This window comes from Pleuronectes platessa, chromosome 16, assembly GCF_947347685.1.
Source record: "Pleuronectes platessa chromosome 16, fPlePla1.1, whole genome shotgun sequence".
Taxonomy (NCBI): Eukaryota; Metazoa; Chordata; class Actinopteri; order Pleuronectiformes; family Pleuronectidae; genus Pleuronectes; species Pleuronectes platessa.
The window spans coordinates 13,312,939-13,385,027 of NC_070641.1; the positions used below are offsets into that span (position 1 = coordinate 13,312,939).

Genomic DNA, 72,089 nt, shown 5'->3' on the forward strand with positions numbered 1-72,089 from the left:
CTTCTGCACATGGGCACGCACATTTTTACCGCTCGTGTGTGTTTGTGTGCAAGTGTGTGCACGCATAGGGGAAGGGCTGCTGTTTCCCGTCTGCCGGCTGATAGACAGTCTCTTGGTTAATGAGCAGCTGTCGGCCATCACTATTCATGAGCCCTGTCACTCACCTTTTCTCTCGAAGCACCGGCACCTGAAGCCCTGAAAGCCCTGGTCCCTCATTAGTTCTGCAGCAGCGTAGAGGCACACACGCACAGATTTACACCAGCACGCGAGTCGCTCTAACACGACTGTAATACCGGTACACGTATGTCAAGATGTAACAAAACACAGAGCGCGCAGAGCACCACTGCTGGCATCTTCAGTAGCATTCACAGTGAAGCCTTGTGGTTTAAGCAGAGTAGGGTTCGGATTCTCAGGCAGTGAAGCAGTCAGTCAGACAGTGCGTCGCTGCGTTTTCATCTGATCCTGAAACAGGCATGCAGATGCGACTTGACTAGAAATAGCTGTTTGATGAATCCTGGAGGAAGAGGAGAGAGAACTGGGGGAGTTTAACTAAAGACCTCTGTTTGTGCAGCGCCGTGTGGGACAGTCAAAGGAAATGAAACAATAGCACGGAGACTTCTCTTAATAAGTGTGGTTTAATGTATACATATCGGTCAGTTTTTTCTACAATAAGCCAGACAAACAGGTCAGGGCTTATCGGTTAGAAAGACTGGCACTTCTATCTTTTAATGCGAGAAGACACTATTCCAAAAGTTGCTATATTTATCTGAGATATTGAATTTGAGAAAAGGTCTGGGAAGAGAGTTACCATCCTTCTTGAACTCAGGGTGTTGATTTTCCATTCCAACAGGAGCCACTTACATTACAGAAATATTTATTTTTCATTATACAAGAGCAGATTATTATTATTAGTAATACAACATTATTATCCCGTTAAACTCTTTTTACTGTGCAACATTTTTTTCTTTCTGTGCAAGTCAATGACTTATGTGCAGTCCAATTCACTGTATAGCTTTCACACTGTATATATTCTGCTGACACTGTATAAATCAGTCATCAAGTATTGAATATTTACCTATTATTGCTTTACTGATGCCTATTTTTGATGCTCTCTGCTGCTGTAAACTTGACAAATTTCTCCGCTGGCTAATGAAGGATTTTCTTATTTCATCTCATTTTTGTGCAAGAAAATATGCACGTTTTTTGTGACCAAGCTGCATGTGCTTGTGTGAGAGCATATACGAATTGAGGGCATCAGTCTTTTCAGCTCCAGTGTGTGTTCGTATAAGGACGAGGAAAAACTAGGTTGAAAGAGCAAACCTGTTAGCGGGAGAGACAGACACCGAAAATCGAGTGCCTGCAGAAATAATCCCCGACCGCTAATTCAGAATATTGCCTCATGTCTCAGGTTGATTCTGAATTATTAAAGAGCAGTTGAGTCAGGCCTGATTGTTCTCATTTCCGTGGAACACACGAAAGCATAATTCAAACTTTGCCGGTTGCCAGTCGATAAGTGGAGAGAAAGGACTGCACTTTACCCCCCTTCAGCAATTGCAGTTATCAGACTTCATCCATTCTGTGAGTCGGGATTTAATGGCATTCACAATTATGTACAAGTGTCTGAAAATGCATTGCTGTTTATAACCGCTACATGGGCTTCAGTCCCCTCGCACCTTCAAAAAGTTATTTTGCCTATGACTCACTTTAAACTGAATGAGGCTCCGTGCCAACTTCTTCCCCGGTCGGCCACACAGCCCGCTCTGCTTCCTCACTTCACCTCGGCCGTGCAAGATTTATGAAAAGTGTCCAGGTGCCCATGAAATGCTGCCACATCTGATTCTCTGTGATAGAATAACAACCGTGTCAGTGCCGCTACAGGGACTGATACAGGACAGGGTGCATTGATCATTCGGGGGGGGGAGAGTGAAATATGCAAGTTAAGGGTGCTGACAGAGGGAGAGGTGGAGAGCAGATGAGGATTTCTTTGCATTCAGGACACAGACGAGAGCAGCCAGACTCATCGAGGTGAGTGGAAACGATTAGTTTCCCTTGCTTTTCCACTGAGGTCTGAGCCCGTGTACTCCCACAGCTGAATCACTCGGTCTGTCTCTCGCTTGCTCTTTGCCTCGCTGCCTTGTCTGATTTATGGGGAAAAAATCATCTCTATTGAGCGATGGGGTCATGCAGTTACCACTATCTCCCTCTCACTCGCTCACTCACTCCCTCACTCCCTCTCCTTAACACATCAGTAACACACCTGATCTGGGCTAGGTTTGATCATTAACACTGTCTGCCTATGATTTATGCGCATGTATGAATAGGCCTGAGTAATTCATACATACAGGAGTGCCTCGTGAATGACTATCGCTCTCGTCCTCCCTCTTCTTGCCCACTCATTTTCCTCATCCCTCTCCTTCTCCTCATCTCCCTCCGCCCACAAGACACCGCTGATTACTTTGGCTGTGGGGAGCTCGCAGACAACCCAGGCCTCCCTGTGCGGAGAACTAAGTTAAGTGAAGATGGAATAGGCTGGAGCGGTGGTGGACGCTGAGAGCTGCAGCCCACGACAAATTACGAGACGTGCATCCGTGCGTCCGTGCGTGTGTGTGTGTTGGAGGCGGCAGAGGTGTACTCAATCTGTGTGTTTGAATCTGGGCTCTCTGTCTGCTAGATAATCATCTGACACTCTCTCAGACATACAGGGCCGTGGGCATCCAAACCATCAACACGCTCGCCTGTCCACTCGCCCTGGGATTTCTATTGCCGACCCTCGACTTTGAGTCATTTTTCCAAACTGCTTTACTAATGTTAGCTTTGTCGATAAGCGCTTTTGATAGAGGAGGCATCTGCGGAAATGATTCCCTCCACCCTTCCCGAGATAAAGGGCCGTGGATGGGACCTGGCAGTAGAGGCGCTTGCATGCATACTAATTTGAGTATTGCCGCTCAGCCGCAAATGCCCATGAATCCTCATACCCACAAAAAAAACACACACACACACACACACACACACACAGGCCAATGCACCACGGAGCATGTTCAGCGCAAGCTAGAGATGATCCAAATTATTCCCCATCGCTTGTACAGTACGAGATGCTGAACCGAGAGCAACATGCACACTCGTGCACACATCAGTGGTGTGGAAAATCATTTCTGCTGTTATCTACTGTGACACAACATCCGGATTTGGGTGGATGTGCTGAGACCAAGGGACTGTCCCCGTTCAGCCGGAAATGTTGATATTCCAGCAGAATCTCTCTCATTAATCTGAACGTCTGTTTAATTTGTTTCATTTCTCTCTGTGACTTTGTGACTCTGCTCTGTTAGAATCAGCGTCACCGGAGAGAAGCTGAGGGAGGGAGGAGAGAGTTTGAGAGGCAGACTAGACAGTCCAACAAACAACAGAGAAACATCTCTTACATTTTCAACTCCGTGATATGAGAGAGAGAGAGAGAGAGAGAGAGAGAGAGAGAGGAAGTCAGAGAGAGAAAGGAAAAGATGGAGAATATCTTGTTTCCGACATGCAGCTGAGGCTCCTGCTGCCTCTTGGTTATTTACTCCTGGGCCTAAACGTGGCTCATCAGTGGTAAACTATAGATCTGCAGCGTTGCTCAAATCCTTGGAATAGCCAAGGGCTTAGCTCAGGAGTACACACCCCACATTTTCAGATCTGTACGGTGAAGCTTACAAGGTGACGGGTGATATTTGCAGCAGGTTCATAATGTCACCTTCAAAGACAGGGGAATACAGAGAATGTTATCAGAGTTTCCACAGCATAAAATTCAAAAGTCACAAGCGTCTGTTGAAATATTATAATTCATTTTTAAATGCTGCTGTAAATCTGAAGTCAGTGTTAAGCAATCCTTGTCTGTGCTCTTATTTCAACAAGGCCTCAACCTCTTTCATATAATTCATTGGTTTTTACAATCATCATAAAATCATAATCATAAAATAATGACAGAGCCTCTTGTCTAATCTTCTTGCAACGAGCACTTCATGTAGGCCAAGTTATTATTGGCATGGGCAATATGATTCAAAGAGACAGGTGACATCCTTCATGTTCGCTGCAGTCAAATAGAAAGGATGGTACGACAATATATCAAGTAATTTCGGTTAATTTATTTTTAGATTCCCGAATCCTTTCTTTCCTCCACACTTTTCAGCGTTATTGCACAGTTGCATTAGTAGCGTGATTTACAGCTTTCCTCTCATGAGACTGCCATTCTCTGGCATTTCCCAGAGCTGAGCTCCAGGATCAGCTGGATGAAGAGCTCTGCTCATCGCTTTGCTCGGGCTGGTTAATCTCTGCACTGTGGAGAGACTGTGTATCAGCACTTTCCAAATGATTGTCGTGTTTGACAACTCAATTCTGAGGCTTGTGCGCTGCGAAAGAGAAGTGCGGTGTAGTCTTTATCATCTGTGAGAAATTTATTCTCTTTGCGCTGCACTTGTTCCGGAGGAAGTGTGGCCGAGTCAATTCCCGTCTCACTCAAAATGAGATTTTATTCGCTGACCAGTACAGTGCTTGGCCAGTACAGAGCTCCTATAGCTCCAGTTAGTCATGGTCTGTGTGTGTTAGTACAGCATTAAGGTTTTCAGCTCTGAACAGAGATAATAGTTGTACATATCACTACAGAGACGCTGTCTAACAAGGGTGCAGCTCTCAGCAGAAGAAAAACAAGACTTTGGAGACACAATGTCACAGCGATGCTGAGCACTGGAGGATGGAAGCAAGCAAGGAAAAGGCCTTGTGGAAATACCACGTTGACAATCACACTACTCCTCTGCTTTATCATTATTCTGAGGTAGTGGCAGCAGATGACCTTTCCTGGTCAAGAGCTTAGTGTGGTTAAAATGCAATTGAGTGGAAGGGAACAGAGGAGGGAAAAAATACCGTGGTAACCTTTATTCGTCCATTGACGCTAACCTTGAACAATGGGCCCCAAAGGGGATGAGTGCCTTGTTCTTCAACGTGTTCCAGAGAATAGGCTTTAGTGTGTGTGTGTCTGTGAGTGTGTGTCTGTGTGTGTGTGTGTGTGTGTGTTTGTGCGTGTATGACTGCACGAATGGAGCAAAAAGCAATTGTGCAACAGAAATAACTACAGACAGAGAGGAAGGTAACGATGAAATTGTGTAAACGCAAAGTCAGACACTGGTTAAAAATAGCTGTTTCCTTTGTGTCTGTCTGATATTTAACATACGGTTAAACAGCACAGCTTTTTTGCGACCGCCACCAAACAGAACACATCTCCCCAGCGGCTTCTTCCTCTTTCCTCTTCTTCTCGTTGTCGCCCAATCCATCCTGCCATCCAGGGGCGGACTGGGGGAAAAAAGTGGCCCGGGAGTTTCTGTCAGACCGGCCCACTCAATACACGGCGCGCGGCCAACTAAGTAGCCGCGTTGCCCACTCAATGGATCGCGCGTATCGAACAGTCAGTGGCCTTCTGGGAAAAATACCCATACACTTAACATTATTTTGGATGATTACAAAGAAATTACATCATATATGTATGTTTGTTTTTTAATAACATTTGGATCCACCAATTTGCCTGGATGGACACATGGAATAAAATGATTATTGGCTATTGTAACACTCCAAGGTAGGTATAGTTTGCTAGATGAATATGCTTAACTCTTTGCTAGTATCAGATGGTTATACAAGTATAACTACCAAGCCTTAAGGAATGAATGTCAGCAGAGAAAGACCACACAATAAAGAAACTGGAATCAGTGGGTAGAATTTGTATGAACAATATATTAGAAATGAATAGAACAGAACATACGATGGGGTGTGAACATCAGTGGTATCAGTAGTGTTGCATGCTGGGTGTGTGATTGTTTGTGTGTGTAGGGGTGCTGAAGGTGCATAACAAAACAGTAAGTTACATAACAGAACCTAAACTAGCAGCCCAGGTTCTTTAAGGTCATAAATAAATAAATATATATATATGGTTATAAATAAATATATATATATATATATATATAGATATAAAAAACAATATCAGTATACTCCATACTATAACAGTTTTATTATAAGCCCACTACATGAGTAGTTTTTGCAGCAGCTCACTCTTTTCTGCAACACCGTCAATGATTTTCTCACTGTCCAGCATCTGCAAAACATCTGTTTGAGTAGCCATCAACATAAAAGCCTCCAGGTGCTGTTGAGAGAGTGAGCTCCTGAGCCTGTTTTTTATGTATTTCAGGGTTGAAAAGCTTCGCTCACATGCTACCTGTGTGACAGAGAGGGTAAGCAGGAACCTGTATGCAAGGCCTATGATGTGGTATGCATCTGTCAGGAGGTTGTACTGCTTCAGAACTCGGTAGCAACAGATTGGACAGTCCTTGCAAGATGAGCACTTTTTGTACACTATCTCTGCCTCATCTTCAGCATCCTCTGGCCCGGGTTCTGTTGTCTTTGTTGTGTATTCATCAAATACTGATGACTTCAGCCTATCCCATTGTCGTGCCAGACTTTTGAGTTCGCTCTGTAACTCTGCCTCTGTTGCTCTGTCATCAAATGGCAGCAAACATTTGCTTAGCTCTTGAAGTGCTGCCTCTGGGAAACTTTCGCCGTAGGATATAACCTGGCTGAAGTTTTTTGGGTCCAGAAGTGCCAGATCAGCATACAAAGTGCCATTCTTGAGGAAACGTTGGTGCATGCTTCCTGCGACTGTGTCCATTATTCGATTGTGAACCTCAATCTTGTATGATGCTTCGGCATCTGTCACAGCCTCATCTCGGGACCTCTCTCCAGGCATCGATTTTTTCCTTCTTCCCCGTTTCTGTGGCAGAGTGGTCTCCACCTCCAGCTCAGTCTCCTCACTCTCCTCCCCAATTTTATAGTTGGCCCACTGGATGAATTTGTCGGCTGCTGTCTTGATGCTCTGAAAATCTCTGGTCATTTCTTTCAGCTCTGCTTCTGCAGTCGCAACCATCCGATGAGCTGTCAGGATGTCCATTCCACTGGTTTGAAGATATTTTGAAACTGGTGAAGTGACCTGGAAAATTCGCAGGAAGATCTGAGCTGTTAGTATAGTTTCATACTTTAGAAGCTGGCCGATGTATCCCTGGGCATTTACTCTCGCCGTGGCATTGATGGTCTCTCCATCTTGAATGGCTGAGAGGGTGTGAAGGACATCAAAATACAGGGCCCCGTCTGGCTTTCCAAAAGAGCCAAACACCTTCGTCAGAGCAGCATCTTTGGACCACCAGCGCGTTTCTCCTATAGAGGTGAGACGTCTGCGTCTTGGGTCTTTGCTCTCCTTTTCCCAGATGTTCATCCTCTGGTAGGACTCTCTGAAGAAGACAGCGATGTGGTTCATAAGAGAAAAAAGAGAGCCACTTGCCAGCACACACTGTGTTGTGTCTGTCAGCACAAGATTTAATATGTGTGAATAGCACCACACATGGATTTGTGTTGGGCACTTTTCAGAGAGCAATGCAGAGAAGCCTTTATATTGGCCTTGCATATTGGAGGCCCCATCGGTGGAATTCCCAATACACTGCTTCACATCCAGATCCATGGCCACCAGCACGCCATTCACAAGTTGGGCAAAGTACTGCCCAGTGGAAGCCTCACATCTGGTCACAGCAACTAGTCGCTCATGAACAGTGTCTGTCACATACCGTATGACAACAGAGCACTGATCATGGGCTGTGATGTCCTGTGTGGTGTCGATCTGGACCGAGTACATTCCAGATTTCCGGACTTCAGCAGCGATGGCACTTTTCATGAGGCGTTGAATGGTGGTGATGATGTAGTCGATGGTCGTTTTGGATAGGAGAGTGACAAGGGCACCTCTACCTTTTGTTGAACCAGACTGGTGAATCTGCTTGCTCTTTTCGATGCAGAGAGTGAGGTGTTCCTTGAGACAAACATCATATTTTCCCAGTAAAACTGTTATTTCCAAAAAGTTACCATGGTCAATAGTGTCGTCATCCAGTGTGTATGCTGCCTCTTTCTGCCTGCCTCTGTAGCTCAAACCTCTTTTGCCGATGAGCTTTATTACATCTATAATGCGCTCCAACACTTGTCGCCTTCTGCGGACTTGCTCTCTGTGAAGTGACATCTGAGGTCCCATGAGAAGGTCCTGGATCGTGCTTCTTGAAGATCTGAGAAAATATGCCTCAGCGCAACCTCTGTGTAGTTGGCTCTTCTCATGCTCTTCAACTCTCTGGTGTATGTGTGTGAGGTTGGACATGCCAGTGATGAACGTGCTGCTTTCTGTGTGATTAGCAAAGGCGAGACAAAGGGAACAGAAGAGGGCTTCTTTTTCTTGACTGTATGAAAGCCATTTTCTGTTTGTGCCGTCTTTACAAAAAAAAGCTCTCTGCACTACAGCCTTGTCTGCCTTCTGCTGTGGGTGAAAACGGAAGAAGTGGTCAAATGTGTCTGACTTCGGCCTGGTGAAATAATCAAAATCTTTGCCTTCACTTTCTGTGTCTTCTTGCCCTTGATCATCCCTGTCATCTTGGCCTCGACTTTCTCTATCATCATGGCTGCTATCCCTGTCCTCTTGGCCTTGACTTTCTCTGTCATCCTGGCTGCTATCCCTATCCTCTTGGCCTTGACTTTCTCTGTCATCCTGGCTGATATCCCTATCACTGTCATCTTCAGCCTACGTGAGTGGTAAATAAGGTTTATCATGTTAGTATGTTAAACCATTGACACAACACTATCAGCAAACTACACTTAATAAACATTACATTTAAGTGTACTAAGAATACTTTTTTATAATTAAGTTTCCACTATTGGTTAGTACACTCAATGTGTATTAGATAAATATACTTGAAATGAGTCAAACTATTAAAATATTTAAACACAATTAATCGCAATTTTTGAATGTCCCTATTATTGTAATGCTCTTATCAACATGGAAAAGTGGATTGGCTTGCTTTATGCAAATGTTTTATTTTATTGAAAAACAACATTGCCAAACAGGGCGCTACAAAATATAATTATAAAGTGCACATTTCACAAAGACTCAGCCTATAGTGCAGTCAAACCATGGCTTAATAATTCATTTTTTCAAGTTTGCTGTGAACATCGCCAGGCCTCTTATTTAAGAAACAATGAACCTTAACAGTTAGGTTACCAATAGAAAGTAGACAAGCCTGTTGACCAAAAGGAACGTTAATCTCGCGAGAAAAACATTGACGTCGTTAAAATGGGTTTGCAGCGTCGTTAATAACTCGTTAATCTGACTTTATCTTAATACATCTGCTCAATTGAAATACACTATTTTTGTACTTGGTATATTAAAGTGTTACTTACGGTGTACGTTGTACCCTGGCTCTTATCTTGGCTCTCATGCCCCTGGCTGCTGCTTCCAGCAGCTGAATCATCAATCTAGATAACATATTAACATTTTGTTTAATATGTTGTGAAATGCATGCTATACTTGGCCAAGTCAACGCCTCTACATAACATATTAACAATCTAGATAACATATAAACATTATTTATAATTTTAGATTTTAGCATAACAAACTAGCTGGTTAACTTATTTGTCACAGGTTAATAGAAATTATAAGATTGTCCTATTTACAACTACCACCATGGATAGCTTGCTCAACAATTGTAAGCCAGTGACTACGGCTAACATGTTAAAATAGATAATCTAGATGTTGACAACAACACCAGCTTGCTTATTTTACCAGATCATAATGGTCTATGGGGTTAGGGTTATCTTACCTTTTCACTGTCACCAGTCGGTGGTTTTCCAAAGAAATTTGATATTTTTAAATGTTTTGAGGCACCTTTCTCCAGACATTTTTTCTTTTTATCTCTTAGCTTTTCAGCTCCACCTTTTCGTTTTGGTGCCGACGGCATGCTCTCGCACTCTCCAAAACAACGAAGGCAACGAAGAGCTGGGCCTCATGGGTTGTGCGCATGCGTATAACTGGGTGCCGCGTTGCGTGTATGTATGCAAATCCAAATTCTCTACACTTCGGCTGTGTAAGAACCAATTTAGAGGTGTTTATTAATAAGGTGGAGATCTTTTCTTACTTTGGACTTCCGAAGTCTGTAAAACACATATTAAAAGACACTTAAAAAAAAATCGAAAAATAGTCACCATGAGTGTGAAGACCGATTGCGAGTAGCAGTATAAAAGCAGTCAGTGCGAATAGATAGGTATAGCTCTTGGAGAAAATTACGCTTGTGCCGCTGTTTCAACCATTGTAGGGCTGATGCGATGATGGGCGTGGGCCGGTACATCATAGTGATGGGCCGTTGGATTTATATTTTCGGCCATCGGCCCACCGGGGATGTCCCCGGTATTCCCGATGGCCAGTCCGCCCCTGCTGCCATCCTTCCTTTTCCTCTGTCTCCTCCCCACCTTCCCTCCCGAGGACTGGAACAGAGCTAATTGAAATAAATGAACTGCGGAGCAAATCAGTGTTGATAACATCGGCTGCGTGGGGATCCTGATTGCAGGCTTGTTGAGCGAATGTTGCAGAGGTAATGAAGAGCCTTGTTTGCCTATAACACTCTGGGCACTGCAGACACCCACAGGCCATCGTGGATATTGTTCTAACCCAACGTGAAGGGTCTGCAGAGGGAGAAGAAAGCGGGATGGTCCTTTTTTTTTCCTTTTTTCTTTTTTATTCGCACATCAATTTTTAACACATACATTTGTTTTCCATTCAGGCAGCAGGTTATTGCTCATAAAGTCCTCAGAATAACTGTACAGTATATAAAATTAGAACAATAAACACTATACAAAGGAGGGGCTGCGCAGGATGGGCCAGAAGGAGAGGAGTTAATTACTGGAAAGTTTTAAATGGTATGAAGCTAATTCAGCAGCGGGAGTGGGTTGAGAAATTACATTAGCTGGATACATGGTCTACTGTTTGAGTCGGAGGAGGTAAGCAGAGCATTAAGAAATTTTAATTGTGTAGGGGGTATCCACTTTAAAGTAGAATTCACATAGATGTATAATTTCTGTAATATTTCACAGCTCTAATTTGAAAAAGACGTCTAATTCGCTATTGTCGGATAAGGGTTAGCAAATTCCGTTTACGAGTGGATTCTCCCTTTATTTCCTCTTAACTGTCCATGTAATATCCTCTTTTCACTGGCCCTGACAAATTGGTACAATCAGCCAGAAGATGTGCAAAGAAACAACAACCCCACAGTAGACCAGTGTCCAGCTTCTCGTGGTGTTTCGTGCTGCTGAAAGAGTAATAACCTGTTTCCCCTTCTAGTCCTATAATCCTGCCGCAGAGACAGACAAACACAGTGACACAAAAAAACATCTTCTTTAGCACCACTGAGGACCAAATCATGTCAAATGAACGTATGCCGCTCGAATGTCAACATGTTAACAACCAGAGACACACACAAAAACGGTGAGCAGGGCAGATAAAGTGATGAGGCGTGAGATGTCTCCTTGTATTTAAGGACTGCAGTGAAGATGTGAGAGCGGTATCATCAGATTGCTTCTTGCCCTGAAATATCACCAACCTGGAGGTATGTCATAGCAAGTACATACCAGTGGATGGGGCATTGATGTGACATATACAGTACTGTAGTCTGTGGGAACATGGAGGGCTCAAAAAGCTTAATATCAAACTCATGGAGGGAAGCAGTCCAATAAAGGAAACAACCTCATCCTTTCAAGTAAGTGTCGGGTTCAGTAACTAGCTACACATGTTGAATACTAATCAAGGTAATTCACTGAGAAAACTGCAGTTGAAGGGTAAAAGGGACAATTTATCATTCTTGCACACAGGAAATTAATTACGGTGCTTGTGTCGAATTAATATGCCAGGCCAGTGCACAACTGCTCTGCGATTGTAATTTTGGTGAATCTGCACGTGCAAATGAATCTGACAACGTCTCGGATTTATTCAGTCTGCGTCTTTGTAAAACATTAGGTAGCAACTATAGTTCATCCATGATCTGAAAAGTCCCACTTAGCGGACTCGTACCACAGCTTGACAGCCTGTTCCTGTCCGTGAGCAGATCTGTCCTGTTTCTATAAGTGATCATTGTGAAGTGGCGCAATCCTGGTTCCTTGAGGATCAATTGGAGCACACTCAAACAGTGAAAAAAAATAAAATAAAACACATAGAATTAAATATGTTTAACTGGATTATTTCCCTTTGGTAAATGTGCTTTGTGCCCACTGTTGCTTGTCCTCTTCCTCGCCATTCTTCTGATTGTTGTACAGCCACAGAACCTATTTCAGCGGCTGTTGAAGAATCTTAAATAGTGTACCACAATCCCACCACGTATATGAACATAATGTAATAAATATTGTTGGGCGGCGGTAAAAGTCCAGTTTCTTTCACTGAAAACTTGCTGTTCAGGTCTTTTTTGTTTGTTTGTCAGTGGCGAGGTGTTAACCATTGAAGCATACTCGTCCAACTTGGAATCCGAACTTCTGGTTGCTGCGGCCAAAATCGACCGGAGCCACATCCATGATAGGGAGCAGCTCTGCCGAGGGGGAGTCGATCTCTAGAACCGTCCTCTCCTGACCTTTGCGGGACTGAAAAAGAAAAATGAAAGTCGGCTGAAACCTTCTGGATTTGCCTGATTTAATTCAAGTAACTAGCACCGTGCACTCTAGCATCACTAACGAACATTACTGTGACATGCAAAAAAAAAGACAAGAATACAATTTCATTCAAAAATAACAACGACACAAGAATCTCTCGGAAATAAATAGGTTCAGTCACGAAAAATAGAGCTGCAGATTAACAAAATGAGGGAGGTTGACTAAATATGACGAAACCTAATGTTGACTCTATATATCAAGACTGAGAATAAAACTACAACTGTTGTGGCTGATTTCTCATGAAGATGTGTTCTTCAGAGGCAGGATTGCAGTTGGAAGAGGGGTTTGTTTATTTCAGCATCTGCACCAGTATTTATGTCCCTCCATCTGAGGCTTGTTGCCAGTGCTGACGTCGTGGGCGCGTGCATGTGTTCCCGGAAGTCTTTTCCCAGAGTGTATGTGAAGTGCGTCTCATCCTCGCATTGTGTGTGTGCGTGTTTGCTTCCTGAAGCTCCAATCTCTCCAGCATGTTCTTATGTGTTCTTAGGCATGTTGTTTTGGATGTGTAGCGATACAAGTGGGAGTTGGTTGTCACCATACTGCAGCCAAGTTCGGTCAAAACAAGTTAAGCAACATTGCTCATTCAGAGGTCGAGTTGACCCCAATACAACTAAAATTGACACCACTCTACTCTCACTTTTGCCTAAATCCCCATTAAAGGTATTTAACATCTGCCACTTATTGAATCAAGCACCAGTTAACCAGAGCAACACAGCTGATAAACTGATCCCATATGTCCAGATAGTCCCTGTCCCTGCCGTGTCCCGCTACTGACCTGGCATCCGTCATGCACAGCGGTGATGAAGGGACTTTTGGCTTGTGTCAGCTCCTCATCGTTGCTGCCCCTGAAGCGGAGGGCCTGCTGGTGGGAGCGGGACGTGCTGTCGAACCAGCCCGCCGAGTTCTGGCACGTGTAGGTGAAGCTCTGCTTGGCCGTGGCACTCAGTAGTTTCAGGAAGGTCAGCTGAACTACATGCACAGGGTTCCCATCCCTGTCGTTGTAGGAGAACTGGATGACACAGATACACAGATGTTAGAGTGCTGCACAGGCCGAGGGGATTCATATGTACTACAGCCACACATTCATAACAGCAATAGCCAAATCTCAATCGAATGATTACTATGGAGCCACAGAGCGCATCAGATCCTATCAGAAACATAAGGGTGTCTAATTGTATTTAAGTTGGCCCTGAAGTGCAGACAACAGCAACTAAGAAAACACTATGGTGAATACATAAGAAAACACAATGGCAAATAATTAAGAAAACACATCTGCAAAAAAGAAAACACAACAGCACATAAATAGGAAAACACAACAGCAAAGAAATAAAAAAAACACAATGAAGTCACATTGGCAAATTACAAAACACTACAGATCACAAAACATGTGAGGGCATCCATCCAATCAGCAACAACCCTTGTCCATACATGATACCTACATTCTCCATTATAAATTAATGCTTTTGTGTTTTGTGATCTAGATTTTGTGTTTTGTGAGTTATTTTTCATTATTTATTTTGATTTTTATCGTGTTTTTGGTTTGTGCATCGCTGTGGTGTTCATGGCCATTGTGTTGCTTTATTCATGAGTTATATTTTTAGTTTATTTTGATACATTTTTGTGTGGTTGCTGGTGTGATTTGTGCTTCAGGGCCACTATAGTATTTCCATTACAATTATAATTATAAATCTCCCCAGCTTGTTTTAATGAGGGAATTCTTGTATGCCGGAAAGAATACAAGTTCGGCAACTTCTCTATAGAATCAGAAAGTGAGAATAATAAGGTCGGGAAAACAAGAAAGCATATCCCAGCACTCTGTGTGAGAAATCCAGTGTGTTCCAATTGTGCTGGCAGCTCTGTGATTATGTGAGTGGGTTATGAGACCTCTGATCAGGTGCACATGAAAAGCCAGAGCTGGAAGCGTGCTGCCCTGAATACAGATCAATGAGACAGAGATGCCTATGACTCTGTGCAAATCTGACTCCTGAAACCTACTCATGACAATATCAGATCAACATTGTAATTGCATATAAACTAATGAATTAATGCCAAATTATGTAGTGAGGTCATTTACTATTTCAAAGAAGCACAGACGTCTACACATTCTTGGCATATGCATAAATATCACTCGAGCACAGTAGACAAGTAGTTTAGCTTAAAAAAAGAGCCTGGCATTTGGAGCGAGGATAATTTAATAGCTGGAGGTAAGGTTGGATGTTTTTGTGTGCGTTTGTTTTATACCTGCTTTCCTTTCCTGTACTGGCTGTACCAGCTTCCTGGCGTCTCTTTGTTCCACGCCGCTAATTTCACCTAGACACACAGAGGGGGAGCGGGAGGATGTTAACAAAAAAGAATTTAGGCTCAAGGGATATAGGCAGTTGTTTGCACGCTGATGTAATATGATGAGGTCGGCTTTGTGGAGGCTGACAGTAACACGTTGGAGGCTTACCATCTCTGTCCTCTTGTCAGGGTACAGACATGTCTCTCCGTCAGCTGTGAAGTTGCAGTAGACCTTGATGGAGTCGCGGTGACAGCCCTGGTTAGGATCTATCCAGTATTCACCTACGAAGTGCACACAAAAAAACATCAGTCAAGGTCTGGATATTATTTTAAAAACACAACAACAAGATGATGATGTAAAAATAACAAGCAGATCTTTGACTTAAACAGGGTGTTTCCTAATCTAGATTTCCTTGGATACAACTTTTTAAGATGATGACAATTTGTTGGTGAGCTAGGCCTCAAGCAATGCCTTCACTCACCATCTTTGTAGTGAGGCTGAACCATTATGAGCTCTTTGCAGGTCCGTGCAGGGCTCTCAAAGGTTCCCAGAGGCCTTCTCATCAACTCCACATCATTTTTCATAGAAGACAGGGTAGCAAAGACTTCTTCCATTCCCTCTGGGTCCTCTAGAGGCTGATCCCCCTGAAGGAACTCCTCCATGTCCAGATCCACATCCTCCTGCCTGGACGGGGCTGCACCTCCTGCACGATCGGAGTGCCTCCGTTTTTTCCGCCTGCCCTCCCTGATAGGCAGGGGCTGAATCATTGTCGCGGGGGGTCCCTGGAAGTAGCATAGAGAGGTGAGTAAGAGGTGAATGAGAAAGACAGAAAGGGAATAAAGTTGGCACTGATGAGGACATGATGTGGATCACTGGATGTACTCACCGGGGAACCTGGTGGGCCAGCAGGGCCTGTATCTCCTCTGGGACCAACGACACCCTGAAGAATAAAAGAGGACAAAACTTTGTGTCAATCACGTCTCACCTGGAGCCTCTCTCACACCACTTTGCTAAACCCTGGCTTTATCCAGGCAGATATGTCTGCTGCTTTATAGGATTAACCAGCTTTGTGCATCAGCACTCTGTGGTCAAAGCCTTGGCTCACAAGACACACTATAGTGGTTTTCATAACATCACACACCCCAGAACCAAATCCTATTAAAAGGGCCCATTGGAAAAAGGCAGAAGTGGCTGTACAGCAGGCTTTTAGTTCCAAAGACATGCGGTAAACACAGTAGAGAATTATGATTATGAAGCATGGCACATTTAAGCCAACACACACACTTTTCCCCTATTCCCCAACATATGCTCCCAGCAACTGCAAACCAAATCTGAGGCCAGAGTACAGGAATTATAATGTAGAAATAAGACATATTAATGCACTTACCGTGTCTCCCTTTGATCCTTTCTCACCTAAAGCACCCTAATAGTGAAAGAGAGAAGTAAGCAAACATTGAAATATAAATACAATCTATTTGAACTTTAAAAATGATCTGATTACTCAAATAAGCACAGCCAAGTAAAGATGTGGTCAGAAGTTGAACTCTGCTAACATTGAACTAAAGACATGACTGTTTGCTGTCCGGATGGAATAGATGCTTTGCTCCTTGTTGATGGAATCATCAGCGGAGATCGAAATGTCTTTTTAAGGAGTTTGCTCATTTGCTTTAACGGAGAGACAATATCTAAAACCATTTACTGCCATTGTTACGCTCTTCACTTCACAAATGTGGCGACAGGTACAGAATGTTACATGGCTCAACTATTCCAATTTCACATTTATTGTTGATTCTCGGTTTGTAGTTTAGACACGAGTTCAGCACAGCACAACAATAATCGTATGTATGTAAGCATCATACAAAGCATCTATGGTAGCTGGAAACAGAATCAATCATACAGATAGATACATCTATCACTTACTGATAGTCCGGGTGGACCTGGTGGGCCGGTGGGACCAGGTTGGCCGGACCCTCCCTACATATGAAGACAAATCAATATCTTTACTGAACTTAGTTTCCTTTGTACATAAATGTATCATATACATCATGTTGCTGCCCTAAAGTATGTACCCCGTCTCCTTTAGGTCCATGTGTACCCTCTGTCCCTGGCAGGCCTCTGTCTCCCTTCTCACCAAACTCTCCAGGGGGGCCAATAAGACCAATCAGCCCACCATGACCCTGCAGACAGAGATGTGGTTCATCAGCATGGTTTCCCAGGGTTTAGCATGGTACAATGTGTTTTTTATATTATGGATGGACTAAACACTCACTTTATCTCCCTTCGTTCCAGGGTCTCCTCTTAATCCTAGAAGTCCAGGTGGCCCCTGTTGACAATGCCAGATGTATTAGTTGGCCACATCAATGCTGTAGGCTCTTATCAATGATATTTGGTTTGTTTGTGTTAATTTATAAAAATCCTCAAATTTAAAATCTTAATTTATTATCATTATTGTCATGTCCCAACCCTTCTCTTATTTGATGGGTTCCATTATCAGGCAAATATAAGGATCTTACTAATGGTCCTGGTGGTCCAGTTTGTCCTGGTGGCCCATTTAAACCTTGTTCACCCTGAAAAAAAACACAGGAAATGATGATAACAGTATGTACACAAATCAATTAAACCTAAACACAAAGACATCATGTTGACTGTCGTCAGTGTGAACTAACCCCAGGACCTGGGATGCCTCGAAGACCTTCTGGACCAGACCTTCCTGGATGGCCTTGGGGTCCCACAGGGCCTGTCTTACCTACTGGACCTGTGGTTCCTGTTGTCCCCTGCAGAGAAATGGGAGAGCGACAGACAAGGAGGCATTAGAGCAAATTAAATTAGAACAGATTTGTTGAAAGACAACATTTAAACCCACAGAGTACCAGTCCTCATCCTTACCATGGCTCCCTTCATGCCTTGCTTCCCTTCTTTTCCTGCAGCCCCTATATGACCCTGAAGTAAAGAAAGACAATGTTGCTAAGATGATTACAAATTATTAACTCAAAGAAAACTACAAGGAAACACACATATAGCTACATACATATACATCCATACAAAGATATACAATACACTAAGCTCACCCTCCGACCAGGAGGTCCTGAGGGACCTGGCTCTCCAGAGGCTCCAGGGGGTCCCTATAGATTAACAAACATAATTACGTTTTCATCTAATCACAAAACACTGCTAAGAAAGCCCAACCACAGTAACGAAGACGTTTCACAAAGACTTAAGCTAAGCACACAAGAGATGCTAGTGTGGACAATTTATGCAGTGAATAAAAAAGAGACACTGCTTACTGCTTTGCCAGGATCTCCATTGTCTCCCTTAGGCCCTGGTCCACCATCTACCCCCTGATGGAAGAAATGTCGGGAGGGAGAACTTATCAAAAATGAATCAAAAATATTTTTGGGATCAAATTAACCATAATGATAATTCTCACATTGACGCCGGGTTCTCCGGTTGATCCTGAATCTCCAGGAAATCCGATAGGGCCCTGCGGGGAAAAACAGTTATGAACCATCGTATGTGTGACATTAACAAAATGACTGATCTAACAATCAGAGCAAGAAAATGTCAATGAACCAGAGAGACAGACTCACAAGGACGCCTTTGGATCCGTCCTCGCCTGGTACTCCTCTGGGTCCCGGAGGCCCAGATGCACCGGGAGGGCCAAAGTCACCCTTCTCCCCCACATCGCCTCTAGCACCCTGGGACAACAGAAAAATGAGTTTACGATCAGTGAAAGGGCAGAGAGAGAAAGCAAAGAAAGGATGACGTTGAGCGACCCAGGAAGTAGGGAGGGAGTTTGTAACTCACAGCAGTGCCAGGCTGTCCTGCTGATCCCGGGTTTCCAGCCTCACCGTCCTCACCCTAGTAGAGAGAGGACAATTAGCAACAAAAAAAAAGACACCAAACACACCCACAGGCTCGCAAACTCACATACACAAACCACTACCATTTCACTTAATGTGCACGGGCACACGCACTGTAGGGGATAATATTGATGCTGACCTTCTCTCCAACAAGTCCAGGCTGACCAACTCCACCAGGCGTTCCGTGTGGACCCTGGGGCAGGAGGAGAGAGAACAGCTTGAGTCAAAATCCTATACAACAGGGACGAGTTTGAAATATTCATATTGATTCTTGAAAATCAGGTTGTTGGTGCAGTATTTATTTATTTATCCATTGGGGCTGGTTTGTCAGCAGTTCTGCCGAGCCAATGCTGAAACTGGAACAAAATTATCACAACGCAGGGAAAAATACTGAGTGTCAGATTTGCTGTGTGGATAGTATCTGAGTCACACAAGAGGGTGGATGCTGTTTCCCTTCTCTCTCCCTCAGTTGGTTTGGGTTTTCTGTGCATGTTAGCGTGCACACGTGCATGTCAGTATGTTGTGCTTTGTGTTTTGAGACAAACCCGTAAAAGCAACTCTCGGAGCAGGAGAGCTGAGCACAGCCGTGCACTGGCGCTGAGCTCCTGCTGTCAGCTTCTTTCCTTACACGCCAACCCAACTCCATTTTTACTCTTTTCCACTATTCCTTTATCAGTCCATTAATGGATCCCACCATCTCTGCACCGCTGTATTACCACGCTTCCTATGATGAAGCACTACCGTGGCTCACACGGCTTTCTGCAACACTGCTGAATAATTGACTGGTATGAGAGGCTGTGGAGAGATGGCCATTACTTGAGGTAAATATAACTGCATCTCAGAGATGATAGTCTTATACATCTTAATGATTCATAGAGTAGTAAATATAACTCCCTCCCAGGGATTATATCCTAATACTATTTAATAATTCAAGTTTTCAAAGGTCTGTGGCAGGACGTGTTCAAACAAAGAGACAGTATATGTAGATATGAAGGGGCTGGAAACAAGTTACTGTTCAGTTTGAACTTCAGATAATACTCTGTCTCCTTGATTCCAGAGATGATTCAGTGTCATGTTTTCTTTATGCCTCGCAGAATATCACAAATACAATATTCAGGCAGTGTGTGTCATTTCGAAATTCTCTTTTTTAACATCAGATTCATAAAAACTTTTTGAGACACAAACAGTAAACTAAAATAAATAATGACTTGGCCTTAATGGTACCTTAATGGTACATCTAGAACGAAGAATAAGAAGCCTGACTTGTGCGCCTAATGGAAATTCTACCTGCATGTCCAGAGGTTATTCTCCTCCCTTAATGAGACTGTTCCCATTCAGTTTGTTATTGCAGTCATGTTCATATCTAAATCCAAATATGTGGTTATAAACAAATAACATAAAAAAGTAAATTAAAGTTTACCTCTCCACCATTGGATCCCTGAGGGCCTCGTGGGCCATGCTGTCCTGGGGGTCCCTGTGGAAAGAGAAATTAAATGTTTTTTTAATGGATGTCTGTGAAACAACAAAGAAGTTTTTCAGACACGAACTCCAGAGAATATTCTCACAACTCGGTCTAGAGGTTTTCTTTCATACATGAACAGCACAGTAGGGGATTCTCATCTCAGGCGCATTCACAACAACGCGGAAATCTCCGGGGCGTTCAGGTGAGGGGTGGTGCAGCAGGTGGAGGAAATACGTAGCGTCTAAATTCGGCTCACGTGTTGTTTACAGCACATCGACTCCGACATTGGCTCTTATCACTAAAAACTCTTGAGCACTTCATCAGTGTCTTCTACGTGTGTGGCAACATCTCCTGCTGTTTTATCACATCGGCTGATTTTGGACATTCTCCTGAGATTTTACTTGGAGAATGTCTGGAGATTCTAGGGAGTTCAGTGCATGTCTGAAAGCAGATTAACAATATTCTTTATTATTAAAATACACAAAGAGATACAAACTGACTTTAAATCAGAGGTTGGCCTGTGCTTCTGAAATTAAATGGGAGTTAGGAGTCAGCCTATGGTGGATTGCTTATGCAGTGGCCCCAGTCTCTATGATCATTATCATTGTGACATGATGAAGACGTCCAGACAGGTCATTACCCTCGATATGACACAGGCGCTGATTCTTTCACATTTTCACCACCTACTCCCTCTCCCTTATTCTCGCTTATTAATAAGAAACCCCCAGCCTGTGATGTGCAAGACCATATTCTCTCAACCAGAAGTGTCGGCATGTGATTTGACTCTTCTGTGCCGCTCAAGAGAGCGCCGAGCAATTAATCCTAACTGTGCTCGGCTTCAATTTCAGTTGAGTAGATGTTGAGCTGTGCTCTGAATCCATCTGAAGTCTTGCGTGGAGCCTTGTGCGGTAAAAACACTGAGACAGAAAAGACAGACGATCTGCCCAGAGAGGGACTGTGTGGGTGAAAATACTCGAGCATTAGAGGGGAGAATTCTGTGATCCGCAGCGCTCACACATGTACGAAACTTATCCACTGAGTCCTCGGCATCTTTCCTCTCTCTCTGTCTCTCTCTCTCTCTCTCTCTCTCTCTCTCTCTCTCTCTCTCCCTCTCTCCTTCCCTCCTTTGTTTTGGTTCCATTTTGATGCGTTCCCTCCCTAATCTGGCTGTGGAGAAGAAGGGGCTATAGAGAATCTTGTTGAGCGTGTGTTCATGGTTGACAGCGTGGTGAGATGACTGTCACAAAGGAGGATGCTCATTAGACAGCCAAGGCAGAGGCTAATCTGATTAGCAGCTGTCACAGCGTCTTCCTGCTCACAATCAGCGCCCCGCCTCTTCCTTCCACTCGGCTGCTCCACTGCCTCCTTTCTGTCGCTGTCTCTCTCTTTCTCTCTCTTCTTCCATTCTGTTTTAAATCTTCTTCCTCCTTTATAGACGGGACCTTCTCTTTCTTGCTTTCTTGCCGTGGTCTGTTTTGTCATTGACACATGAGTTGAGATTGTTGACGGTTGAAAGGCTCAACAGGCTTTCTCTCTTTTCACTATCATTATTGTGGATGTCATTTTGCAAAAACAATTCAAAGACACGACACATGGTAACGGAGAGAGCAACAGGAGACCGTGTGTATGTTTTTTTTTTACTTAAGGCTGTATTTTGATATCACTAGCACAGTGACACACTATTTATAATGAGCAATAGTGATGTGTTTGATAAGTTTGCATCAAGTGAACTGCTAATGACAGCTAGTTAGAAGGGCTGTAGAATGGGGATGTTCACTGCCCTGAAGCAGGCTTTGCTCAGCTGTTAACAGTGTCATTATGTCATATGTCTGAATATACTATTATCAATACCATTTATTGCGCAGGTCACATCAATGATCAAGTTAGTCTCTGACAAACCTCAGCCCAATCTGAACGTCTTTGGACTTTGTGAGGAATTCGTCGTACCCTGTGAAAAACCCCCACAGACACGGGGAGAACATGTAAAGTGCACGCAGCCCATAACTGCTGCGAGGCAACAGTGCGAGCCACCACGCTAACCCCGTATATGAAATATAATATTATCAACTGCATACAATTGAGCTGTGCCATTTCCAGGGCCTTAATATTCTGCACGCCTGCTCAGTACCATGACTTACGAGGATATTTATCTGGGTCAGAGCCATCATTAACCTTATTTGTTGAATCTCAGCATTTTCCTGATATGACAAGAAAAATTGTCTGCTTTTAAAGAAAAATGTGTATTCTTAGCCAATCTTAAAGTCCCGTCGGCTCCTAAACAGCTGAGAGTGTTGTCAAGGTTGCTGCAATGGAAATATACTGCTCTTAACTCTGGAATTTCTTTATCTAAATGAATTGATTCTCGTGTGTATTAGATACATTGTGTTCAAGATCAAAACGATGGAAGGCTTTACTCTGAAGATCGGTGCGACTTATCAAGGACCAGAGCAAACTGAGCGCCACTCACGAGAGTTGTAAACGTTAACGATTATCGGCAGAGGAAAAGGGTTTGTTCATGAGACGGAAACAAAGCAGCAGAATCAGCACAGATGGCGCTAATAAACTTAAATAGGTGGCTAATTCAAGTTTAATGAGCTGTGGTGGTTTGTCTGTGTACCAGCTATAGTTCATAGGCTGCTGCTACCTTGGACCTGTACAATACTGTCATTACAGTGGCGTCGGTCTGGGAACTGTGGGGAAAACCGGGTCAGGAAGAATCTCAGGAACATAATATTTTCTCTTCTTTGCTTTTAATTACAGCCGTTTGCTTCTATAATGGTCTGTTCGAGTAATTCAATTCCCTCGTCTTGAGAAATAACAATTAAGCATGAAATTATTCTATTACAGTATGTGTCTCTAATAGGAAGGCACTATGAGATGTATTCTCTAATACAGTGGAATCCAGTAATTATGTCATTATGTATAACATCATATGTAATTGCAGAATAATAGGATTATGTGTAATGTACTCCCATTTATATTAACATATGTGCTGATTGTTTTACTGGGGTATTGCCATTATATTGGTGCCAGGGCCATTTTGTACAGTAAGTAATCCGTTTGACCTTGCCTGCGTTATACTGCATCTATTGCCTACTAATTTGTGCATCGCCTCCTTTGTCAAAATCAACTTCCAACTAATGACATTTAACATACACTAACACGTGGGATACCACACCCAAACCAGACTGGCATCCAGTAGAGCACATACCTCTGCAGAGGCCACTCATATATACCAGTCCCCTACACAACAATAGAAAAATAATCAAATAATAATGAAATAATTCAAATCAGGATCCAATCATTATTTTCGGGGAAATTTGTGAAAACGCCATTTCAAAGAAAGTGAAAAGAAATCCCTGCATCTGCCCCCTGATCCAGATCTGCACCAAAAGGAGCTCTTCTATGGGTCATGCCCCATCGGTTCACAAAATTTGCTAACTCAGGAACAAACAAACGAATGTAGATGAAAACATAACCTCCTTGGCTGAGGTAATATAAGACGAGCGCTGAAAAAACATATGCCACTAGTACAAAAGATCTTGTCTAATTATCTCTGCACATTTGGTGACCTCACACCAGAAGCTTGTGTATTCACAAACATAGAACAATGCCTCGGGAGTTTCCTACCCATAAACATAACAGTATTTGCAACATATTCCAAATCTTTCTACAGAATAATCAGTTGTTTTTCTACTGACTAATTCATACATGTTTGATCCTGATCAAGATCTATGAATTTTGGGAAGATAAGTAGAAAAAGTAGAGGAAGGAGAGAACCATATTCAGAGAAAAGCTGAGACAAGTGATAATAAAGGAAAGTGCAAGATGTTAGAAAAGTGTTGTTGGGAACAGACTTGACTCTGACACTTCACATCAGCAGTGGATTTGAGTTGAGTGTTGAATGTGCTGAGATAGCTTTGCGGTTCTCACCATCGAGCCAACATGTCCGTTCTCTCCCTTCTCCCCTGGTAGTCCTGGCATTCCCTACAATTGCAGATATGTTGAGCAAGCAGTCTCAGGCATGGCATGGAAATAAATTGAAACTTAAGAATAAAGATACAGCCAGTCTTGGAGTAGATAGTAATGTCTACCTGTAGTCCAGAAGGACCAGATGCCCCCTTAAAGCCTCTTTGTCCTTCATCTCCTTTCGCTCCGTTCATTCCCTGCTGCCCACGAGGACCTGGCTCACCATCTGCGCCCTGAGACATTCAGAGACGGGTCAACACTCCACATACCAAGCTGACCTTTCATATGAAGAAATATCTTGACGTGATGCATTCTGAGTAATCACAACATACGGTTGGTCCTGACTGGCCGACAGGTCCTTGAATTCCAAGAGGACCTGGGGGTCCCTGGAAAAGCACAGGAACAGTTAAATACACACAGACATGATTAAAACCATCTGCTAATTCCACCAGAGGCTGCACTGTCCAAACAAAATTAATTACAAGTTATCCCAAACCGATTATCAGCCTCCTGGCGATAAAAATTAACGATGTGATGTTAGAACAAAACGTTCATACTCACAGATTCTCCTTTGTCTCCTTTGCTGCCCTTCTGGCCTGGTCCTCCTGTTTCTCCCTATGGAGAAAAAAGCATGCACACATAAAGAAAGAGTCCATAACAAGCATTTCACAGCAGCACTCCAGTCTATGCGGGTTGTCCAATGTAAACACCTTGTCTCCGTCCTCTCCTGGAGGTCCAGCAGGTCCTGCAGCTCCTGGCAGCCCTAGAGGTCCAACTTCCCCATCATGCCCAGCCGGGCCCACAGGCCCCTTATCTCCCTAGGGAACAGATGGGAAAACAGAACACATTTAGCAAATGCTAAAATATTTATTATTCACATGTAACAGCATGACACATTGATTAATTGACACACCAGAGAGGAAAATCACATCCAAGAAAGCAGGCTTGATCACATTCATATTTTCTCCCTCCTTCTCTCTCTCTGTTTCTTTTACCTCTCTACTGCTCCTTGTCTCATAATGAAATGTTCCCGAAGCGAGAGCACATGTTGTTTATACCCAATGGTGGCAGGTGCAGGTAGAGGATGTGTTAGTGGACATTGTCGCCTGAGAAGCAAATTTACAATGTTTCAAATCTTACCGGCTCGCCTTTCTCTCCCATCGGCCCAGCAGGACCCACGCCACCGGACCGCCCCGGCTGCCCGATAGCGCCAGCCGACCCAGCGGGGCCCCTCTCTCCAGTAGCACCCTGAAAATAAGAGGAGGCAGACGGGTTAGGTGGCAATGTGACATGATTCACTTTTTGATTTAACGCCGTGGTCACGATCGCTGTTCACCATGGAAACAGCCTCCTGCTTCTTATGCCCTAGAATTCTACATCACATAAGCTGTGCAGAGACCGAGGGATGTGATGGGAAGCAATTTCATAAAATCAGGCTTACAGTTGATCCAGCAATACCAGGTAGACCCTCTCCTCCCTTCAGACCTGCAGGTCCCTGTGGAGACAGAGGCATAAACAGCCTTAACAATCAAGTGACAACCACATTCATTGTCACATTCAAGATAAATGATAAGTGACTTAAGGTAGATCACAAATGCTGTAGGAAGCACACATTTTGGAACATGACAGCATCATCGCTGAGCTCATCATTTAAATATAATAGATACAATCAAGTCAAAACACTATAATATAGGGAATGAATGTAAGGATATGAGATGTATGGACTCTTGTGTTACCATGGCACCAGGTGTCCCTCTGCTCCCTCTGAAGCCTTGGAGCCCAGCAGGGCCACTTTTCCCGGAGGCTCCTGACGGTCCTGGGTCTCCCTGGAAACCACACATACACACTCATTTGATTAGATATAAGGCAAGTAGCCAGCAGACAGCAGGCCCCTTATGCAGTCATTAATCACATGAAACCAGCAAGTCACACCAAAAAGGAACATTTATCTTTTATGAGCCATAATACACTCAACACTGCAAGGTTTCCTCTGTTATTTATTAGCAAATTAGAGGATAGGATGAGACCCAGGAGATAAGATATTCAGACAGTGCTGAGAGTCCTTGGGCTTTATCTAGTATAACAGTAATAAGGTGATGCTGATAAGTGATTATGATCCTGACATGACGTAAACCGCTCACCTTGGTACCCTCCTTTCCGGCAGCTCCCGGCAAACCATGCTCACCGGGCGGTCCTGGTGAACCTGGATGGCCCCTGTCTCCAGTTGGCCCCGTCTCACCAGATTTGCCCTGACGACAAAAGAGCGCAACAGCCCTCACATCGCGGTTCATCAAAGACATGCTCTCTGAAATAAACAACTTCACAATCGGCCTGTTTATCGTTGGCTGATCCTCCTACCTGTGGTCCAACGACACCGGGGGGGCCAGGGGGGCCGTTCTTGCCTTGGAAACCCTAAAGAAAAAGACAAGAAAAAGTGACTCAGTCAAGTGTTGAAATAGAGGCAGGATGCAGTATCTGACGACAGGTAGGGTTGTTTACTTGATTTAGTATCGACCGCTCTGACTTGAACCGAGGCGATTCAATGCTGAAGTCATAACTTTTGACTTGTTTACTGTGTCAACACATTCAGTAGATCATGTTTACTGTAGGTTAAAGCGGTGGTGTCCACCTGAATGAGGAAAATGCCATTGACTAAAGATGTGTCTTTATTGGGAGTAAAGGGGACTCACTGGTTCGCCTCTCTGGCCTGGATGACCTGGTAATCCATCCTTTCCTGGTGGACCCTGTAAAGAAGGCATTTAATTACATCACTGTAATAGCGTGAGCATTAATATAGGTGAGCATAAAATGTGGATTGAGGTGAAATTTGCAACATTAAATCACAGGCTAAACACAACACGGTGCATGTTAGCCCACTCACATTAGGGCCTTTAGTTCCTGGTTCGCCATTTCTTCCCTGTGGTCCTTGGGGCCCCTGGAAAATAATAACACAGAAAGCTCTGACCCAAACCCCAGATTGTATTTTCTGGTGCTTGCCCTAAACTGATTTATGAGACTGTGATACCAAGATTGCTTTTCAGGCTTGACATCTATATGGTCTTATGTAGACACTGTGTGGACGCCATAATCGGAGACTCATAATGTTACCTGTTCTCCGGGGGATCCTGAAGGACCATCTTGCCCGGAAGAACCCTACCAGGTGGACAAGACAAATAAAAACAGTTACTGTACGAACAACAGGAGCCACTCAAAAATGTTTAGCTAGCCCGACGATGAATCTTCAGCCTCCCCAAGATGGTCTTTCAGGGTGAGCGTGTAAACTGAAGCATCCCCTGCCAAACAGAAGCTTCTCACGGCACCAGATGGCCTGTCATCTAGAAGGGAACAACAACCGGCTCTGGTACGCGGGCGGCGCATTCATTAATGCTTTATGAGAAAGCCAGGTGTGTGTCTGTGTTTGTGCAACCGTATGTGAATATGTCTTTGTTTATGTCAGGATATCTCTGTGTGTGTGTGTGTGTGTGTGTGTGTGTGTGTGTGTGTGTGTGTGTGTGTGTGTGTGTGCGTGCGTGTGTGCATATGTCAGCCTCAGCTCACCTTTTCTCCAGGCTTTCCAGTGGGTCCCTTTGCTCCTCTTCCCCCTCGGGCTCCCTGTCGGAAAACAAACAACACTCTGATTAGCACATGCGTAGCTCGTCTGTCGGTGGAGGATAAATGATGTGAAAACAGTGATGCAACAGCGTGCCTCAGTCCCATGAGTCGTGCTGCAGCGATGGCGACTGATCAGAGCAAATACAGTTTTACAGTGACTGCACTTTTTGTGTACTTACATTTGGACCCCTTTGGCCCCCAGACCCTGGTTGACCAGCTGGACCCTGCGTTATAGAGGTTAACGGTTATTTAGTGAACATACACTGCAGAAGTGAGAATATGATGTGGATTCAAATGTCAGTATAGTCCTCACCCTTCGTCCTTTCTCTCCCAGGACCCCCGCCATACCAGGGAAGCCAAGTGATCCCTGAAGACACACGTAGAGGTTAATCGGCCTCAGCCTTCCATTCATCACACATCACCCCCAACGTCTCATTAACGTATAATTAACCACTGTATCAAATTAAAGCAAATCTAATCCGCGAGCCCAACACAGCCTTAAATACACCATTCATCAACATGTAATGAAATGGTGTCACTAATGAACTATTAATAAAAAGCCTTTTTTTTTAATAAGCCATTTATCATCCCTTATTTTTAATCAGACAGGAAACCGTCCAGTCAAAGACACTCATCTTGCCGTTGAAAGCTCTGATAAAAGGAACCGGAGGACACATTAACTGATCATAACAGCCCATCATGCTTAATCACCTTAGGACCTTGTCTTCCCGGGTATCCTGGCAATCCAGGCAGGCCAAGTTTACCCTGCAAAGAACAGCAGGAAAAGAGGGGGGGGGAAGAAATAATCAAGAGAAATATTAAATGTTTATGACACACTGCTGAGTATGCATGAACCAATACAGCAGGATATCACCAAATGTATGCTTATAGTAATGACAGAAAGATTAAATGCTTCAACATGCGCTCTGGTTCAGAGGCAGTTTTGCCGCTGAACCAGAGTCGGCTGTAACCAGATATAATGAATGTTGAGTGTTTTTCAGTTAATAATAATTGAATTAAACTGTTCTACCTAGTATTATAATGGCTATAGCAGGATGATACAGGTATATATAAGATAGTCTATTACATGCAGCCTATTTGATTCGTGTCCTCATTTGGTCTTGCAGTGTAAATTTTATAAAAAATCACCTTTTCGCCAGCGATCCCAAGAGCCCCTGCTTCTCCCAAGAGTCCGGTTTGGCCCTTCGGCCCCTCCGGTCCGTCCTCTCCGCGAGCACCCAGAGCGCCATTATCGCCCTAAAGTGAAGAATGAGCGTAGCAGAGAAATTAATGTTTTATTTCCACTCTGATGGAGAATAACTAAGATGATTTGAGTCTGCTCTCACCCTGTCTCCCTTGAGCCCCATGTCACCCTTGAACCCAGGGAAGCCATCTTCGCCCTGTGACACATCGAAGAGGGATGGTGTCGTATTAACGTTCTTTAGGGATACGTAGCACCACTACTTTGTATTTCATCAGGTCTTAATTAACAAACGACAGTTTGATGAGCAGTAGAACCAAGATTTTTACTCACCTTCTCTCCTTTGCCACCTTTAAGACCCCTAACTCCATCTGCTCCCTGTGAAAACGTGGGCAAAAATTTATAATTTAGCAACAATCCATTATCCCTGACAAGCCTACCCACCAAGAAAAGACTCAGGTTATCACGTAGAAAAATCACTGGTTGCCTGTATTTCTAGAAATAACCCAGCCTAAAACACTAAAATGATTCATAAGTGTGTATTGATTTTCTCTTGACCTGACATTGCTCTGTTATTGAGCAGTTATTGACCTTACATCCTCGTCACACTAATGACTGCTGTCAAAGACAGGCTTTCTCTGAAGGATGTCGAGCCCCCCCCCGAAAAAACACTAAGCAGAATGCCATTTCAAAACTCCACTTTTATTCCTCAATGTCAAAAAGCCCACTTAAGTCTGAATGCTTCACTCGTGTGAGCGCTGCTCGGCTCGGTCTGACCATCAAATGTTCCTCAGCAGGCCCCTTGAGAAGCGGTGCTTTCCCTCCACCTGTCGCCTGACAGTCATACACTCGAGCATCGTGTCCGTCACAGGTAAACGCACAGACACGTGGAAAGACAGAACTATCTCAATGGGCTTTACACCTGGGATCACGATGCGTTTATGTCTCACCTTGACTCCGCGGGTCCCCGGGTAGCCAACAGGTCCGTGAGCACCTGTTAAACCCTGTATGAAAGAATGGCAGAACAGCAGGATTTTACAGCTTTAGCAACCAGCAGTGAACAAAAATGCATTTCTCTGTGCGCATATGAATGAGCAATGCACTCAGTGACTTGGCCCTATCATTTTCTGTCAGAAAAAGAAAAAAACTGTGATTATAATAAAGAGGGTGAGCCCTGTTGTAGCCTAATGTGAGTGAGTGCACAGTTACAGTCTCTTATAAGAATAACAGCATGATACTGTTGTTTTCATATATATTGTTATGACACTAATGTAGACCAGCCTCAGATAGTTAGTTACTCACTTGGATTCCTTTCTCTCCCGCGGGGCCCTCTCTTCCTGGGTGACCCTGAAGCAGGAAAACATGAATCAAATTTGACTTAGATGCTGCAAATAAATCATTGCAGTATCACTCCTTGACTGAGATTTGTGAATGCACCGGAACGATGAAAAGAAACAGGAAACCCCAGTGGCATTGAGAGCGGATAAATATAAAATAAGAAATAAATATATCATCGCGCATCAGTGCTCCCCTAGTGGCAAACAGCAGAAAGCGTCATGTGGCACATTTTATCCTCTTGCTTCAGGGTTGTATATGTGTGCTTATAAACATGTGTGTACATAAACAGCTATCGTGTGGTGGATACAGTATTTTGCTTGTACAGTTATACATGTACATAAGTTTGAACCATTTTCTCAAAAAACCTTCAATGAATGAGGAAGTACCTGTATCAAAATGCATTGCATCAATTAAGTTCAGACAATAACGTTCTCTATTTATAAGTACATAGATACTACATGCACTTTAATGTATTTCCCTGCTATTATATGCATTCTTGTAGTGTTTGTGTGTCTGTGTTTACTTACAGGAGGGCCATCAATGCCTGACAGTCCCTGCATGCCTTGTTTCCCCTGGGGACCCTGCACAGGACAGAAGGATGCATGAATACCGTGATGAAGCCTCAGAGTCGACTGAACAACTCAGTTCCTCTCTATGAGACCAAATTCCCCACTTTGCTGCACCACCACCAAGCATTGTATTTCTGAGTAAGTCCACTTTTTATTTCTCTGATCAGTGCAGCCCCGTGAAGCGCACCGGTCATCGCCCTCCCCGGTGTCTCTTATGCCTGAGTGTGTTTCTTGCGTATTGATTTCCTGTCTAGCCTTGTCTCGTCTGAACAGGAGCCAGAAGTGGCTGGTTTGTACTGTCCTGCTCACACAGCCTCCCCCGGCTATGTGATGACAGAGGTCACAGGGTCACAGCTCTAATTCTGAAATTAAGTGAGGGACACAGCTACCTACCTTCTCTCCTGGCAATCCGATGGGACCCTGAGGACCAGTCAAGCCCTGGACCAAAACAAAGCATCAATCAGGTTAAGTGTCACGAGACTAGGAGAAGGTCTGAGAGCTGAGATTAGAAGAGATGTGTTGATGTAAGAGACATGAGCGATATGTGTGGACTCCCTTGTGTCAGCTGGTGTTTGGCATTAGGTGGTTGACATGCTGGGAAAGTGAAAATATGATTCAGTCTTATTTAGATGACTGTAATGTCTCTGACAACATTTTTTAATTATATTTAGTTGCTACGGGATAAAAAACCTTGTTTCTTCATATACAAATAACAAAAAATGTCCTCATTATAAAAGTCTTGTATGAGAGAGACCGTATGTGTTTATGCAAACTGAATGTGTGAAAGTGGTTGTGCATTATATACAACAATATATATATATAAATATATATATAAATATATATATATATATATATATATATATATATATATATATATATATAATAATAAGCATAAATACAGTCATAGGGTTTTCGACTCAGCACTACCTGTACTCCTGGATTTCCCTGCTGACCTGGGGACCCTAGATCTCCAGGTGGACCCTGAGAAGAAGAAACACTTAGTCACAGTCATTGTTTTGGCCTCAGGTTGATCATCACATGACTGTTTGACAGGGTAATTACAAAGCCTGACTAAGCTGATGTTTCTGTGGCTGAGGTTCCTTTTAGAAAAGGTAAGATAATGTGTGGATGGAGGTAACAGGACTCACCAGGTTGCCCTTTGAGCCTTGTACACCATCAGTTCCACGAATACCCTAAAAAAAAAGGGAACACATACAAGATGTCAGAAAATACCGGAGGTTTGATGAAGAAAGTGTCCTTGTTTATCTTCAGTGCTGTATTGATGCTTGCATGCACCAGAGCACCCTTCATAGAGTTGACTGAAGAGCTCTGATCTTGTTATCAAGGCGATGTTGACTTACTGGTTGGCCAGGTGGGCCAGGTGGCCCCCTCGGCCCAACAAGACCCCGAGGACCCTGGAGACAAAACACAGCAAATAGTCAGCAGCCAACCTGCATTCATGATGAGACGGGGTGAGTGTGGAATACTAAATCATAAATCATATAAAAGAGACACAGAGAGAGAGCGAGAGAGAAAAACGATGAGAGACCGAATGTGTGTGTGTGTGTGTGTGTGTGTGTGTGTGTGTGTGTGTTTGTGTGTGTACTCATCTGGTTTTGTATGTGCTAGCTACAGGGAGTGTGCTAGTTTGTGCTTGTGCAAGCGTGTATGTGTGCTCTGTTTTTGTCAGCCTCCCTCTTTGTAGGCTGGCCAAGCCACCTGTTCCAAAGCCACATCTGTGATCTCCTGGGAAGTGATTGATATGGAAATATAATCATTCAGGCCAGGATTTTATCTCTTCCCTCTCCGAATCCATCTCTTCCCTCTTCCCTCTCTTATCTCGTTCGCCACCGACCAAATTTCTGTCTTGAGTCGGTCTTGCGCTGTCTCGCTTTTCCCATCGCTCCCTTTCTCGCATCGATGCAGCCAACTCGTCTCCTTTCCCGTGTCTTTGTTGTTTAACGCAGCTTCCCTAACATGTCTGATGGAGCCCTGCTGAGCCACAACCTCACCCACCAATAGAAAGAGACTGATAACTGCATAATTAACCAGTGTCCTCCATAAAGACACATAGAAAAACCAGCTTTTTCTGAACTGTGCTGTTGAGATCTAGGTTTTCTCTAAATTATCCAAACTGCAAGTCTGCAAGTAAAATCTCTGTGACAGATTGCACATATACCTGGTTGCTGTGCCATTTGTATAGAGTGAGCACTGGAAGTATTGCATTAATGAGGTTGCGTCAAAGTTTTCACCGTGGCTAAATGTGGATTTTTTATTTTGAGAAGTTCGTCTGTAAGATGTCGGATAAAATGCCTGCTGGAGCTTAAATCCAGTGATCTCCTACAATCCCCTGCTGCAGAAATCACTCGTTCCAGTGATTCTGCAATGTGGAAAAAAGGCAAAGTTCTGACAAAGCGAACACTTGATAAATGCATCTTTTAACATTAAATATTCTTAGTGTTGAGAAACGGTAGAGGTGATATGTTTCAATGTAGAGGTGCGTTAATATGTTTGTGTATATTCTTCTGTATGTGGTTACTTACAGATTCGCCCGGTTGCCCTCCTGGCCCCACAGGTCCATCGGATCCCTAAAGTAACAAAGAAGGAAACGGATTCAACACATACATCTCATGCATGTCTCTGAGTAAACCCCAGGGAGGATACATTTATATCCCCACAGACATAATCCGCGAAAATAGCTCATTAAAGAAATTCACTGCCTGACAGATAAGGCTCAACTATCTTCGAGCAAAGACTAATAGACTCGCTCTCTTAAACTTCACCCGCCCGCATGTGTAGATAGATAACATCTTGACAGAGCTGCTATCTTTCATATTTTCAATTTGATGTCATGGATGCACCGCCTGGCTTTCATGTCTTTGCAAATGCAAACCTTGATACTGAATGAACCCGGGCCAGCATAGCAGAATTAAAAAATTCAGGAATTTATGACTCGATTTCAGTAAAAAACCTGCTTTGATCTGTGCCGCTAAATTGTTTGCAGAATTGATTTGTTGATGTGAACAGGATTTCCCTCTTAACCTTGTGATGAGGACAAAGCAGTGTTTTGTCGTTTGTGGGGACTTTGTTTGTTGCGAGTAAATATGAGAATCGCTGTGCACTCACCTTTTCTCCAGACTCCCCGGCAGGCCCATGAGGACCCGGCTTTCCTCTGTCGCCCTACAAGATAAAACCATTAGCCACAGGCCTCAAGATATTTAGGTCTTTTCAGTTTATTGCAGCGCAACATCAAGCAGATGCTTTGCCGTGTGCACTGTCATCACAGAAATCACAACGATCATCACGATCATAATATGCAAATAAACATCTGCTATATGATGTGTAAGGTATTCATGCATGCTGCATTAGTTAGTGTCTGAATGACTATATAAATACAGTGACATGTCAAATTACCAAATCTAACTTACTCTGTGTCCCTTGTTTCCTTCGATACCTGGCAGGCCGTCAAAGCCCCTGTCACCCTGAGAAGTAATAGAGAAGCATTAAACCCTGAAACCCACACACGCATACGGTAATGTGTAAACATTAGCAGAATTGTACTGAAAGTCTCCCCTGGCAGAGCCTCCCATCTGCTGTGAGTGTGTGTCTGGGAGAGGGAGCTCTCAGATTAGCTGTAGGTCTGCTAAAATGCTGCTTTGACTGATAAAGACTGCGCTGTTCTGTCAGCGCGGCATCAGGGGAGTCTGATTTATTTACTAAGCTCTTCCTGCAGCTGTTAGGCATTGAGTTGCTTCATTGTCAATACATATAATAAGCTGTGGGCTGCCGGATACCTCAAGGCTTACACATGCAAGTGCAGATAGTTTATCGGACAAGACCTTGCTGCTGACATACGTGTGATATTCAAAACCAGCATCGGTTAAATAGTTTGACAACTGACACAAACATCAAACAACTCTAGGGTCCAAATGTGAAATAAGGATGTCAATACTTTACTGGAACAAAATTCTGTGAGTTCTTATTGCAGCTCGTTTGGATGAGGCAAGATTTGGAAACCTGAATCTGGCTGAATGAACGTGGTCGGCCTGTCAGAGTGGCCAGCACAGTTATTGAGGTGAGGTTCAGTCTCTAACCTCTATGTCTCCGTCACAACTTGGGGAACCTCCAAGTGAGTCCTTTATCCTTCATTTCCTACACAGGACTAAAAAATTCAAAATCTCCCATGTCTGTACAGCAGCTAATATGATTAATTTGCACAAATTGTGCTACTAGCGTTCTTTTTCTTGCACTTGACCTTGGCTGTTCTCCCTCAGTGTACGTGTGTTTCTTGTCCCTGTCATCGGTCATGCATTTGTTTTTAATATTGTATTCATGACGGCTTGTATGAGTTTCTTAACGCCCTGCTGCAAACCAATTTCCCTCAGATGGGATGGTAAACTCGATTATATTCATTTCTACAAGGCAGTGCAGTGAGAAGTCACAAAGCTCACCTTAGAGCCTGTTTCACCTGGAGCCCCGCGACCTCCATCCACTCCTGCTCGGCCCTAAGAGATGCAAAATCCAGGTAAAAATAGGTTCTGCTTCTCAGTACATCGGGGCACAGCCTTGTTTAACACAACATGCAGATACAGAGGTTTTCCAGCTTGGACACCTGCAGTGCTCAAGATATCTCTCACCCTTTTTCCAAGCTTTCCTTTAATTCCAGGAGGGCCCGGAAAGCCACGTGCTCCCTGTGTAAGGAAGCGAGAGAGCCAGACAAATCGAGAAAAAAAAGGTGTAAAAAGGAAAGCCAGAGGACAGAAGGAAATCAATAGTGTAACAAACAGAGTGGTATGACTGAAGCTTGAAGTGAGGTGGAAATAACTTGTGGTCTTACAGAAGGGCCACTGTCTCCGAAGTCTCCTTTGGGCCCAGACGATCCTGGAAGACCCTACAAAAACAAAAAAGCCATTAAAGCATTACATTACATGTCATTTAGCTGCAATTTTGTCCAAAGCGACTTACATTTTTAGAACGCTCAGCATTTATGAGGGGCCACTTTAGGGGTTCAGTATCTTGCTAGGGACATTTAGGCATGCAGATGGGAAAGAGTGGAATTTCGAACCGGCAACCTTCTTGTTGCAGAACACCCGCTCTATCCCCTAGGCCACGCTCTCTCCCTTGCATAACCTGATGAACTCTTCCATCACATTTAGCACCCAAAAAAAAATACAGATGACCTAGGAAATCCTTAAAAAATCGGTTCATTTATTCAACCCTACAGTGATTTTTCTTTTTCTTTTCCATGAATGAGGGCGAATCTATGAGAAACTGAGCATGCATAATGATGAGGCTGGACTGGGGAGAAAGTAGAGCATGTGCCTGGTCAGCCAGAATGGGAAGCTGAGGTCAAAGGTCGCAGGGGCCCTTGAGGTATGATGCAAATTTGGTCAAGGACGGAGGAAAGCCTTACCTGTGGGCCTGATCGCCCTGCGAGACCCATTGCACCTGAAGGTCCCTTCAGTGACAGCTGAAGAAAAAAACAGATTGTTTTAACACTGCACAAGGTTTTTTGGGGGGCTTTTAATATGCAACGAAATGGCAAAGTCACTCATGATATAACACAACAAGATGACAACAAGGTACAGACTTGTGTAACGTGTACCTGGGCCTGTTGCATGATAGCCTGTGCCTGAGCCTCCTGGGGAGACAACACTGGTCCCTTCTGAGAATCACCTCCATACTGGAACTGGAGGCAATGAAAAGGAAGAGTCAGTTCCCATTGCAGGATCTCCCAGTTGTAATGAAGTTCAATCACACAGCCCCCCCTTGTGGCCATGCTACTATACCACACTGGAAAAAGGTGTGTCGTGTGTGTTTGTACAGTGCATGAGCATGAGCATGCATGAGTGGGCGTTAAGGTCTCACTGGTAGCATCAGCAGGGTCCCTGGAGGACCTGGGATCCCATCAACCCCAGCAAGACCAGGACGTCCAGGGGGACCCTGAAAAGAGAGGACAGGGATAAGCATTGGCAAAGAGATCTACTCACCTTTCCTGCAGCAGTGGAAATACAAGAAGAATTGAATGTTAATGCAAACAATTCCTACAGATCTGTGCAAAGCCAGTGTTGGAGCCGACTGTGCAATGACACCCTCTGATACATTATAGGACTGCAATACGCTGTAAATAGTAGTAATAGATATATTACTAATAGAGTGAAGTGGAAAGAGTGATTTACAAAGGAGAACAGACTGGTTGGAGAGGGGTTCATCTTACAGCAAGTTAATGACCTAAAATTGAAAAGAAATAGAAGATCAACACAGTCTCCAGATTCTCTAAATGAGCTGGACATTTCCACTGAGGGAGATAAACTTCGTTTAAATTATAATTTATGTTACAGTTTACATTAAATTCTCCTTTATTAATTTCTGCTATATTCATCATCGCTGCATCTTATTTAAAAAAAATGATCTCTGGGAATAACATGTGTTTGTTATGTGGACTGAATGCGTGGAAAGCATGAATATGATGAACTAGTATGGGGATCTGCAATCATAATCTCTGTAGCGTCCTCATTGGAGTGTGTTCCATTTTGATGACTCACACAAGCATCCCACACACACACACACACACAAAATAAGAAAATTAGGTCAAACATGTCAGAGTCACTATGTGTCCCCGATGTCCAGCAGGTTCAGGTCAGTGAACCAGGGCAAAATGTTTGCACTGATGCAGCTCTGTCCCTCACACAGATCTGTCTCTCACACAGATCTGTCCCTCACACAGATCTGTCCCTCACACAGCTGTGTCCCTCACACGACTCTGTCCCTTACACGGCTCTGTCCCTCTTCGGCTCTGTCCCTCATACAGCTCTGAATTTTCACGTTCAATTAGACCATATCTTAAGCCAAACGCACCAATTCGCCAGGATCTCCTCTTGGTCCTGGAGGTCCTGTTGGTCCAGCTGGGCCGGCCAGCCCCTGTGAAGGACACATTCAAACAAACATTAGCTTAATTTTCAATTAAATGACTATATTCTTGTTATTCTAACCCTGCAAATGCTTGACGATAATCCTCTTTAATTTGCTTAGCTGTATTGGATCCACTACACTTAGTTGCCACTTCGCGTGGGGTTAATAGTATTGAAGTAAACCCCAAAACAAAAATATCATGAAATGATTTCAAGTGTAATTTTGCAGTGCAAGACATTGTAGTACATTATTTTTGGGTTCCTTAAATGAAAACACCACATGTCACATTCTGCCACATCCTTAGCAACTACAGAGAAAATAGTCCCAGTTTCTCGTCCCTACTGTTCTCAGGTAGTGAATAGACTTACCTCTAGCCCTGGTAGACCTGGTGGTCCCTCCACTAGCATACCCTGGAAACAAGCACAAGAGAATGAAACATACATTAGGAGGGTGTTGACCTGTTCTCGTGCTCATAACTAATGCCTCGAGACTATTCATTAAGTGCCTCCAGCAGCTCACCGGTTCAATGATAGCTGGCTCTCCCTTCTGGCCTTTCTCCGCTCTGCGGCCAGCCTGAGGTGGAGAAACAGATAAATAGATGTGGAGCGTTCAAAAAATCAATTGACACGGGCAATTGAAGATGTGACCACGTACTTCATACATGAGATTGCTACAAGATTTACCTCTCCATCCCACGTCTCTGCCCTTTCCCGCTCTGCAAAGTCAAAGCCATCCTCGTATATTTCATACTCCTCATACTCCGACTCTGTGGCGTTCTTGTCATTTTCATATTCGAGAATCTGTGAGGGAACGAAAACTCCTTCAGTCGCAGGTGTAACCAACACGAAAAAAGAAGTGTTGCTGAGGTGAAGACACGTCTTGTATTTGCATTTAACTTACCTCGTAATCTGTAATGTTTGGGCCCCCTGTTACCGTGGAAACCGAGAGATCATCATACAGATGATCATTCTCATCCTCTTCCACCACTGGCCTCTTCACTGGTTTGCTCGCCTGTGAAACAGCACACAGGCTTGAATTAGTTCGGTAACGGCATAAAGGAAAAGGCACATTTTGGAACATTCGATACAAATGTTAGAAAAACTGGTTGATTTTATAGCAATGGGCTGATTATCCAGAACACAGGTTGGCTGGTGTGCGGTTAATCGCATTGCTGGAGTGTGATTAGTTGATGGAAGTCGCTGGATTAACGTGGATACATGGCATAGACGGCAAGAGCCACAGATACAACAAATAATAAACACAAGGGAGAAGTACAGGAACATTCTTGGCTTGTGATTCTGCAAAGTCCAAAATTTATCTTTTTTTTTATAAATATGTCTATATATTCATCACAACAATTCCAAAGGTCTCTGTGCTCAATTATCAGCCTGATGGAACTGTAAACCAAAAACCCTGCCTCCACGTCCACATACATACAGTCTGTACCATGCATACCATGTTTTTCGGAAAACTAGAAGGCATGTATTACTTCACTTTCTACAGAAACACACACTCAGCCAGAAGGCATCAGGTAAAAATCATCATAATTTCTCATTTAGGATGCATTCTCCCTGTTTTCTGGTGGAGAGGTAAAGGAGGTGATGATTAGCATGGTGCTGGTTAGTGTTGGTGCTGGAAAGTGACTGAAGTGGGAGGAAGTGCTCACTACTGTTAGGAGGTATTAGGGGAGTGTTGATTAGAACTGCAGAGCGGGAGGGGTGAGGTAGGGGGGGGCGTCTACAGGCAAACAGGTCTACCTCCTCAGTAACCACTGATTCAGGCAATGCACTGGGCACCACGTTGGGGGCCTCGTTTGAGAAGTCCGGTTCGTGTGTTGGCATCTCCACGAGGTTCTTGTCGAAGACGTCGGCGGGAATGGAAGTTCCTTGGGTGCTTTTGCTTTCTGGCACCTCAGTGGTCTGAAACGGTTCCTGAGATAGATACTCAGGCAGAGTTGTGGACACTTGGAGGATGCCGTCCTCGAGACCCTCCTCCTGGTGTTTCTTCTTTCTGGAGCCCTTCTTGCCCTTGCCTTTGCGTTTGCCTTTCGAGCCCTTGTCTCTCTTCTTTTTGTTCTTTTTGCCTTTCCTGTTCTTTTTGGAGACCTCCTTTGGTTCATCCGGCTCGGCACTTGGCATCAAGGCATCAGACCCAAGTCGGGACTTCTTTTATGAAAAAGGGAGGGGGGGCGCAACATGAGGGCAAAGGTGGAGGGTGGAGGAAACAAATAAACACTGTTGTGAATGAAAATACAAATAAGGAAACAGCCTGACACAGGAATGTAAAGGGCTGCAAACAAATCCTCTGACACCTACTGGGAATCCCACCAGTAAAAGGCTAAAGCAAACATAAAATGAGAAGGAACAAACAAATGTTGGGGGTTAAGCAGAAGTTTGTTTGTGTGGTCAGGGGTCACCAAGACTGATACTACTGAGGTGCTAATTCTTGCAAATACTAGTTCCGGCAAGTGAGCAAATATGGTTGAGTCAGCCTCCAGAGTGATGCCTATTGCATGTCAGTGGTATGAATGGGCCCATGACACTAAAGGCCCAATCTGTGAGGGGCACCAATGATGTGATTTAGATCCACTTGTAAACAAGGTCGGCGTGTGAGGGAGAAGGATGGGAAGTAGGTCAGTGGGCTGACAGATGTTGACATGTTCTGGATTCGGAGCTCATAGCTCAGCTGTAGTTCTGTAGAAGCCAGCTGGATGACGGTCGAAATGGCCTCACACTACCATTAATGGACCCCGCCTGGAGCATTATCAATGTTACACAAACACACGCTCACACGCTCACACAAGTATCCACACATACCATACGAGTGTGTGCATGTGGAATACATGGGAAAATTCATGCAATCAGTATTCTCTGTGTATTTTTCACACAGCCCATGGCCACACACACACACTGACAAACACACACACACACACACATACAAGTCTCACTTCCTTTACATCTCTATCTTTCACAAACCATCAAATAATTGCACAGTAATTCATATCAGTGATTGATTTCAATTTACCTGCACACACCTTGAGGAGGGGAAGAATCACTATATCATGTTTGAGTTATAGTCTCTTGGCTGTGTGTGTGTGTGTGTGTGTGTGTGTGTGTGTGTGTGTGTGTGTGTGTGTGTGTGTGTGTGTGTGTGTGTGTGTGTGTGTGTGTGTGTGTGTGTGTGCGTGTGTGTGTGTGTTTGTGTTCCACTGCTGGCTTCATTTGAAAGAATACATTCGTACTCTTACTTGTACCCTTCTTGGGTGGGCCTGATGGCTGCTCGTAAATGCTGTGATCGACAGTCTCTGGGATACACAGCTCTATTGATATGTCTGCTTGTGCTTCTCACACTGGATGCCTGTTAGGGATCGGCTTCTGTTATCCCAGTTTTGACCAGAGTGAAAGATATGGATGTTCCTCTCATGGCTCAAAACTAATTGTAAGAGAGAATTAATTAATGACAATATCCAGGCATTTCTGCACAAGTAATTCTTGGCAGTTAATAGAGATGATGTACAGCTATGCTTCACCTGTGAAAAGAACAGCACACAATGTTTTCTGGGTGGGTTTATCCAGCAGGCATTGCCTCCTGATGGTGGCACTACTAACCTCCTGCAGGTCGAGGGCTTGGATGTTGTGCGGCAAAGCAGAGTCACAGTCTGGTATGTAGTTTACACAGTAGTCTGCAGCAGCCTGGGCGTCCTCGTCAATCAGCAGTTGTTGAATAACTCCCTGAAATAAAGCAGAGAGCAGACGGAGAGGCAGACAAGTGTCATGTCATTAAGTCAGACGCGCAGCAGAAGCATTGGAGCAGTGACAGAAACATTCAGTTGCTGCTACTGCACAATGAAGCCAGAGGACGCAAGAAGATTAACGTGCATCAATACATAACAAGACCACAGACACTATGACAACCACAGAGCTGGCTGCACACCTCGACAAAAGGCAAGATGATCCCCTACAGTGGCATCCTCAAACTGCCACTGCTGCTACCACCGCTATTGTTTCTGTGTTCCATAACTCAAAGAGGGGCCTGACTGCGTACACAAAACAGTCAAATAGCTCTTTCCCACCTCCTTGTCAGGACCTTTCACTTCCCATCCTGCCCTGCAGGCGTAGCCAGTGTGTATATACAAACACACACAGAGCCGGCGCTGCTGGACCCTGCAGCTCTTGGCCCCCAGCCTCTGTTGGTTTTAGTGGCCTCAACGTCCCTCTTGTCTTCTGTTCCCATTATATCATTACATAATGCTCGGTAAAGCTGAAAGGAATATAGCTGATGAATTGACAATTGATGTATTAGAAAGCTAATATGCTACAAAGCTTTACAAATGTTTTTCTTGTTGTTATATCTCTACGCAAATAAAAATTATAGTTAGTTTACAACAATAATCGTGGCCAAAAACAACTTTTATGAGCATTTTCCTATTTTTATTGATATTTTATCGGTTGGATGTTGATTACAAAATGTGAAATATGTCAAAGACCTTAATTGATGGGGAGAACAACTGTGAGCTGCAGCGCTAATTCTCTCCGAGACACGAGTCAGGAGGTAATTCAATATCAACAAAATGCCGTCAGCCCCATGGCACCGTGTTTGACAAGGTTTAGATTCCATTAGCGATACAAATCTATGTAACTGACGGGCCACTGCAAACATATTGCCGGGTGATATGTTGTCCAGGGACAGCTGGGCAGTGGTTTGTGATAAATTAAGTCAGATGAATTGCTTAATGTTGTGGTAATTATAATCCCATTGTAATCTCTTTAATTAGAATTTAGCAGCCAGAGGTGAAATAAATCATAACATATCGCTTCTCCATTACCAGCCGCCAGATTTATATCTTCTGCTACAGCTCAATCATGTCAACCCAAAGTCTGGATCACAGTACGCAGAACTGTAAACCTATAGAAACAGAATACTCCTTTATGCTACATCAAACACGAAAGCAGTCATTATCCACTTATCTTTTCTTTTTTTTCTTCCTGTTGTGGCACAAAGCCAGAGTCAAGCAAAGGAAAAGATTGCACTCTAAGGTGAGGGAGAACAGGGAGTTAATCCAATCTAATCCAATCTCAATTCAAGATCAAAAGCAACACTTGCATGGAGAAGTTTTCCTGTTTTTCTTGCCTGGCAGGGGCTCTCTGTGGAGTAAAGTGTTGCCCAAAAACCAATGTGTGCTTTGCCACACTCCATCTAGGACGGGGCACAGACATCTGAAGAGGACAAGAGGATCCTGCGTGAGGTCACACGCGGCTCACACCCAGCGACCTCTCGACCTTTCGTACTGAAGCGTAGATTGCATTCGCTCGAGTAAGAAAAACATCTGCTCTGTTTTTCTTAATTAATGAGATCCCTCTAAGTCTTTGTCCTCTCTATCAGAACAAGCCCTAAATCCTGAGGTGCCTGTACGAAGCCGACAAACTAATAATAGTGTCATCTATCTAATAATTCAAGAAGTCTGTCTGATTGATCATGTGTTCTACGTCCTCAGACAACAGGAACCAGTGTTTTCCCAGTAAATAGCACGATTGGATAAAAATCAACACCAGTTCCACTCAAATGCTAGGCTCTGTATCGGCGGTTGTTATATCAAACTCCATCGACTTATCTGGACTTTGGATGCCCCACACAAACATGGATGTGTACTTTCCTCTGAACCACAATGTGTTTCACAAATGTTTCTGACCGCGAGTAGCCAGAACTTTAGCAATACCACAAGCAAAAGAAGTTGACCCGATCCAAACAGGCAAGTTTCGGTCAGGCAACAACAACAAGTATCTCTAAATGTCTCAGACCCAGGACAAACTTAAACTGAATCAAGCTAGGCAGGCAGGACACGTTGGATTTGATGCTCTCCCAGTTAGCCAAATGAGGGTTTCTCCTGCGATTCTGAGGTCGTCTGTCATGTCTTGTGTGAGTCACACATTCATGTGGGGGAAGGAGCAGCTGGAAATTTCCAGCAAACAAACTTTCCTGTACTGTACTTGAATGGCCCATTAAAGCTCCCCATTTACCTAAAGTGCAACAGATTCTCACAACCGAAAACATACGAACGCCACCAGATATAAATCATTACCTGGACTAAACATGACTTAAACAGACCAGAACGGATTTGATGTGTTTCTGTGCTTTGTGTGATAAAGCCATGGGGTTGCAAAGCGTTACAATAAAGAAGCTCTTTAATGATACGCTTGACAAGTCATGGTTTCAACATGCGCCCAAAAGTGAGCCAAAAAGCATTTCTCATTTCCAGCACTAATCGAGACAGAATTTCCTAACAAATAAACACGGGGCTGGATCTTATCGAAGCCGACTGTGTGTTGGAGGCACATGCGCGGGGCACTCGGCAGCCAAGAAGGAGCACAACCAGACTTGTGGACAGTTTGATGTTTGCTTTACTGTGAATGCAAGCAGATTGTTGTGTTTGAATACTAAACTCCTGTAGCCATCCGTAGGCAATCTGGAAGCAATAAAGACATTAGTGGCTTGACCACAGTCCCTGTGCTCCCACGCCGAGCTCCCACGCTGGGAGAACTGGGCCGGAACACTGGCCTCCTCCCCAAGAACCAGGGCCTGGGAACAGGGGCCCAGAGGTCAGCCTAATGTCTCTCTCGTCCCCTGGTACCAACCTAACCCGATGCATACCAGACTGATGCTGATACATACTCGCTGCTATGAATAGATACATGAACACATTGAAATTCATCGCATGTATCAAAGAGAAATCTAAAACAGAAGAATTAATTTGAGTCATTTGACATGATATGTTAGGTCTCTATTCTAGTTTAATTTGAAGGCAAACTTTTCCACATTAAGTGCACGGACTAAAGGATGGAACTGATCAACAGAGAGTCTCAAGGGTCTTACTCAGCACACTCAACACTGTATCATCATTATCGTCATCATAACTCTCCACATACGATGATGTATAAGGGCATGGGAGTGTGTTTGGAGTTTGGCCAAAGAATAAATGTTCTCCATCGCTTCTGAAGAGGGGAATTTATAGATCCCACAAGGAGACACATTTCTTAACTAAAGTGGGATATAAAGGAATCCCGAAACTGAATAGTCTGTCAGTGTCCGACAGACAACATGGGAGTGGCAACTGGGGTTAAGTTAGGGCACAGGGAGGGTAAAATGAATGTGTGGGCTGGGTAGGGGGTTACTTATTCACAAAATAGGTAGGTGTTCACCTGTCAGAGCCAAGGACATCTGGTTTCCACAGGGGAAAGTGGAAAGGGCTGGGGTTTCTGTCTGTGCCGATAGGGCGTGATAACAACCCTCCCACTGCACTTTGTTCAACTTTAACTACAGTATGTTCCCTTCTTTCAGGCTGTGGAATATTCTTGGGACATTGAGGGGAAAGGGTGCAGAGGAGGTTTCATTTCTCTGAACATGCCTTTACACCTTTTATACCTGGATCTATATTCCATTCTCTGTCTTGTCTCAGTGCTGATCAGGCACAGAGCCCCGAGCACATAGCAGTGGAAGGGGCTCGAGCGGATTCAGAGTGGAGCCTCATTGGGAATGACAATGGAGCAGGGGTTGCATATTGTCATGGGAAGCCCGGCGAATGACTTTTGACAACAAAGGTTATGCACTGGAAAAAAAAAAGAAACGAGGCATTGGCATCCCTCCCAGAGTTTGGATGAAATCTTGGTCTCCTGTGTTTTCGCTGCATATTGATATGTGTGTCTACACAGACACCCAGGCTTTAAAGGAATTCAATGATAAAAGTGTTTCGGGTAGAATGCAATTTGGAATGAGCAAAACTAGAATTGTATCTGTCCCCTGCAACTGCTATTGATTTGAAAAAGCTCAATGTTTGCCGCAACAAGAAGCAAGTATTTCTCCTGCAGGAGCTTTGACCATCACGAGATGAGACAGGACCAAACGTGTGTGTTAACCCCCAAATGCACAGATGGACGTTCTGACTTGTATCAACACATCCGCAGCCAACCGATCAAAAAATGTCAAAGAGAAAGTGTCATTTCTCAGCTTTGCCTTGTCAATGAAAGGTGACAAGGTCGAGCATGTCTGGTCATGAACAACAAGCCCCTCCCCCCCACTGCTTGTCCAAAACTTATTTTCCTCTGCACCACTTAATTCCTGCGGCATATTGATTGACAGAAGACCCCCGGTCACCTCATGGCCTGGGGTGTTTCACTAAGTAGCTTTAAAGATAGGGGAGGGAAATTCCACAGCCTCAAATACATTGCACAAATCACATCCCCCCACTTGATTGACAATTTAACGCATACAGGGAACTTGTATTTCCTGTGTATTTTTAAACACATTTCTCCAAAATGAGGCCTTATAATCTATGTTTGGAGCATTTTAGATTTGATAGGAATTAGAATCAAAGTGGATATGAACACGCCTTAACAAGCGGTGCTGCATGGAGAGGTTTTCCAATCTGTCTGATCAAAATACTCATCACTTTACTCAACTGGCCGTGGAAATGTTCAAGTCAGCAGCAGCACAGATAAGATCCACTTAATTTGGTTAAAGGACAAGTCTGTATAGAGACTGGAAAATAATAAGAGGAGGAGGAAAAGTCACAAAAATTTAATCATGGTAAGTAAGACGTCCCCCTATAAAGATCCCGGTCAGGGCTTTGGTCCACTGTTTGCATCTGATGTGGTTAGTTTTGGTTTCATGTTGTAATTTACGGAGACTTTTGTAAGAGATACCTACATCCTGTCGTCATGACCAACATGAGCTGCATCTACCTACACTTGAGATTTGAGATGCGAGCAGTTTGGTTAATGTAATCACTTCAAAATCACATTTTTGAATACAGTGCCTCGAGAAAAAGTTGTAGTTTTCGGTTTGAATGGAAAATTGAATCAACTGATTACTACCAGCAGGACGAACATCCCCATCACAGTACATCAACGGAAGCGAAGACTACTGGCAATCCAGCAAGCCCCTTCCTTTGCTTTTTGTTCCAATGATTAATGCTGCCTTGAACTTCTGCATCAGTCGAAAAGTCCGAACCATCCAGAAAAGGGTTTTTCACAAAGAAAACCACGATTCATTTGATCCTCACCGAGACCATCTCTTCTGGTGGGTCTACGTTTTGGCCCTTTGGTATGAACCATCATCCGAAGCACCATGGTTTGATTCGGACTATACTGGAAACTCAGAAGGTCTGAACCAAACAAGGCAGGTGTGAAAGAACCCTCAAATGAGTCTGCATTACCCGAGGGAAAGTCTGCCATGGTTTCACATACATACGAGATCCACACTTTTACATAATACTCTCCTTTAGATCCATTTGCTTTACTCAACACAGACATGCACAAAAACAAAACGTTGATTAGATCCAGCCACATATGACCACAGAACATGATTAATTAATTGTTATACTAATCAACAGTCCAACTGGACCTGCTGAAATTCAAATGAAACACAGTGAAGAATATCCGATAGCAGACACCTGACTCTGCGTTTTCAGGGGCTCCTGCACTTTGATGATGTCGTACCTCGAATACGCCTTCGTCCAGCAGCCGTGTTCCGAACACAGTGACGCCCTCTGTGCTGACGACAGCATTGTCCCCTCGCAGCAGATCCAGGGTCTCCACCTTCTGGCAGTCCAAGTAGAGGGTCACAGACTTGCCCTGCACGCTGTAGGCTATCCTGTGCCATCTGAGTGAGAAAGACAGAGCAGGGACGTGCAGTTAGGAAAACATAGTTGTGTCTGAATATAAGTCTGCATCAGGGAGTCGTTTCCATCTCTGGTATCCTCCTGTCCACATGCTGAAATGTCCTTGGGCAAAATACAGACCCCCAAATTACCCCCGAAGGTTTGTATCATCAGTGTGTGTGTGTGTGTGTGTGTGTGTGTGTGTGTGTGTGTGTGTGTTAATGGGATGTAGTTTTAAATCCCAATGAGACTTGACACGTTAGACATGTTATATCAGTTACCATTCACCAGCAGAGTCAGTAATGCAAAGAAAGAGCTGTTTCATGCTCGTTGCAAGTGCAGCAAATCAGGATTGGTTTTCAGTCCCAGACTGTGAAGGACTGATTTCCCTAACTCCCCTGATCAGGTCAAATCACTGCAGCAACCACTTCACAACCATCTTACTCCCTTTAAGGTCACTAAAGTCCAAGCACACACTGTGAGCCGTATGAATCAGACTGCAGACGGTAGGCCTGCTTAAATATTGTAAGACACAGGAAAGTTATAAATGCATAGAGCAGCAGAATCTGAACTAGTGACTGCGCACTCCAGATCCAGTGTGTTGTCGAAATCAGCCGAAGGGTCAGATGTTGGATTAATACTGGGTTGAATGTAGATAGAGGCCCTCAAACTATACCCACTTTCCATCGGCGAGGTTGATCTTCTTGAAGATGGGGTACATCTCTGGCGGTGGCTGCCCACGTTGGTCCTCGTAAAGGAAGACGGGTGAACGGCCCACCTCGAGCCCCAGCTGCTGCACCCCTTGGTCATCGTACACCGAGAGCAGGAAGAACTGGGAGCCCTTTGTAGCTCGCACCGTGGCCATCAAGGAGAAGGCCTCAGGGAATTGGGAATCTGGAAGAAAAGTGGAGGCGTTGTAAAGTCAGACAAGAGAGAGCGCAGCAGGGGGGCAGCCATTTTTGTGTTGTATGCGGTCTAGCAGGGAAAGAAAATGTCTACTACCAGGGAAGAGCTGTTTGGTGGGAGCGCTGAGCTGGATCTTTTTGTCTATCTTGTAGGCCAGGTCCGTCTCCTCCATGCCCCTCCTGCTGGTGCACAGACCGGCCTCCAGCGACACCCCCTCCATGTTCTCTGACAGCTCCAGCACTCGCAGAACATCAATGGGATCAGCTGGGAATGGAAACAAAAAGCAAAGAGGAAAGAATTAACCATCTGCACGTGGATAGAGAGCAGATCAGAGAACTGCAGCGTTTCTACTTTTGTGCTCACAGGAAAACCTTTATCGAATAAGATCATATCCTGTTTTCTGTTTGTTCATTTTTCTCGCGTTGTATGAAAAACTGTTGACAGCATGGAGATTGTGGCAGATGGCCACGGCACACTTTTAGTCATCTCAGACTCGCAGTAAAATTCTGCCAGTGTGACAGCACTTGTTTGTCTGGCTCAGTTAAGTGCTGGTTGTTACCGGGCTGAAGAGCAGGGTTTATCGCGGCTCAAAGCGTGCTCTTAAAGCGAGGGAGGCTTCCTGCTTCCTCGGGGTCGGAAGAGACGAGCTCCTCTGAGATGTGGCGGCAGGTGGCCAGACTTCTGTGGGTGTTATTAGAGGACAGTGGTGTAGGGGCCCAGCACATAATCCTGCAGCGGCACACCTGACAGCTGACACCTGCACACTGCTCACCCTGCGCCAGGGATCGGCAGCATGTCTGCATTGCATTTATCACAGTTTCATTACTTTACGGGCAAACATATGCACATTCGCGCTGCAAAGATCCAACTACTTTGTAGGGAACTTTCAAAACTGAGGGTTTTGTCGTTGGATTTGTTCCCCATGCAGCTGACTTTGTTTCAGCTTTTTTCTCAATGTGCATGGAAATATCTGCAAACAAGACAAAAGGATATTTGTATTTTTTAGGGGAAACCAAAATTGAGTTTTTGTTGTAGAGATACATTGTCATTGTCAATTTATGCCCATTTGCAATGAGCACAGCAATTGTTATTGTTAGATGTGACGTTTCTTCCAGTGCCGAGTCTCTTTTCATTACCCCGGGTTTTATTCGCAGTCTGCCGGTCATGTTATTAGATGTTCTGGTGATAAAGCACTGCCAGGAGCATTGGGCAAGATCGGAGCTTTGTGTGCAGCCAGTCTCCCAGCAGCTGCTACAGAGAGCCTGTTTGGAGCAACTCAGCACTTAGCATTCCAGGCATCTGAAATGAGGATCCTAAACCCAAATTACTGTAGCTCTCGCCGCTCATATAGAGCTCGCCTTTTATTCTCCTCGTTAATTAAACATGTGGAGGCAGTTTACCGTCTCCCGCATGTTGACGGCAAACACCATGTAGCATTTTATGGCATTATTCACTTGCATGGCAGAGGCCGTTTGTTCCGAGCAGCTTTGGAGAGCTTGGCCTCTCAGTAACCGAGCATGGCAATGGGGCTGTAAATAGGTTAATCTGTGAATTACAGTCAGGCTCCAACATCGGAAAACATTAGGTGCAGATCTAAAGGTATTTAAGACCTCAGGGCTTGAATTTAGAATTTATAAAGAGCCATAAACAAACAGCGTCAGTTGAATAATTGCAGAGGCTGCCGGGCTTCCAACAACTAAAACCTCCGACTGTGCACAAATGGCACCAATAAAAGTTCACCCACACACACGTTAATTTAAGATAACTATAATAATAACTTTCAAATCTGCCATCATGACAGTGAACTGAAAACTAAATAGGAAAGGATAAGAAATCTCGATTGAGTTTAACAGTCCACTGATCCACACTTAGGATAAGAATAAAGACTCTAACATTGTTTTCGATTATAGTAGGGCTGTACCAGATAAAAAAAAATGGCTCTTGTTGTGCACTTTGTTCTACTATTTATTTCATTGGGCTGCAAATTTATCTTTTTCATCATCTGGTTGGCACCTTTCCACATGGCACAGCTGCGGGCGGGAGATGTGCAAGCAGGTAACAGGAACAAACGGGGAGGAGAGGGAACGTGACACAGGAGAAGGGCTCTGACCGGCCTAGACAAAGAGGAGGGGCTGCTTCTGTCTCACGGTCGTGGTTTAAGTCTGACAAAGACAGAGCTGTACTTCGTTATGCTCACTGTTATAATATTGCACAGGCCTGTTGTACCTTGTGTCTGCACGAAAGATCAAGAATGATTCATGCTCAATGTAACATGGCTAATGACCCCGTTTCACAAGTGTATTATTTTCAAGAGTCTCTTTTCGTTCCTTGGGGCTAATGAATGAAAATAATTTGACAGTGCTGGTACACTTGGTCAATAATGGGAAGTGGGTTGCAACAAACACACCTTCATGACATTTACTTAACTTGAGAGCTGCATCATTGAATGCCCCCATCAGGCTCCCCCTTCAAAAGCAGAACAGACAAAGACACGTCGGGCCTGTCTTTTGAGAGTTTACTTTGCATTTCACATCATGTCTGGGTCCTAATCCTTAAATTTTGTATTTAATTGAATTGGTGGGAGCGTCTCGGCCTTTATCTGATCCTATGTGAGCTCATAGTGTCTTTGTTGTGGCCTCATTTCGATTCCCAACTGATATCACTCAAACTCAATTTCCTTTGGGTTAGAAAAAGTTCTATCCCAAAGCTCTCTCTCTCTCTCCCTCGCTCCATCGATCTACTGTATCTACCTTGTTCTTGCTCTATCCCTCATACTCATGCACAATGAGGAAGGCAGGTCACAGCGCAATTATGTTTGGAACCGTCTGAATATCTTTTTCTAAATTAAAGCAACATTGGTCTAATTACACATGATTCTTGGGTTTCTGTCAACCCATCCAGAGCAGCACCTGACAAAATTGCCCTTAAAAAAAAAGAACACAATTAACTGTTCAATTTCATTGCTTAATAGTAACTAATCCAGAGATCTACATAAAATCTAGGGTTAGTGCTTCTGCCTGAGCCACCACTTGTTTTAAAGATAATTGTGAACATAGTGCAGATTTGTCCTCGCAGGAGACTTTCGACCTCTGACACTTTCAAGACAACAGAAATCAGAGTCAAAATGTGCAACAATGGCCCCTGGGAGAAAATGCAGCAGAAGATTCTCCCAAAAAAAGAAACAGCTTTCACAATAATCTGTCAGTTAAACGTGCAGGGAAAGAACAGGAATGCCACACCCAAGTGTGTAAAATAAACTGTTGAGGGATATGTTTGGCAAGTCGATTCACAGAAATGTGGAAAAACCCTGTACTGGACCTAAAAAAGGTTTGCAACCCTCATAGCTTCTGCAGCATAACAAACTACTTGAAAACAAGAATGACCCAAATAAAATGCAAACAACTTTCCGTGGAATATCCCCTTTAGGACAAAACACCCCCGTTTCCAGCGTCAAGAGGACTACCCCGGGCTAGTGGCAGGTTGCCATGTGCAGTCCGGATCAATGCAGCATTCAATAAAATAAAGTCATCTATTCCCTGCTTTGGATTAATTTATCTCACCTTGAGTTGTGCCAGTTCTTGCAGTTTCTTTACCTAACCTGCAGCACTGACTGTTTGAGCAGGCTTTGCTTGCATTTCATTAGGCTCCATGGTGTCCTCACCTCACCTCTAAATTATGATACAGCTGAGGAAACTTTGGAAAGACAAGATGGGTTTGGGAATCAATAGAACAAATGGTCGAAATAGCATCGTACAATCTCCAAGAACTGATTTTCCCGATCTTTCGCCAAAATGTCAAAGTGGAGCAATTTTACAGACATCCAGCAATTTTTGGAGGACAGTTGTAGCTAATTCAAACTGAACAGCATTTGATCACTGTGCAGATACATAATAACACACAAAACACATGCACATTCTCGATGGATGACATTTCTTAAATGTTCTTTCTCTTGTTCCTGTGCTCTTCCCTGTGAGACATCCACATCTGCCCGGCAACAATGTTGTAGTGTCCACAGTTTCCCTGACAATGGAGAGCAGAGCTCACCGCCGCACAGATCTCGCTCTGTGCCCTGGAAATGCCACCACACAGTCTGCATCTGTGGATGTTCCCCGGCTGGGTGACACTTGACACAGTCTCTCCATGCCCTGCGGGTATACAGCTCAGCACCACATCAGTCATACATGCGCATAATGTGTTCTTTCCACACCAAATGTCCGTGAAGACATTGTGTATGACTCACACCACCTACACTCCCAGCTCAGCCTGAAAGTACCCCTCGCACGCACACACACACACACACACACACACACACTGACACTCACATACACAATACTACACTGTCTAAAACTATTGCGCCTGGGAACAGGGGAATTTTAACAAAAAGTGAGGCCAAAATGAATCTGGGCAATGAGAATTTCCCATGATATCTTAGACAACGCCTGAGATGAGTGGAAGAAAATAACTGGTGTTTAAAATTTCTGTTTGGACGTATGCATTAATCTTCTAATCTAGAAATGTACGGATGTATATTTTTGCTGTTAAAATTTCTTTCTTCGGGAAATATTTAAATAGTGACGAGCCGGAGAACAGATGGTGATTAATTATTAAAGATGGAAATGAAATTCGGCGACAGATCCAGCGGAAGTGATCGAATGAACACTTTTTCTCCCAGGCTCCTCGAAGAATAGCCTTAATCTAATTAGCAGTGGGGGTGACCTTTAGTCTGGGTCACCGCTGTGTGTGGGATGGAAACACTATGAGGCGAGGAGAGATAATACACCCTCTGAAGAGATGAGGGTTTGCCAACTCGGTTTATATGTAGCCCCATTATATAACCTGCAGGGGGGGGACGCCACTTTGAACTTGAGCCCTTGTCACAATTTCTCTCTCTATTATCACTTGTTAACAAAGGTTATTAAAGCAAACAAGTAAACATATAAACAAAAACAAAACAAAAAATTAATCCATTGCATCATTGAGACTGAGGTATTTGTGGGGCTGGGAGAATGGGAACTAGGAGGCAGCGATGTTTATCTCCCTGACTGTGCCTTGTGGTGAAGTCTGCTTCCACTCAGAGCTGAGGAGCAAGTCAAGTCAGCGGCTGTGCAGATGATTGCTGGGAATGTTTCATAACCTATTCTGAGTGGTTTTCTGAGAGGTTATGGGTTATAAAGTCATCAATATCGTTGGGACACAGTGATGATGAAAGCAATCCAATGCTCCCACAGATAAGTATAACCGTTAAGCATGTAGCCTGCAATACCAAATGATTCATATTCATATGGTCGTGCTCTCAGGCCTGTTTGGCACGAGAAGATCCAAGATAACCAACGACGATATAGACAAAATGATTTGGAAATAAAAGGGCAGTACAGTTTTAATTCTGAACTGCACAGAGAGGGCGGAGGAGAGGGTTGGGCCTGATCTGACCCCAAACAGGAAATATTCAAGATGCCAACAACACAGCGGAAAACCATCCTGTAGGAGCATTCATAGCACTGTCATTGGATCTGAACAAGTGACGTGGTGGAACAGAGCACAACACGTGTTGGCCATGTTTTCCCTCTTCTTATTACTACAACATGCATGCTCTATAAATAAGATTGAGAATATCCTACAGACACACCGAGCAGTTGACACAATGTGCAAACACTTGGCGACAATGGAGAGAGGAAAAAATAAATCCTCGATTCGGGTGGAATGCGGCTACACGATTCCTTCCAATTCACACCAGCACCACATTCTTCAATTCTTCTGTGCTCATGTTTGTTCACAGCAGGCATGACGGACAGGCCAAAAAGCTGCTCGGCCCATGGAGAAAACACCTGGCCCTCAAGGCCTCTAAACTGGGCAGGCGCTACACACACAAACACACACATTTTCTCCTTCTATACTTACGAGGACGTGCAGAAATCCTGCTTCCTAACCGTAATCTCCACATGCATGCCTCACAGTGGCCATTAACCTTGCCTGACCCAATTTTTCCTAATCACTAAACTCCCCTTGAAGAGGTGGAGGAGGTTGTGCAATGTCCCCGACGCTGGGGGATACTGTCTCATCCCTTCGTCCTTTGGAGGATACCAGCTCCACGTACACATGGGACACGCCACCACAGCATACACAAACACAGGTGCACGGATGCAGTTTTCGTAAGCACATGCGCGTTTTCCCCCCTCTGGCATGCAGGATTACACAAATAGAACAATGCCAGCGTCCACATGACCGATCCCATTCACGTTTCAACCCAAAGCCACCACTTACTCTCTGAGATATCATAACACTAAAGCAGCTATTATGGAATATTAACACAAGAGCGGCCCAAAATCAAACACCACATATCACACACAAGCGCCATGCAAAGCTAATTTATACAAGCAGGGACATATTGGTGGGCTTCGTTTCTCTCTCACACCGGTTCAGTGAAATAGAAATATGAGCGGGGTCATGAAGGGCCAGCCAAAATTGCTTTGCTATAGGAACGCAGGATAATGTGACCTCCCCCGAGGTGTGAATAAGATGGACAAGTGTGATAAAACTTAAGTGAAGCTCATAAACTGGGATAAAGAGGCATATGACATATAGGAGGACATGCAAAGAAGCCAGCCCCTCTGATGTCGGCTCATTGCCATTCTACAGGAGGCATCTCCAGCTCGTCCCTCAGATGGCTGCTTGGAGCATCCAGCGATCAGAAGCGCCGAGCCATAGAAGCCCGAGGGCAAGGGAGTGAGCCAGTTTCTGGTTGCCAGATGTGTGCTGAATACTATAGATTGCTGTTCAGGCCCCTTGAAGTGTTTAAGCATAATTTTTACATATTAAAGACTTGGGGGAATTCCAAACAGTTTGCCTCGTCAAAACGTCTGACAAGCGGTTTGATGTGACACTTGCAGCATCAGCAGCCGGGGACAGACTTGAGGCTCGTCTGATGTTTAACGTTTTCCATCAGAAAAACACAAAACTCACAGAACAGAGGAAGCCTCTGGAGCTGTAACGGGCATTAAACTCCCGTCTATTTCCCCTGCTCAATTCAGCTGCCTTTTTTCATTTGCCACTAATTTGTTGCAGGATCAAAAGCGAGCGAGGCGTGCCGTCCTCCTTGGGGAGTCTGGTGCAGGATTGGCAAGGAAGCTGGATCAAACGGGACACAGTCAGGGGGCTGTATGCACGATTTCTCCTCTGTCATAGAACCAGTGAAGGATTAAGGCACAAGCAGGAGGAGGGAGATGATCTCAATGAAGAGATCGGGCATTTAATGTAAAAACAAACACTCCTTATTCCCCGACTTTGAATTGAACAGAAGAAAAGCAAAGAAAGAAAAAGAAAAGCGAACACAAATGTGTTGAGGCAAAAGAACAGAGGATTCTAAATGAATCTTACTGTGGACGTGGGCAAGAATGTCTCACTTCCTGTCAGCAAACATGACTACAAAGTGTTCTCACATCTCTCTCAAACACACACAGAAAGCATATGGGAAAACATTCTTTCACTGTAATACACACACACACACACACACACACACATGCACAAAAATAGTCAGACTCAGAGGCCCAAACACATTATCAGCCACATACAGATGTCTGCCATATCAACACCACCACATGTCCCATGCAATTTTAAATCATCCCAGCCCCACACTTCACAGGCCGTCATTAGAGAGCACTGGACACCACAGCAGCCGTCTGCGCCACTTGAATATATGTGTCTCACTTCCTCCAGCCTGATGGTTTTCAACAGCTCCCGCCAGTCGTGAAGTGGGTGCACGTGGGTGTAGTTGCGAATGAAAATGGGACATCTTAACCACTTCTGGTGACCGGGGGGTAAAACGGGCAAGACACGCCGCTCCATCAGGGAGAATCTAAACTGCTGCACCTGCAGGGAAATAGTCTGGGGCCGGTGGGAGACACTCAGGACATGGCCACAGGGCATGGAGGCCTGAGTGGGCGACAGATAGCATTTGATGCCAAATGACATATGCAAGCTGAGTATCGAGGGAACGGTTGAACTTTCAGAAAAAGCCTGGAAGAGCAGCGAATGTGGAAACATGCAGGATACTGTGACTGATAGTTGAGGACAGATAATTGATAAATGTGTCACTTCTGTCCCAAACGCACACTAAAGAATGACCCGGAGCTTGCAACAAAGCATGCGAAATATTTCAGTGTACCAGAATAATCATAACTAAGCACCTTCACTCAAAAGGCCTGTGTGTGCAGAGGGCACATTAAACAGATCCATGACAGGAATTTTAATCTACTCAGTTCCCTCAGTGTTTGGCCGCTTCGCCTCTTTCTCAAGCCAACGCTAAACCTCTTCACAGTAAACCGACGCCGGTCACAAGCAAACTCGAAACATGACATCATACATCTCCTGAGGTGGCCGCGAGTCTCCCTGCACACCTGACCCCTGCACCGAGACAGCCACGTCCAACCACTGCACATGTTTTATTCCAAAAAATGTGCCTTCTGTGCAATTACACAAATAATCGATATGCATGCATGTTTGAGGAAATGTGCTGATACATGAGTGCAAATCGTCTGCAAACCTTTGACACTTTTTGGACAACTTCTAAAAGACAGTTTGAGCCCGAGGTGGCTGGTTTCAGCCGCAGCCTGGAGCGACTCTGTGGGGCCAGTTCAGGCTCCAGCAGCATCCCCTCCACATCCACATTGTGAGCCATCCACACACACACACACAGGAACGCACACAAGCACACACCACGATCCACAGTGAAGCATGAAAGACAGAGTATAGGTATTTTTTTTGTTCTAATAACTTCATATGCTCGGGGGCCAAGTGATTCGGAGCGTCTGAACAAACTGTATAAACCTCAGGGAAAGAGTGTTACAGAATTCACTGCAGGGACTTAATGTAACATAATTAAAGTTATTTCACTACAGTTTTTCATCGGGATACTTTACCAGCTTGTGTCGTGGTGACATGGAGCAGGATGAAAACAAATAGCGATATTCTCCTGCGCGACCTGGTCCTTATTAAATGTTCCATCCTTGCACGCGCAGACCCCCCCTCCTCTGCTCTGCCTCCGCAAACACAAAGTTCTACCCAGCACAAGCTCTATCTGCGGGAACTATACGCTGCCATATGCGCAGAGGGAAAAACGGAGTGAAGCCAGTCTGTAGTTCCACTCGCTTGGTTGTTGGAGAAGTTTTTTGTTGTTGTGGTGGCTCCTCTCAGTATCGCTCTGTCCCCTCTCATTCAATTTCTCCCTCTCACCATCACTCCCTCCCTCTTCTCTCCACCTCCTCCGCCTCTCCCCTCCCATATGACGGCGTCCCGGGACGCATGGATGAGCGCGCAGAAGTCTCCGTCATAAATCAACTTTTATTACGCGCGTTAATTTGTTAGGTCTCCCTGCGTGGGAATGGTCATTACGCGCTGAAGTGGTGCGCGCACAGGGCGCACTGTTACCTGTTTGTCACTCTCTCCTGGTTTTTGCAGATGGAGCCAGTGGAGGCGACTTTATTATCTACAGAGTAACACAGTGGTTCAGTTCGATGCAGGGTGTTTACTGCACGATCATAACTTTCCTTTTCTCGCGGCACTTTACATAGTAACCTTACAAATTAAAGAGAAATCCAACAGTTCCCACAACATGGAAGTTCATTGGCGACTGTGCAGAGAAAAAACTCTCTAACTGGAAATTTACCTCTGGCTGAACCAGACTCGGACATCTGCCTTGACCGGTTGGCCTATGATGATGATGATGATGATGATGATGAAGATGCAAAACATGCCACATATCTCTGCACTCGATTCAGAGCATTTGACCCTTGACTCCATGTTCATTTTTAACCTGACAGTGAAAAAAGAGGTTTGACTCAATCACGCAGAGCTGGATGAAGGTATCCGAGCTTGGAACTTCACAGCAGCAGCCAAGCCAACATACTTCAGGATCACCTCTGACCGGTTCGATGAGTGAGGGTTTTTCTTTTTGCCGACCAGGGCAGGTCTGGAGTCTAATGTCAAACTGGCATTTGCAGCAGTGTTTCTGTGATACTTGTTCAGGCTGGACCTGCCGCTGGAGGCTGAGTCTTCCCAGGTTAGAGGTCGCTGACTGCTGACTGCGCAGGGCTGCCCTGCCCAAAGTTCAGAGGCGGATACACCTGGCTAAAAAACATCATTTAAAACAGCAACATTTAATTAATAATAAATCAACTTCAATTTGAGTGTGCACCCCCCTTCTAAAGGTCTTTGTTGTCTGGCAAACCACCAGACAATAAAAATATATGAGTGTTTTCACAAAAGAGACATATATTGATCTCCTCATCAAAATATGTATAAAAAATACATTTTAGAGTGCTTCTCCATTTTGAAACAAACATTGTCTAGCACAAGGGCTTAGGTTTGGTTTTGTACATTGGTTTTGTCAGATTCGCTATGTGTGCACCAAATGTGCTCATAATTTACAAATCTCAGCTGAGATTCTGGAGATCTATCCTTCCCTCATTTTGTGTATTTAGGTGACACCTCTCCAGAGTTTTATGGATGTGCCACAGCAATGCTTAAACTTTCTGTAAGGTTTGCCAAAAATACGTTATTCTGGGGTTCATTTTGCTTTCAGCTCCTGAACTTAAAGAAAGACCTTTTACTATTGGGCATCAAAGCTCAGGCTGCTGCTGACTATGCCTGACATCATATCTCTAGTCTGGAGTTAATTTTCTTTAATAAGACTGTTTATGTCTTATTGACCCACTAAGAACCCTGCTCTTGATCCACTCATGAAAAGGAATGGAGGCATTAAATAAAAATATAGTGTAATTTCTTAATCTAATTTAAGATAGCATAAATGTTTGGATTGATAACATAATGATCTTACTACAATCACAAATAGAAACACTGAAATTTACCCCATGAAAATCTACTGAGCGTTTCTTTCTGGGAACACTCTTTGACGTTTTAAATTCTGTGACATCTTAAACCTTTAAACTATGAATATTGAGCGTTTACGAGCATTTGATCGCCTGTGAAGGCTGAATCTAATCCTGCCAGTAGCCTAACAGATTCTGAGAAGACTTTGGTATTCAGTTCAAACATGCTCTAAGACAGGACTTGTGAAGACTTTGTCTAATTGGAAAATTACCAAAGATAAGGTTTGTGGAGTCCAAGTTACAACAGGCCTTTGGAAGTGAGAGCTGGAACCAAATGTCTCAAGCTAGAATTGTCTCAACCCGAACGAGGAAGGAGAAAAACATTCATTTAAAGGTCACAGTGCTCTCTCTTTTTGTATCCAGAGATGCTGCTCCATGTTCTTTTTGGCCCAACCCGACTCCGCACCACAAAATATTAGACACTAACCACCACTGATCCACAGAGAGTTGCAATGTGAATCCCCAACATCTGCTGATGCTTCTTCACAGTAAAAAAAACAGTGTCAAAAGTTTGGGGTCGACAACATGAAAAGAAAAATCTCCTTTCAAATTCATCAAAAATAAAAAGCTCTCGAATGACAAAAGATACATTATCTGAGCCTCAAAAGCAGTGATCGCTGGGAGACTGATAGAAAGGCCCAGAGAAAGGGAGATAAACAGGGGTTCAACAGAAACGTCCAGATAACTGGACAGATTGAGGTTGATCTGGTAGGTAAACAATGGACCCCCTGACCTCCCACCATCTCCCTCCTCAGTACCAGCTTAGCCTGCCTGAGTCAGGGCCACATTCCTTGCAGCTTTTAGCAGATAGTTGCTAAGAGTCCAGTGGGTAGTCTGAGCTCTGGGTGAGAAATAGTTCCAGAGCGTGTGCTGTGTACCTTTGTCCAACTGCAGGACCTGTACAATGTACTATAGTTCTTTAAAACACACAATGAACTAGAACTGGCACTGAGTAGAGCACATACCTCTACCAAGGCCCAAAGAAAACCACATTTAGATTTTCAATTGATTTATTCTGTTTTACGCACACTCTCCTAAACATGCCAGATTTCATTATTCTTGTGAAATAAAGGTCAATGTTCAAAAATGACATATCTCGCAATTTTAAAGAGAGTGATAACAAATATCCCTATATTCCTTGATCCGGATCAGCACCAAAATGGAATGGGGTTCTCCCTGAGCCACACTGCATCCCTCCTGTGTTGTTTGTGTAATCCTGCTAACTAACAAATACACAAACGCAGATGAAAACTTTAGAGAAATCACGTTTCTAATGAACTACTAGGTTTTTTTTTAATGAAGAAATAGACTCCTTTGGTTTTCCACATGACTGACACCAGACAGTCATTGATTGAGCCCGAGACCCGGCGCATACATTTCCATTACTGCACATGACGTGAGTGTGAGGTGCAGGCAGATTCCAATTAAAATCCAAGTCGATCCATTTGTCTCACGCCAGGTATTTGTCTGCTTCCATTAACCAGGAGGGTTTCATAAATTAGGCTGATAATGATTAATGTAAGGAAAATAGATGACCCCTTGTTGTTCAGGTTGGTGTAAACACATCGTTGCTGCCAAAAAGTGCAACACATACATACGGATACGTGGTTAGAAACCAACCACAGGTGGAGTTTGGCAGGAGATGAATTATTACAAACTTTGTTGAAGGAAACGTTTTTGAAAGTGTTTCCGTTTCCTCTATTTTTGTTTTAGTCTCTTGCATCTTTTAGTTATTCTCAAATTCCTCAATCTCAATGACAGTATGGGAGTTTGGTCTTACAAATAGGAAGTATCTTTCTCCCTCTGCAGGTCGTTCTGTGCTTATAAATGCTGGGGGGACTTTTCTTGTCTTTGCGTCCCTGACAGAGAGCGACATGTGAAGTGAACATGTCATCACCTTATTTTAGGCCATGGCGAGTCGCTGTGAAACCCGTATTAATCCTCAGGAGGCGCTGATAAGCGTTTAGGATTAGAGTCCCTGAGATGGGCTTTCCATTGAATCTGCCTCCGGTCTGCTCCTTGTGACTGAAACATGCCAGGACAGGATAACAGGCTGACTGCGAGGGAGAAATTTGCATTTAGAGTTTCAGGAGGAAGAGGATAGTGACTCTTCCAGCCTGCCAAAAAGTTGATTGATGAACATTTAAAAGGAAAAAATGGCTTTGTTCTCTGCTGCCTTTGTGAAATAACCACCACACAATGTCATTCGGTTGGATATTATATGATAAACTTTGTTATTACTTTCTGTCATTGAGATATAATGATAAAATGAGGTTTGTGTATCTGAGGTTGGGGTTTGTGTGTGGTGGAGTCTGACAACCAATCTGTTATCACTTCATTTTCATTTTATATCAGAATTATCACTGAACCTCAGATTTCAAATAAACAAGTACAGATTTTTTTTCTCTCCAATGTTTGTCTGCAATGCATGTCACAGTGGTCTCAGCGCTAATGGGGGGGAAATAAAATGCATGATGGTGTAAAAATGCGGCAAGAAAACGAGAACAATTGCCCATTTTTTGCATATTCCAGTAAAACCCCTGATCTGTGACAGCTCCTCAGGAGAAATGGAACTGTGCCACCCGCTGACTGCTGGTGATGGTATATAAATCATACAGCATGTGTTCTTACGTAAGAGCTCTCCCCAAACCACACCATCAGATGAAAAACCAGCCTACTACTGGAATTCTGGGCATACCTGTTCCATGAGTGCGGAGTGTGCACATTAGATGGAGTACAGTTGCTTGGTATTTCATCATTGCACTGCATGAATCTTATCCCAGTAGTTTTTAAACTTTCTTTCTGCCGCCCGATCAAAGATGAAAATCGGGCAAACACCTCCCTGTTTTATCAGAAAGCTACTGAGGGATCCCAGCAGAACTTTAGAGAAATACAGGTCAGCACAATTGCAGCAGTACACTCCTCATTGTCTATCGTCCTGACATAAATCAAATTCGTTCACTCAATATATTTCCCCTGCTCGTCAGTTTCGTAACCACTGCCTCAACCTGTTTCGGTGTTCTGGGGGGAGACGAGCTTTATACTTCAGTTTTGCTGAAAGGAGCCAGATCCCTATCGGAGCTGAACGTGTGCAGGGATTGGATGCCGAGCTTCACTATCAGACATATTCCTTCACACAGCCAGTTGTAATTAAGTGGCTAAACCAGAAATGGGAGCCGCCACAGGAAGGCATACAGAAATGTTCCCTTTTCCACTGGGCCGGTGAGTGTGGGGGGGGGGGGGGGGGGAACTGCCAGTCTGGTGATAATTATAATCATTAGAGATGACGGGAGACTAAGCTAATTAACATCTAAGGCCCATGTCTGTTAAAGGGAGTGCTCAAACAAATAGACTAAATAAACCCAACCGGCGGCCACACTCGAGCGCTACCCTGCCGTGCAGCCTCCTTCACTGTTGGTTTACAGCACGAGGCAGCAGGATTGTGTTTTGTTCTCCAAATGGCAAGGCAATGCGGTTGATAAGTGGTATTTGCGGGGGGGGGGGGGGGGGGGGGGGGGGGGGGGGGTCACTTAACGGGTAAATCAGGTGAACTAAAAGGCTGACTCCAAATTTGACTCTTTAGACTTCAAAACACGCGTGGAAGCCATTTAAGATGTAATGCAGCAGTGATAGAAAATAGTTAAAGTGTGTTTGACGGTTACCGTTATAGAGCACATGACAACTTTGAGAGTATAGGTGAAGGATTTGGTCAGAGAGGAGTTCTGCAGCAGGGTGCCACAGGGCCAGAGTCTGTGTGGGTGCTTTGTTTGCTCGGATGAAGCTGGCACGACGCGGCCGTCTCTGTGCTGTCTGTCTTCACTGCCCTTTGAATAACCTGCAACTTCTTTAGGTTTCATGAAGAAATCTAGTGCCACAAAAGTCTTTGCCTCCAAACTACAATCTGAATGCCTCTGTCTGACTGACTGATGCTCTTCAACGGACATGCGCCTGAGAATGTATGAATGACAAGCTGTCACTTTATGCATGTTTCTAATAATGCTGTTCACTGGTTAACCACTGCCCTCACAGCTCTCTCTATGGAGTGTTTCATTATGTGTGGTCTGCAGCTACGGCAATCATTTTTCACTCCTCTCTTTTGGTGCGGCTCGCGGGCCACTCTTGTAGCACTTTCTCTCAATTAACAGTGTTCTCTCTCTCTCTCTCTCTCTCTCTCTCTCTCTCTCTCTCTCTCTCTCTCTCTCTCTCTCTCTTTCTTTCTCTCTGTGTGCGCTGCAGAGCCACTAAAACCCTCTCCCAGCTCACTGCTTTCTGAGTCCCTGTGCCCATTCTCTCTCTGCTTTTAAGTCTCCCAGCCGCCCACCGACCCCCGGCTCCCCTATCCCTCTGTCCCTTTCTTCGCCTCCATTCTCATGAAGTTTACATTCCACACCTCCTCTGCAGACTACACACAAAAGAGCAGAAAGCGTCACTCTTGACCTGCGGCAAACATTCCAGTCTCTCTCCGCCAGAGTCCCTCGTCCCTCCAGTAGCATCAGCCACTCTGGATTACTACTGCATGAAGAGGGCACTAACTGGAGCATTACAACAAGTGGATGATATATGCAGGGGAATATAGCATGTGTACATTTTTTGTAGTTTGAATTAATAAAAACAAAAAATGCTAATATATACACTATAATAAATGACTAATACTTAATTGAATCTCTATCTAATCACACCATCCATCTTTAATTCAGATGACTCAGAACAGACACTGACTTCAGCTGGACAAGCAGACCAGGACCATCTGCTCGTGCATCTTTAAAGTCAGGACACAGGAAATTGACTATTATGCTATAAAAGTGGGTTTAGAGGGGTTGGGGGTGTCATTTTCTATTATTTTGACATTTATAAAGAGCTTAGAGATGAATTGGGCCCAGGGCACATCAGCTGGAGAATTCTCAGAGATTTCAAAGAGAACAGGCAAAATGTTTTAGGCGGATGCTGAAAATGGTTTTCTATTGGGAGGATTGGGTGAGGGAACGAAGCGGAGAGAGATTGAGGTGAAAAAGAGGGGTGTTTACAACAGGGGTTTTAAAAGCGGAGAAAGCACGTGGCATGAAAATAAACATGCATGGGCTTGTATTTTCCTTTTCTCTTTGTCTCTGTCCTCACTTTATTCTTGTGTCTCAGTTCCCCAAAACCTCTGAAATTCCACAGCAATGGCTCGGAGGCGCGTAGACGTCTCTGGCCATACCCAGCACACCTCCACGCATCCGTCCACACCTGCATGTCCACTTTCTCTGGAGACACAGGGGGGAAAGCATGCAAGGAACGCCCCTCATCACTTACCCCTCCGATTTACACCAGCCCATTTAGCACCGTATCCACCGGTGGACTGACCATCTGGACTTTCAGCAGATTTCCTGCTGGATCATAATTGGGTTGATGTAAGTTTATGCTCTCTTGATTTGTGTCACAATTTATAATTAGGGGCCAAATAAGTTAAATTAATAGTGACTTCAAACACAGGACTTGGTTGCAAAATGGCCAAAGGGTTTTTCCTCCCTCTCTGGCTGCTGGCTAAGGGTTGGTGGGCTGCTCTGGGTCAAAGGCTCAAGGCCCTTTCTTTTCATTCTCGGTCCCTGACCATGACCTCAGTGACTCTGACCTCCAACAGAAATGCACATTAGTGGAAATCTAAAAATGTGAACAAATTCACTGTGGAGTCTCACGAATTGGGAACAGACTTAAAGGCCTTCCTTTCCTTTTTTGGTGCTTTTGATCGTAGTTATCTATTCCGCCTTAGAGTGTCAGCCAAACATAAATATACCGACTCAGATGTCACCGCAGTGCAAGTTTTGCAGGCTGTCGGTGTTAATGCAAATCATCCTTTTGTTATCTCATTGTTAACTTCTGCTCTCCAGTGAGGGAAATGGGTCATGATTTAGAGATTCAAAATTCTGTTCTAAATAAGCAGACTTCGGCTTCGCGAGGCAGCAAGACAAAACTGGGTCTGAACTCAGTGTTTCCTCTGTTGTCAGCGTAATGCACAGTTTATCACAAGCAGAGGTAATTGGAAGTCTATGAAATAGATTTCTTTCATTGTGTTTCCTCATATGCTGAGATACAAATGGATCATATGCTTGAGGGTGAGTTTTGGCCTGGCTTGGTGACTGGCTGCCAAGATAAGTCTTCCCTATATGACAGAATCTCTCCTTTCAAAGTTGTGTTGGGAATGACAAACTGCTCCGTCCTAAAATCCCCTCAGTTTACCTTTAACTGCCTAGAAACGTACAGACAGTTTTCTCCAACTCTTCTTCTGCTGATCTGGGAGTGAGATTCAGTGTCCTCTGCTCTCACCTTTCCTCCTGTCCCTTCCATGCCGTGTGTTTGATGCTCTACACTGAGTTAAAATGGGAACAGAGTTACAGGAGTTACCCAAACCGGAGGATTAATACATGTCATCATTGTGTGCTTGTGTTCACAGCTTTGTTTAAAAGTGCAGAAACGGTTTTGTGTCATTAAATAATCAAGCCTTGGCCACATGTATAATTATTATCTTTGTCATAAAAAAGTATTGTGTCTCATCCACCTGAGCTAATCATTCCACCATGTAGGGATCACATTAAATTCATCATACACTGTGTTTTAAAGAATTAAGAATTAATAAATTGTCCTTAATACATAGGATCCAAAATGAAGGGGATCAAAAATCTAATCACAAAATGTTCTTAATCGGGTGAACCAGCATTTGTGTTTGAAATGTCCCTTTTGTAAAGGTGACAGGGCATTTGACGTGGAGCCATGTCCTCGGTTAAAGTGAGGTAAAAGAGAGGAGGATATCAATGTCCTATTTCTTTCAACACATCATTCAGTTAATAATCACTCCAGACTGCTCTTTGGGCCGTGCACTCATCCCTGGTTTTAGAGCCAGTGATAAACGTTAACTTGCTGTTGCTCTTCTGAACCTTTTAGTTCACACTGGGTTGCTTCACATTTACCAACAAGTCCAAACACGCCACTCTTGCACTATGGCCTTTAATGAAAGAAAAAGAAACAAGTCGGATTCCAGATCTTATCTCTCAGGCACTTTGACCTCTTACAACATCCGTCAAGGACAGGGTCCACTACTCATCATAACAGCTGACGGACTCCAACACAGCTGATAAGCTCATACCACAGTTCTTATATCCCTCTACATGTGTTTCACTGATGTAATTAGTAATATTTAGTTGATGAAGTATTATCCTCTGAAGAATCCTGAGTGGTTTTTAAGTGTGTGGCACTCTTTCTTTACCACCAGATGGCAGTACAATGCAGCGTATTAAGTTACTATAAACATCACCTCCCAAAATAAAGGTTAGAGGAGACTTATAAATAAATCTGGAGAGAGAGATGGTTTACAGTCTGGACAACATAGAGCAATAGAGAGTTAATTAGAATGATGGTGAATAATAATAATAACAGTTTAGATCTCGTGTAAAATGTTCGTGTTAAAAAGTAGTCAGAGAATTAAAGGTGATTTAATTATTAATTGTTCACTAATAGTAAAATAAATTAAAAGGTACCCTACCATTATTAATATATCATAAAACTATAAGTCATGTTATTATTACTATTATTAACAATCTAACAATTATCATCATCATCATCATTCTCATTTAAAATCTTGTGTTAATCAATCAGATAATCAAATGAGATTTTATTCTAAAATGTAGAAAACCATAAATGACATTTTATAAAGCTATAAGTCATATTATCATTAATAAAATATGAATGATCTACTACTGGAGTGAGCCGGAAATGACACCTGACAAATGAGTGAGTGATTGCTGTCTTTACTCTTGATATTTGTTGTTGTGTGGGGGGGGGTCACCAGCTCAGAGGTCAAAGAAGCACTGCCCCCCAACAACAACACGCACGGGCACACACGCACGGCCACACATTATGAAGGATCTAACGTGGTTTTGTAAGCAGGCGGCTCCAATCAGGTTTAAAATCTGTGTGTGCGCGGAGGTCTGTGTGCGGTGCCACGTCTGTTCCTCGGCCCCTGATTCTATCGAACATGTGACTGACTTAGACGCTCACATGGCCGCCGCGGCTGCATGATCCGCTTTACTTTGCTAAAAGTCCGGTGATCGGTAGCTCCCCATCGCCAGCGACCACACGGAGCAGAGGACCGCTGCACAGCACAGCGCCTACGCGGACAACATCATGGCGAACAGCGGGCAGAAAGTTGTGCTGATCACCGGCTGCTCCTCGGGCATCGGCTTACGGATCGCCGTCACGCTGGCCAGAGATGAGAAGAAGCGGTACCATGGTAAAAATGCACTTTCTTCTACATTATTCGCTTCATCGAGCCGGAGCAGTGCGATCTGCCTGCGAGAAAAAACACTCCGCCGCAGCCGCCGCACCGAGCCTCCTTTTACGCACCAAGTTCGGTTGAGTTTCACGCGCAACGCTGCGTCTTAACGCGAGCAAGCGAGTTCGTGTAGTCGTCCGCTGCAACAGCTGAACCCGAGTGATATCGGATCCGAATCCCTTTTGTGAGCGCCCGCATTCAGCGGCTACTCTGGGTCAACAATTATCATGTGAAAGCCCCGTTTCCAGTGTCGGGCTCTGCGAGGATGCCGCTTGCCGGGCGGAATCATAAAGGGAGTCTTGTCAGTTCTCTTTCAAGTGACTTCTCCAGCACAAAGCCTCCTTTTATCGCACTGAATTGTAGACCGCCTGCTCCGGTTTAGTGCCGTGTCTAATGTGCCTATAGTCCCCTCAGCGGAGCGACTGTTGAAAGGGGGACAAAGTTTGAGACCTGTACAAGCAGGGTTCACTCTGAAGCAAGGGCCTTGTTTGAAGTCTTCATTGATGCACAGTGGACTTAGTCGGGCTGTCCCGTTTCAACATTGTCGGTCGATGCGTCTCGTCTCCGGCTTCCCAGCCTTCATTAACGTCACTCCAGGAGCTGGCCCTTCCACGTCACGCAGCCGGCGAAAGAATAACAGTAGGCCACCTTCCCACCCCCCACCCCTGTTGGTAGGAGTTTGCTTACATCTCCCCCATCCAATAAACCGGTTCTTGTTGTTAAACGTGACTGCCTGCGGAATCACACATACTCTGTGGTTCTACAGTGAGTTCATAACCTTTTGCCCTTTATCATCCTATGTAATACACTCATTTTAGTCATGTTTAACCATTAGGGACATTTTCATAGTTCAAAATCAACTGCAAAGTGACGCTAAAATCTTCTCTTTCTTCAGGGGTCTAACTGTGTCGACCAAGCTATGAAATAGATGCGGAAAAACAAAAAGCGATTAGCTGCTCCCTCAACTCTGGTTTGAGCAGATCTTTTTTTTGGTTCACGTTCATTGTGACCGGCTTTCAATAAGGCCACCTCCGAGCAATGAAGCTGATTCGCTCCTTTCCTGGGGTTTTAGGAAAATCCGGCAGAGATTAAACATTGCATTGTGCATAAAGCAATAATTAGTCGCAGTATAACATGCTCCCAATTCGGAGAAATCCCCGAAAGACCTCTGTGTAATGCAGTGTGGTTCATTCAAGAATGTTTAAAGCTGCCCAAGAGTAATTCCTGTAGGAGCCAGTGGAACAATGGATCTCTTGTTCACTGCTCTACCAATACGTAAATCTCTTTGTTGCTCCATGGACAAGCGGTCCTCAAATCATAAGATAAGAGTTAAATAGAGTTCACAAGACGTTATTAGTTTACAGTGAGTGTGTTTGAGTAGCTTGCTTGCAAAGACAAGTTGCATAACAAGCAACATTTCCTTAACGAATGAATCTACTCTCATCGCTATTCAACATGAGACGTCCCATCGGTAACATTTTCCAAAGATGCAAAACCTCAGCAACACCTGGCCTTTGTTCAGACAAGAACAAAGTGAGGGTTTACTTTTATCTCAGTGAGGACATCAAGTAGATTTAGGTGAATGTGTGAATAAGAGGCTGATTACTCCTGCGGAGCTCCATTGTGCAGCAGCACTGTCTCTCTTTTCCCCCCACAAGATAACGTCACTCAGCAGAACACACAACACGAGGGAAACCATGAAAGCCAAGCCAACGCCGTGCTGATAGGCGCTGTCACTGGCCATGATAGATTAAAGTGGCCTGTGTAGGTTAATGTTGCCCAGCGTGTAAAGTTCAGAGGGAATCAATTCGGTGTCCTGTAAACCGACAGGCGTGGTCTCTTCTAGGAACTCTGACCCGTATGTTTGATTCTGTCTCAACTCTGAGTGCTTGTGTGTGTGTGTGTGTGTGCGCGTGTGTGCTAATTTCTGTTGCCTCTTTAGGACCTTTTCCTACATAAACACACTAGACCTCATGGGCAATAAAACCTGGTCCCAATCCTTTCTGACGTCCTGGTTGAGGTTAGGGTTAGTTTTGGGTTAGGCTGTCCACAACGAATGGAAGTCCATGCAAAGTCCTATGTCTCAGAATCAGAATCAGAAAGTATTTATTGCCAAGTAGGTTTACACCTACCAGGAATTTGCTCTGGTAATTGGTGCATACAATGAACATAGAAACATAAAAACACAATAAATACAACACACATAAGAAAAGCAATTAAAAAAAAAGCGTTACTTCATCGAAGTGACCGGATTGAGTTAATTGTGATCTTATTGCTGATGATTTAACGTGTTCCACATCGTACGAGTTTGATAACGTGTCCCTCTCCTCTGTCTCTCCAGTTATCGCCACCATGCGCGACCTGAGGAAGAAGGACAAGCTGCTGGAGGCAGCAGGAGACTTGTATGGCAAGACCTTGATGTTGCTTCCACTGGACGTGTGCAGTGACGAGTCGGTCAAGCAGTGCATCAGCAATGTTCAGGACCGCCACATTGATATCCTGAGTGAGTGGGACACACCTGAACTCGACCTATATCTGGTTTATAACAACAATAATCATATTAGTAGTAATAATATAATAATTTATTGCTTTACAAAGTGCTTTACAAAATGCATTTGAATTAAACAACACAAAACAAAAGTAGGTAGGATAACATGAGATATTAGACACAAAACCAGTGAAAAATCAGGCATTAAAAAGCTTTCCTATAAAAATGGGTTTTAAACAACAATTTAAAAACAGGTAAAGTGCTAGTAACTCTAATCTCTTCAGGCACGGAGCTCCAGAGCCTCGGGGTCCTGATGGCAAATGCCGGGTCACCCTTAGTTACCAGCCTTAGTTACCAGCCGTGACATAGAAACTATAACAGCAAGTGTTGGTTTGAAGATCTGATTATGGCTTGGAGCGAAGGGAGCTGGTAGCCCCATAATATAACAGAGGTAAGTCTGTGTGGCTTTAAAAAGTTACTAAATTATATTAAGATTAATTAACTGGCAGCCAAATCACAAGCTGTGAATGAAACCTATCCCCTATCTAGACAAGTGTCTTATATTTTAGTACAGTGAGGAGTTTTTGTATTAAAGGAAAACCAAAATCTTTATGTAATGATGAACCCAGTTTCGTAACTCTGCGTAGGAATGATAACCACACGCAATCCTCTACAGTCGCCTGCATTTAATGCAAACAGTAATATTGCACTTTTAATGAGAGAGCAACAGTAAGAACCTAACACGGGTATCAAGAGCAAAAGTGAAATATCATACCACAGTTGAATTACTGTACTTATTCACCTTCAGGTCAAAAGGTTCAGAGGATTCATAACGGAACTGTCTTGAAAACAGCGGTGACTCTATTGCAGCACTGGCCTCTGTGGTTTTGCAGTTGACACTGTGAGTGGGGGAGGTGGGGGAGGAGAGTGGGAGCGTCTTGAAATTCCAGTGGGCAAATAGATTCTGCAGGAGAACAGAGAGGAGCGACATGCTGAGGTCCTAAACATGTTCAATATGGCTGAAACCAGCCCTGCAGCTCCATCTGCCCATAACAACATCGTTTATTTAAAGTTGGGATCATCACAGGGTTTTTTTCCAGACCTGATATCTCAGCACATCACCAACATTTCATTGGGCCCATGGTACTGATCACTCTATTAAAGCCTTTAAGTCATTTTCCAGCCTTTGGGGCTTAGTTACATGTCGCCGGTTGAATAACCTCAGGAGAAGGCGACTTCTCCGGCTCTTATGTTGAAACCTTTAGTCTGGATAATAGGTTCTACTTGTGAAACTCTCCATCTGACTAAATCCAACGTTGCATCCCCCTTCACCTAATTACTCAAGACCCAGAGGCCCTTTAACATGGAGAGGTGTTACATCACACCTCGCCGTTGTGGCCACATACTGACATCTGGTGGCAAAACCGAGTAATACATCTGTCGTGTGTCTTCTGGTCTTATCTCATGCAGACGGGAGAAGTAAACGGACTGAGCAGAATGAGCAGTTATCAGTTCATACTGAGTCTACAGCCTCTTGACAGTTTAGAAGTTGCGATAGTCGCAGCGTTGGAGAAACAAGCAGGGTGTCATCTGCATATCTCTGTGTGTGTGTGTGTCCTGTCAGTCAGCAATGCAGGCGTGGGCATTCTCGGACCCGTGGAGAGCATCAGCATCGACGAGATGAAAAGGGTGTTCGAGACCAACTTCTTCGGTGTGGTCCGCCTGATTAAAGAGGTGATGCCCGACATGAAGAAGAGGCGTTCGGGACACATCGTGGTCATGAGCAGCGTCATGGGTCTGCAAGGTACGACATGCGTGTGATTATCAAAACACGGAGAAGAAAAAGGGGCTCAAGCTTCACTCACACTGTGTATATACGTGTGTAAAGAGCACCGCACTCAGATAAAGTCAAGTGAAAGTTTCAGGGATTATCTGCGTGGATGGAAAGCAGGAGAGTTTAATTTGAAATGTCTTCACGCGGGGAAAGAATCTGACGTGACCTGTGCTCTTTGCTTTAGAGTTAAACTGAATAAGGGGGTCAGAAAATTGTATTCATAATACTTGACAATGCAAAATAAATCAATTTC

General features: G+C 44.1%; 2 protein-coding genes across 3 annotated transcripts in view; one reads left to right on the plus strand and one right to left on the minus strand.

Moving 5' to 3' along the window:
- Positions 1-10,600: 10,600 nt before the first annotated feature.
- Positions 10,601-57,560, minus strand: col5a3a (collagen, type V, alpha 3a). Its single transcript, XM_053444107.1, has 67 exons — positions 57,242-57,560; positions 48,423-48,590; positions 48,101-48,314; positions 47,260-47,422; positions 41,377-41,499; positions 39,526-39,933; positions 38,669-38,779; positions 38,452-38,568; positions 38,288-38,341; positions 38,137-38,178; positions 37,715-37,777; positions 36,725-36,799; positions 36,462-36,545; positions 36,270-36,326; positions 35,694-35,747; positions 35,494-35,547; positions 35,308-35,361; positions 34,285-34,338; positions 33,983-34,036; positions 33,400-33,444; positions 32,218-32,271; positions 32,005-32,049; positions 31,784-31,837; positions 31,250-31,294; positions 30,815-30,868; positions 30,252-30,296; positions 29,900-29,953; positions 29,283-29,327; positions 29,095-29,148; positions 28,898-29,005; positions 28,460-28,513; positions 28,062-28,115; positions 27,928-27,972; positions 27,695-27,748; positions 27,245-27,289; positions 27,018-27,071; positions 26,827-26,880; positions 26,495-26,548; positions 26,278-26,385; positions 25,873-25,962; positions 25,578-25,631; positions 25,277-25,384; positions 24,847-24,954; positions 24,698-24,751; positions 24,469-24,522; positions 24,262-24,369; positions 24,101-24,154; positions 20,126-20,179; positions 18,845-18,898; positions 18,650-18,703; positions 18,433-18,540; positions 18,273-18,326; positions 18,130-18,183; positions 17,914-17,967; positions 17,732-17,785; positions 17,512-17,619; positions 17,359-17,412; positions 17,115-17,168; positions 16,915-17,022; positions 16,766-16,819; positions 16,233-16,268; positions 15,732-15,785; positions 15,327-15,627; positions 15,014-15,126; positions 14,806-14,874; positions 13,340-13,573; positions 10,601-12,495 (listed from the first exon to the last, which is right to left on the minus strand). The coding sequence occupies exons 1-67, from the start codon at positions 57,324-57,326 to the stop codon at positions 12,349-12,351; spliced, it is 5,607 nt and encodes a 1,868-aa protein (XP_053300082.1). The 5' UTR covers positions 57,327-57,560; the 3' UTR covers positions 10,601-12,348.
- Positions 57,561-67,022: 9,462 nt separating this feature from the next.
- The window catches only part of rdh8a (retinol dehydrogenase 8a), a 6,828-nt gene continuing 1,761 nt past the window's right edge, over positions 67,023-72,089 (plus strand). Inside the window, exons 1-3 of one of the 2 annotated variants that reach the window (XM_053444308.1) lie at positions 67,023-67,472; positions 69,856-70,017; positions 71,627-71,806. In XM_053444308.1, the coding sequence (XP_053300283.1) occupies positions 67,367-67,472; positions 69,856-70,017; positions 71,627-71,806 (448 nt within the window). In that variant the 5' untranslated portion in view covers positions 67,023-67,366. Of the gene's footprint in view, positions 67,473-68,050; positions 68,154-69,855; positions 70,018-71,626; positions 71,807-72,089 lie in introns of those variants that run through there. The other variant, XM_053444307.1, reaches the window with a different exon arrangement.

Bases quoted from the DNA above. Each gene is read 5' to 3' on its own strand.
- col5a3a (XM_053444107.1), bottom strand. From the start codon at position 57,326: ATGGAACATTTAATAAGGACCAGGTCGCGCAGGAGAATATCGCTATTT. The intron at 36,800-37,714 runs GTGCGTTTGGCT...CTCTCTTTTCAG, and splicing joins GAGGAGATCCTGGCGAATTG to GGTCCCCCTGGACGTCCTGG. The intron at 31,838-32,004 runs GTGAGTCCTGTT...TCTTCTTCTCAG, and splicing joins AAGGCTCAAAGGGCAACCTG to GGTCCACCTGGAGATCTAGG.